The sequence below is a fragment of the Trematomus bernacchii genome, unplaced genomic scaffold (genome assembly GCF_902827165.1).
Source record: "Trematomus bernacchii unplaced genomic scaffold, fTreBer1.1, whole genome shotgun sequence".
Taxonomy (NCBI): domain Eukaryota; kingdom Metazoa; phylum Chordata; class Actinopteri; order Perciformes; family Nototheniidae; genus Trematomus; species Trematomus bernacchii.
The window spans coordinates 13,323,497-13,379,537 of record NW_022987593.1 but is presented as its reverse complement, the minus strand read 5'-3'; the positions used below and the strand labels follow the sequence as shown (position 1 = coordinate 13,379,537).

The following is a 56,041-nucleotide window of genomic DNA, read 5'->3' as shown; positions in this document are numbered from 1 at the left end:
AAAGCAAGTACCTGCCTCCTGCAAACTGTTAAAACAAACGCTTCAACTTGTACAATTTTGAATCTGTATTTTTTAATATGGATCTTAAGTTGGCGTGACGTTGAAGCAACGACCCTGCTGTAGTTCGTTTATAGCTAACGTTAGCATTTTGCTTCTGGCGACTAGATTTATGATTCGAAAATTATAAAAGTAGAGTAGACATGTGGATATTATCCGGCTGAACAAAACGTGATCCGTCTCTTAAATGTGTGTCAACCACAGACCTTATTTCGAGCTATTTTCCAAAATCCTATGGAGAAATTGCATTGCTTTTTTGTCGAAGGAACCGGAAGGAGTTTACTTCCGGGTTTTAGGATGCGTCACTGTGGCACTCTATATGGTCGGTGTTTACATTAGCATCGCTAACACTCAGAGCTAACTTGTACTGGAGAGCATGTGTGTGAAGAAGCAGGAAATAAAAGGAACTCACCTTGTGGTATAACCGGCAAGAGAGAAAGCCTTTGAGCTCCATACTGTTTCAGAAATAATCCTTGATAATCCATGATATGGCGTTTCATCACGGCAGTATTTAGTTTAGACAGTAGCTGCTGGGTCCCGCATGAGCTCAGCCCCCACCTTTTTTTTTTAACAATTCTTTTTTAAAGCTTTATACCCAAAATCAGCACTTTTGAAACAGGAAGTGAAATAGAGGGATATGAGGCATGGCTAAAATGGGTGATCTGTTTGGTATTTTTAGCAAAACACTTCATAGACATGTTTTTTATATATTTTTATATAACTGAGACCTAGCTATTGCCTAAAAATAGCAAGATAAGTGCACTTTAAGTCAGGTTTATTTGTCAAACTGTGGCTTTGAACTATAGGTCCCTCCTGATCTCTCACTGATCTAATAATCATAATATAGGATAATGGGATAGAACCTGACGTGGTGAATCAGACCTAACTCTAACCCTTTTTGTGAGCGCAGGAAGGCAAAACAGAAAACTATTGAAAAAGCCCAATTACCTCAGACAGAGAGTTCAGAGCCTTATTATGACAACTTGCATATAGGGTAGGATTTAGGATCTGAGTTTACGACTTCAAGGGAGTCAGAAGTTGAGTAGCAGGATTTAATGAGATGGTTGACACAAGGTTCAAAGTTCAGTCAGAAATGCAATGTGATGCGTGTTCTGGACGTAGATTTTATATTGATAACCAGTGGCCAATAAACAGTAGGAATTTGCTTGCTACAGCAGGTGATCAGGGCCAATGGTTATTACTTCTGTCTTAACTGATACGTCACTTCCCATAAATGAAACTTATCGTTTGTCAGAGCTGCAGTGGAGACACGTCTCTGGATTTTCTGTCTGAAGGAAGATTAAACTGAGTTTGTCAGTTCTTTCTCAGCACTTTACTCAAATACTGGTGAGTACAGCTGATCATATTTACTGAGTTTAAACAACCAGGATTAACACAAAACGTACAGCTATAAACAAACAGGAAGTTACATCAGTTGAAGTAACTTTTCAGTTGAGTTAAAAAATACCTACAAAGTTATTTTGAATGCAGTAATCATACTTTATTCGTTATACAGATTTGACTTTGACTTGAAATATGTGTGTAACAAAATATTTAAATGAGGCCCTATAATATGCTTTTGGGGGTTTTCTCTTTCCTGTAGTGTGTCATATCGGTTTGTGTGCATGTAAATGGTCTGCTAAGGTTAAAGTCCCTGTGTTCCCTCCAGAGGGAGTTTCTCTCCCACACAACCCCCCCCCCCCCGCTGCCTGTAACTCCTCCATTGGACGTGTTTGTTTAATTCCTGAACATAGTGACATCACCATGTAAGACTTGCGCCTCTATTGGCTAGAGCTCCAACACATTGGCTAAGGGGCGGGACATCTCTAATCGGTTGGCTAATCACAACAGAGTCGGCCAGCTAACCAATCAGAGCAGACTGAGCTCTGGTTTCCGACAGAGGGTGAAAAGAGGTGCTGCAGCACAGGCAGTATGAGAAAGATAAAGAGCTTTTTGAACATTAAAGCATGGAGACATGTCGCAGAGGCATAAAATACAATTATAAAACGTTAAAATACACATAATATGTCTTTAATAATACTTTGATTTTTGTGTTCTCAGACATGTCTTCTGTCAGCTGTCTGCTATCGGAAGAGCAGTTTCGGTGCGCCATTTGTCTGGATGTGTTCAGGGATCCAGTCAGCACACCATGTGGACACAACTTCTGCAAAACCTGCATCACTGCACACTGGGATAATAATAACAGATGTCCCCTGTGTAATGAGGGTTTTAAAAAAAGACCTTTTTTGAGGGTCAACACTTTGTTCTCTGAGATGGTTGGTGAGTTCAGACAGTCGGCTCAACAGAAAGCCAACCGCAAACGGTCACAGCAACAATCGTTCAAACCAGTAAATGTTCCCTGTGACTTTTGCACTGGTACCAAACTGAAGGCCCTGAAGTCCTGCCTGGTGTGTCTGGCCTCCTACTGTGAGACTCACCTGGAGCCTCATTTAAATGTGTCCGGTCTGAAAAGACATCAGCTGATCGACCCTGTGGAGAACCTGGAAGACAGGATGTGTCCGAAGCACGATAAACCTCTGGAGCTGTTCTGTAAGACCGACCAGACATTTGTCTGTCTGCACTGTTCTGCTTTAGACCACAAGATGCATGAGTTCGTTCCTCTGAAATATGAATGTGAAGACAAGAAGGTTGAACTGGTGAAGACAGAAGCTAAAATTCAGGAGATGATCCAGAAGAGACGAGTAAAGATTGAGGCGATCAGACACTCAGTAAAGTGTAGTACAGAAAATGCGCACATGGAGCTATCAGAAGGTGTTCAGGTCTTCACTTCTCTGATCAAGTTTCTTGAGAGAGGCCTGAATGAGCTCTACAAAACAATAGGAGAGAAGATGACAACAACACAGAAACAGGCTGAAGGCCTCATCAAAGAGCTGGAACAGGAAATATCCGATCTGAAGAAGAGAAACACTGACGTGGGGCAGGTCACACGCTCAGAAGACCACCTCCATGTCCTCAGAAGCTTCCCGTTACTGAAAGCTGTTCCACCCACAAAGGACTGGACAAAGATCAACGTCCATGTATCTTCATATGAGAAAACTGTGGAGGGGGCCTTGATCCAGCTGGAGGAGACCCTTAATAAAGAGATGAAGAAGCTGCTCGGTGAGGCTGAGCTGAAGAGGGTCCAGAAGTACGCAGTGGATGTGACTCTTGATCCTTATACAGCACACCCTGAACTCATCCTGTCTCCTGATAGGAAACAAGTGAGTCTTGGTAATGTAAAGAAGAATCTCCCAGACAACCCAGAGAGATTTTCTCATTATAATTTTGTTTTGGGAAGGCAGAGTTTCTCTTCAAGCAGATTTTACTCCGAGGTTCATGTTCAAGGGAAGCCTAAATGGAATATAGGAGTGGCCAGAGAGTCGATCAACAGGAAGGGAGAGTTCACTGGACTGTTTAAAAAATAGCATCATTTCCTTTCAGAAAAAGTGTGATTTCTAGTTTGAATTATCCAAACAAACAACCTTGTAAAAAAAGTCGTTTTAAATATTTTACCTCACTTATTATTGACCTTTGTCTCTATGGAGGTAAAAAAATAAAGGCCCATTTCTTTAGTCTTAATATTTGGAGAAAATAATACAGGATTTTTACAACAAACCTTGTTTATGAGCCTAATTTTAACAATATCTCAGCTCAAAGTCCAGCAGGAGTCTACCACTAAGCTTAAACCCAACCACATTTTTTTACCGGTTCAAAAGTTAATAGTCACTCCTGTCTCAAAATCTTAGGGAATTTAAATCAGTTTGATTTAATAATTAGGATTCTTGCTCTTACTTAATTGTACATTGGTATGGCATCACAGGAAAAACAGTTTTACTTATTGCATCAGTCAATAAAAAAAAAATCTCACATTTAATATAGAGAGGTGAAGTCCCGCCCTTCTACTTCCACCCCATGGGACCTTATTTCGGAAAAATTATGTATTGAAGTCAATGGGGAGAGAAAGATTATCTTTCGATCCCGTTTTGAATTGTGCCACGAATTACACATATGATGTTTGTCAGTCTTAAAAAATCTTTTCCAAAAAAAATTATAGTTTGTCGTAAAACTGTTCAAATATAAGACTATGAAAAATACGCAACTAGAAAGACTACAAATCCCAGAGTCGCGTAAGTGATGTCATTAACGTTACACATTACACTCGTGTTACTCACCGAAACCTCCCCTTGTGTGTATGTACAGCTCTCAACATGCCCAGACTTTTAATAATTTCCGCCTCATTCTGAAAGAAAGAAGTGCAACGTGCCAACGTGACGGCCATACAAATGTGTTACTTCACAGTTTTACGACACATTTTTATTTTTTTGACTTGCAAAATTATCTTTTACATTGACAAACATCATATGTGTAATTCGTGGCACAATTCAAATGGGATCGAAAGATAATCTTTCTCTCGCCATAAGGTCCCATGGAGGCCCACCAGAAGGGGAGGGACTTCGCCTCTCTATTCAGTGGTGTTCTCAGGGGATGTTATACGGTTACTAATGGTCTTTCTCGTCAATGTCTTTGTCTGTAACAATGTGTGTTTCCTTCTAAAATAATAATTATGTTGCTCGGGTATGAAAAGAAATTGAAACAGAAAGGAGTGACATCTGGTGGTGATCATTTATAAAGGTTGCTGTTTACATGATGCTTGGATAATAACTGTGTGTGTGTGTGTGTGTGTGTGTGTGTGTGTGTGTGTGTGTGTGTGTGTGTGTGTGTGTGTGTGTGTGGTGTGTGTGGTGCGTGCGTGCGTGCGTGCGTGCGTGCGTGCGTGCGTGCGTGCGTGCGTGCGTGCGTGCGTGCGTGTGTGTGTGTGTGTGTGTAGCCGCCTCCTGCAGAAGGTTTCTATGGCCTTCGCCTGAAGCAGAGGAAGAAGGAGCTGCAGTCAAAGATTGACGACATCGCTAAAGAGCTGCAAAAGGCGCAGGACCAATGGTGACAACATCACTATCATCCACTGCATGTTGTTTACTGTGATCAGATGATATTGTTTTGGGCAGCATAGATTGTTGATGAATCACAATTCATTAGTTTTAATTTGCCCTTATTTTGTTTGAGTTTTTCATCTTTAAGCAAACATTTAAATACTTTCTTTAGTGGTCACCTCAGTTAGTTAGTTTGAAGCTTTTGGATTTACTTTAAAGGGGGGGGGGGGGGCTATTAGGTCTTTGGGGGTTGTCTCTTTCCTTTAGTGTGTTATAGGTTTTTTTTGCATGTAAATGGTCTGCAAAGGCTGAAATACAGAAAACAGTGATGTATTTTGTGGACAAAAGTGTGCTCCTAATTTGGAAACACCCTTTCCTCTTCCCCTGTATGACAAAGCCAGGTCCATAAACAAATGGTTTTCCCAGTTTGGTGTGGGAGAACTTAACTGGTCCACGTAAAGCCTTGACCTCCAACATATTTGGTATTCATTATAATTGCGAACCAGGCCTTGTCGCCCATCATCAGTACCTCACCTCACTTCTATCATAGAGCTGTAAAAAGTCTCCCTTCAGCAAGTCTCCTAGCTTTAAAAAATGCATCCATCCTGTTTTTTCATAATGTATGCTACACAGGAGAGAAACTTTTTTAATGAGTGTTCACATTTCCAAAATAATAACACTTTTCCTCCGCATTTTGCCCTCAGTGAGGATCTGAAGAAAATGTTACAATCCAACACGTTCTAATAACATGTTCTAATAACTGATGTTCTTAAAACACAATCAAAATATTCATGCAGGACAAGTTCTTCCCTTAGAGGCTGCTATCGCTACAGTGGCTAAACTGATATTTGCCATTCAAACTGCATTGAAAACATACATCTCACTTCATTCATTTGCATTTTGAATTGAGAATGATAACTCTTACCATTTTATATAAATAACATAGAGCACTGGTAATGACCCTGCTGTTCCCCCATGTTTCCAATCGTTATGCTAAGCTAAGCTAGCCCAGCTGCTGGATGTAGCTTTATACTTACTTAACAGATATTGGAGAGCGGTATCAGTCTTTTCATCTAACTCTAAGCAGGAAAGCAAATCAAATAATTTCTCAAGATATTGAAAAGAAAATGTTAATGTCAATGTTTAGATATACCGAATACAATTCCTTGATTTTTGTTCTTGGACATTTCCAGGGGTGCAGCAGCTCAACAGCCTCAGAATATCTTAGAGTTTGATGACGTAGAAACTCCTGATGGCCAGTGCACGGCTCTGTACACTTTTCAAGGTAAGTGGTCATATTCATCCACTTCACTCGCTCATAAATGGATTTCATCTCAGGCTTTTAAACATGTCTTCATTGTGTGTGTGCAGACAACAGCGAAGGCACCACTTCCCTTACCGAGGATGAGCTGAGGAGTACAATGGAGGAGGAGATAGTATACGGATGGAAGCGAGTACAGTGTAAACAAGATCGTAAAAAAAAGGCAGCGGCTGCCAAACAAAAACCATAGAATTAAAGTAAAATACTTTAACTGAAATAAAGTGCAAAAGCAATTAATAAACAGGAATTGTCTTTAAAGATTTTACAGGAAAAAACTGTAATGTTACAGATGTTTCCTCTCTTTTCAAAATCCATTGTCTTAAAATGTTACATTCAAATACCTTCAATAAAGTTCTGATGAGAAAAACTGTTTTTTTTACATTTTTTTTTTTTTTGATTTGTATGATCAAACACTAAAATAAATACAGAACCTAAAATTCTACAGGGAGAATACTATTATTTTACAACTTTTCTCTAACATTTTCCAATCAAACACATTCAATAAAATGACAGCACAAAATGTTCTGTAGGAAACAATTACTCTGAAAACTTAAAATATACAAATATTTGTAGAATTATAGTACACCTAATGAATACAGCATTTCATATTTAAACATCATACTTATAAACAGTAGAAACAGAAAGTAAGTTTATTTTTTTAAGATTACTTTGAAACATTCTCAACTGAAAATAACAGAAATTACAAAATGGCGACATATGTTCATGTTGTCAATTTGAAGGAGCAGTGTGCAGGATTTAGTGTGTCTAACAATGGGGATGTAAGTTCCAACCAATGGATAACTTGTTCACTCACCCTCCTATCCCAAGTTTGTAGGAGAATGTATATTGGCTGCAAAAAACTTGAGGCCCAATCATGTTTTCTCTGTCCATTCTGCGCTATTGGCAGAGCATGGCAGAGCAACCTAGAGGACAAAAAGATAACAATTAGTAAACCATAATGATGGATGTTATATCAGCAGCTGCCAATAGACCATCCGGATCAGATAACACACACACACACACACACACACACACACACACACACACACACACACACACACACACACACACACACACACACACACACACACACACACACACACACACACACACAACACACACACACACACACACACACACACACACACACACACACATAGAGCTTGTGATGAAAAGCAAGTTTTGAGTCGGAGGTGAATACAAAGTCATTCATGATCATTTTGAGGTTTTCTCTAAATCTTTTATCTCAGCCGGTGACGTGTCTGGCGAGATGAGAGCGAGTGATTAGGAAGCTTGTTATCGAGGCTGATTGCAATATAACAAAGTCCCTGTCTCTACTCGCTGCTGCAGGGGAGGCCGTCTCTAAACTCTGACCGTCTGATCTTTATAAACTTCAGCTCTTTTAAATCCAAACTTTTGAATGTAAAGCTGAACTCTTTTGTCACAGCATTGAGTGATAACTTTTGTAACATATTCAGCATCATAGTAGCATGACGCTACTTTTCTTTATGGCTTTCCCACTGCCATCTCTAATATCCTGCTGCCTCTTTTTGTAACACCGGCCCTCTGCTTAAACCTCTCTCCTGACGGGATAATGGGAGTTTTTCTTTTTATATTTTTGATGTTTTATGAAAAGTTATTTATCATTTGTTTTATGAGCTTTCTATTTAAACTGTGTGTCATAAAAAGTTAGGTTTTGTCTTACTGTTAAAACTGTGGATTATTTTTTAGTTTACCTTGCTTTGGCCACTAGATATCAGCCTTACATCACACATAGAGAGAAGAGTTTGTGAAAGGCGTTTACAGACTGCACACAAGACTACTTCCTGGTATGATTGAGCAACAACTACAGAAAAAGGCAAACATAAGAATGAGAGGAAACGGCTAAACATTGCAGGGAAAACAGTGAGCTCGACTTTGCACTGAGCTGAAGAGCACTGTGGGTTTTTTCTGAATCTAAGATATATATTTCTTTGAGACAACCGTCCTAGTGGCTTTAAGAAAATATGTAAAAAGTATTTCTAAATGTTAAACCTATCTTGTGCCAGATGTCTGTAACTTTAAACCTGACTAACCCTGAAGGAGAAACACAGAGCTGCTCTAAGAGGAGGAGCAACACTGGAGGGAGGAGAGCTGTAACGTCACTTCCCATAAATGAAACTTATCGTTTGTCAGAGCTGCAGTGGAGACACGTCTCTGGATTTTCTGTCTGAAGGAAGATTACACTGAGTTTGTCAGTTCTTTCTCAGCACTTTACTCAAATATGGGTGAGTACAGCTGATAATATTTACTGAGTTTAAACAACCAGGATTAACACAAAATGTACAGCTATAAACAAACAGGAAGTTACATCAGTTGAAGTAACTTTTCAGTTGTGTTAAAAATACCTACAAAGTTATCTTTAATGTAGTAATCATACTTTATTCGTTATACAGATTTGACTTTGACTTGAAATATGTGTGTAACAAAATATTTAAATGAGGCCCTATAATATGCTTTTGGGGTTTTCTCTTTCCTGTAGTGTGTCATATCGGTTTGTGTGCATGTAAATGGTCTGCTAAGGTTAAAGTCCCTGTGTTCCCTCCAGAGGGAGTTTCTCTCCCACACACTCCCCCACTGCCTGAAACGCCTCCATTGGACTTATTTGTTTAATTCCTGAACATAGTGACATCACCATGTAAGACTTGCGCCTCTATTGGCTAGAGCTCCAACACATTGGCTAAGGGGCGGGACATCTCTAATCGGTTGACTAATCACAACAGAGTTGGCCAGCTAACCAATCAGAGCAGACTGAGCTCTGGTTTCCGACAGAGGGTGAAAAGAGGTGCTGCAGCACGGCAGTGTGAGAAAGATAAAGAGCTTTTTGAACATTAAAGCATGGAGACATGTCACAGTGGAGACACTAAATACAATTATAAAACGTTAAAATTCGCATAATATGTCTTCTTTAATAATACTTTGACTTTTGTGTTCTCAGACATGTCTTCTGTCAGCTGCCTGCTATCCGAAGAGCAGTTTCGGTGCGCCATCTGTATGGATGTGTTCAGGGATCCAGTCAGCACACCATGTGGACACAACTTCTGCAAAACCTGCATCACTGCACACTGGAAAATTAATTACAGATGTCCCTTGTGTAATGAGGGTTTTAAAAAAATACCTTTGTTGAGGGTCAACACTTTGTTATCTGAGATGGTTGGTGAGTTCAGACAGTCGGCTCAACAGAAAGCCAACCGCAAACGGTCACAGCAACAATCGTTCAAACCAGTAAATGTTCCCTGTGACTTTTGCACTGGAACCAAACTGAAGGCCCTGAAGTCCTGCCTGGCGTGTCTGGCCTCCTACTGTGAGACTCACCTGGAGCCTCATTTCAATGTGTCAGGTCTGAAAAGACATCAGCTGATCGACCCTGTGGAGAACCTGGAAGACAGGATGTGTCCAAAGCACGATAAACCTCTGGAGCTGTTCTGTAAGACCGACCAGACATTTGTCTGTCTGCACTGTTCTGCTTTAGACCACAAGATGCATGAGTTTGTTCCTCTGAAAGATGAATATGAAGACAAGAAAGTTGAGCTGGTGAAGACAGAGGCTAAAATTCAGGAGATGATCCAGAAAAGACGAGTAAAGATTGAGGCGATCAGACACTCAGTAAAGTGTAGTACAGAAAATGCGCAAATGGAGTTATCAGAAGGTGTTCAGGTCTTCACTTCTCTGAACAAGTTTCTTGACAGTGGCCTGAAAGAGCTCAGTCGAACACTAGGAGAGAAGGTGACAACAACACAGAAACAGGCTGAAGGCCTCATCAAAGAGCTGGAACAGGAAATATCTGATCTGAAGAAGAGAAACACTGACGTGGGGCAGGTCACACGCTCAGAAGACCACCTCCATGTCCTCAGAAGCTTCCCATTACTGAAAGCCGTACCACCCACAAAGGACTGGACAAAGGTCAACGTCCATGTATCTTCATATGAGAAAACTGTGGAGGGGGCCTTGATCCAGCTGGAGGAGACCCTTAATAAAGAGATGAAGAAGCTGCTCGGTGAGGCTGAGCTGAAGAGGGTCCAGAAGTACGCAGTGGATGTGACTCTTGATCCTGATACAGCACACCCTGAACTCATCCTGTCTGATGGTGGAAAACGAGTGAGTCTTGGTGATGTAAAGAAGAATCTCCCAGACAACCCAGAGAGATTTTCTCATTATAATTTTGTTTTGGGAGGGCAGAGTTTCTCTTCAGGCAGATTTTACTCCGAGGTTCATGTTCAAGGGAAGCCTAAATGGAATATAGGAGTGGCCAGAGAGTCGATCAACAGGAAGGGAGAGTTCAACATGAGGCCTCAGGACGGTTACTGGACTATATGTTTGAGAAATGGAAATGAGTACAAAGCTCTTGATGCTCCGTCAGTCCTTCTCTCTCTGAAGTCTCGGCCTCAGAAGGTGGGGGTGTTTGTGGATTATGAGGAGGGTCTGGTCTCCTTTTATGACGTATATACTGCAGCTCTGATCTACTCCTTCACTGGCTGCTGCTTCAACGGGAAAATCTACCTAATATTAAGTCCCTGTAATAATGATGGAGGCAATAATGCTGCCCCTCTGATCATCGTCAGACGTACTGTCAATCAAACCGCTTGATTTTTGAGATCAGCATGTTGAGCAATGCAAATAAAGCATTGCCAACATTATGATAACATACAGTGTACATATATATTTACACATAAACATGCCAAACAAAATGTGCATACTAAAACAGGCATAGCGGTCAACACTGGTATGCCAATGTATTATAGAAAAAGAAAGAAAAAGTGCTTGACGAAAGAATACATGAAATTAGTAACCATCCGGATCAGACGGATCAGACAAAACACACACACACCCACCCCCCCCCCCCCCCCACACCACACACACACACACACACACACACACACACACACACACACACACACACACACACACACACACACACACACACACACACACACACACACACACACACACACACACACACACACACACACACACACACACACACACACACACACACACACACACACACACACACACCACACACACTAGATGTGTTTTCCCCTCCTTATGTGCCCATCCCCCCATGTGAATCACACCTGGCACACACAAACACACACACAGAACAATTTGATACATTTCCCGCTCTTATGTGCCCATCCCCCCACATGGATCACACCTGGCACACGCAATACATGTTCAGTGTCTATTCTTTGTATATTTACTGCAGTTTTCATGTATACCAGTAGTCTGATACAATATTTACAGTTTGAAAGGGTGTTAAATGACATTTGGTGATGATTAATGGTTTTTGTGTTAATGTAATAGCAGTTAAAACAGGACCGGTCAAATTTCGGGGGAAAACGAAGACAATAGGAGGGTTAAATGACAAGATTTAGAAGTCATTAATCGAAATACATATTCAGTTGAAATGTTATCTTAATTTGATTTATCATTTATCATTTGTGTTCTAAACTTAAATATTTTGTCTTCATATTTGGTTAGAAAATTAACAAACAAAAAAAAGGTTACTTTTAAAAAAGGTGCTTTTGTTTGACTTCTTGAAGAGAAAGAGTATTTGATCAGTGGTTTTTATTATGCCGAACAATGTAGTGATAATTAACATCGATTTATTGCTGGACTAGGGATGCAATTGTTCTGTATATTTCAGTTTGCCTTTAAGATCTTACTTATTTGAGTTGTACATTATTTGAGTGTGGGTATAATCGATGCCAGTTCATCTATAAAGATGTTGATACGGACAAAGTATTTGTTTAACTTTTATAAAGTTCTTTGTCAACCAACCATATTACAGCAGGTCAGGGTCTGAACCTAAATATATCAATAATTGTTTAGTAAATTAGAAGATTTTTGCTCAAGAACTTAAAAAAAAAAAAAGTTAAAATCTGCAATAATTGAAAGGGTTTCTTAACAGGTCTACAGACAGTTTTAACTAGTGGACATTGTCCTGCACTTGGTCTTCCTCTTCATTCATAAAAGACAAACGTTGATTTATTAAGTCTATGTTAATGAATGAAAACATATTTTGTGATGAATTAAACTAATCTGTTGTACAGTATTACTCAAGTAAAATCTTGTGCATGAGAAGAAACTTTTTGTCAGAGTGTTTTATTTTGAAACTTGTCGGTATTCACAGGTTGGATTTATTTCCCTCCTATAGCCACCAGATATCAGCATTTCAACACACAAACAAGGCAGGGGAGCGTGTTTTGGGGATTCACAGACGGTAAACAACACTCAACGTCCTGGCCTGATTCAGCAACAACTTTAGGAAAGAATCAAACACAAGAATGATATAAAAAGGTCAAACATTACAGGACAAACAATGAGATTAACCTTTCACTGATAAGAGTGTTGCAGAGCTTCAGCACTGTAAAGGGACTGTTTTTTACTGACATTATATGTGGGATTGACTTTTTTTATGTAAAAACTGTTCTAGTAACTGTCAAAGATGATAATATAAGTTAAAAGTTAATTTTTTTTTAATCTTCAGGGTCTTGAGCTGAAGCTGTGAGAAAAATAAAGACTTTTGAATACTCAAGAGGTTAAAAAAGAGTTGAATCTGTGAACCAAAGTTGAGATTGACAGTTGATTGTTTCAGAGAACTGTGAAGGGGCTGCATTGGATGTATGACTGACCATTAAAATGACTTTATTTAACTAACAACACCAACTAGATGCTACCTGGGAAATAGAATGGGGCGGGGAACAGTTTATTTTCCAATTCCTACCACATGACTTCTGGTACATTTGATCTGGAACCCTTTTTTTAAATATACCTTCATTTTGATCTCATCTACACAGTTATATTTTCGTGAGTGCATTTTTGCATGGTTGTACACCTTCACAAAATCTTCCTACAGACACACAGAAACACACACAGACTCACGAGGTGAAAATGATTCCAACAACGCTATTGCGGCTGGCAATAAAGAAGTAAAAAGTCATATGGTCCATCATTGCTACTAAAATATTGAATTGATTTCTGTCACATGCTGCACTAAAATCATGCTCATACCAGGAGGCAATAAGACTTCACAAACAAGCTTCAATAGAGGTTAAACAACACTGGAAAGACAGGAGAGCCTCAACATCTCAGTCCTCAGACGAGCATTTGTCAGAGCGACAGCAGAGCTGCTATCGAGAGAAGTTTCCATTCTTCCACGTTTCCAGTTGAGGTTCATCAGTCTTTCTCGACAACAGAGAAGAGACTCTGCCAAACACCGGTGAGTTGAGCTTCTAGGTTTTTAGTAAATATCAACTCTTTACTTTGTATATGACATAGAAAGTTAACCCTCCTGATGTGTTCTTTTTCCCCCCCTTACTTTAGTGTTCACGGTCAAATTTGACCCGTCCTGTTTGAACTGCTATTACATTAACACAAAAAGCATTAATCATCACCAAATGTAATTTAACACCCTTTCAAACTGTAAATATTGTATCAGATTACTGGTATACATGAAAAACTGCAGTAAATATACAAACAATAGACACTGAACATGTATTGCGTGTGCCAGGTGTGATCCATGTGGGGGGATGGGCACATAAGAGCGGGAAATGTATAAAATTGTTCTGTGTGTGTGTGTGTGTGTGTGTGTGTGTGTGTGTGTGTGTGTGTGCCAGGTGTGATTCACATGGGGGGATGGGCACATAAGAAGGGGAAAACACATCTAGTGTATGTGTTTGTGTGTGTGTATTTGTGTGTGTGTGTGTGTGTGTGTGTGTGTGTGTGTGTGTGTGTGTGTGTGTGTGTGTGTGTGTGTGTGTGTGTGTGTGTTTTATCTGATCCGGATGGTTACTAATTACATTTCTTTATGGACCGGGAACACCATGGGTGTTACAAAGTTGACTAAATCATCCAAAACTCAATGAAAGTGGTGATCAGCAATTGTATATGTTCAATTATAAAACGGACACGTCAAATCAAGCAATCTGATTGGTTCTTAGCCGTGATATAATCAGCGTATACCACGGGTAGAATTGTAGTTACTTTTCACAACAAGTCAGTATCCCTCCGCGTCTGAGAAAAACTGTATACAAACTGGGACAAGAAAACCGCGGAGAAACTTGTAACGGGGCAGAAACCCTCCTTTTTACGCAACGGTCCAGACATAGACATCAAACGGCAAAACATATTCAGTTGCCAGTTACTTTGGCATTAGGGCAGGGATATCTAGATACTTTCCAAGGTTTGACATAATGAATTGTGCTACTTTTAAAGCAAGCAACGATGTTTTCAAATCTGTAATCAAAAAGGTCCGCAAAAACGCTATCGACCAATCAGATTGCTTGATTTGACTTGTCCGTTTTATAAATATTATAGAGTGGCGAAGTCACGCCCATCTACTTCCGCCCCATGGGACCTTATTTCGGAAAAATAATGTATTGAAGTCAATGGAGAGAGAAAACTTATCTTTCGATCCCGTTTGAATTGTGCCATGAATTACACATATGATGTTTGTCAATCTTAAAAAATCATTTCCATGTCAAAAAAGTCACAGTTTGTCGTAAAACTGTTGAAATATAAGACTATGAAAAATGCGCAACTAGAAAGACTACAAATCCCAGAGTCGCGTAAGTGATGTCACAATTGTTTTCCTCCACTAAGAGATAGCTAAGATCAGCACCATATAGATATAATCTATCTATATGCATACCTGCCAACCCTACCGATTTGGGCGGTAGTCTACCGCTTTTGACATGTTTCTACCGCCTACCGATTTAGCTGACTCTCCCTACCGATTTTCAATCTTCCCAAACTATAACAAATAAAAATGACACTACATAGACACTGGACTCGACTTTTGGCGGACACCGTTTGCAGCGTGTCTGTGATCCCATCATACAAACAGTCCTCTGTGTTTCAGTCGATCGCGAGATGTGTCTAAAAATAGAACAACAATATTCTGTTTTATCGTTAATGTCCTATAACATAATCTTCCTGTGCCAGAATAATGCACATGAACGCATCAAAGCTTTGTGCTTGGCGTGACCCCATGTATCGGGGCGTGGCTGGTAGGCAGTGGGCACTGGGCAGTGGGCACTAGTTTGCTGTGCAGTCCGCACACACAAGACCACAATTATGGCAGAAGCAAAAGAGCCCAACATATATAATTTTCACTCTGAGTGGGGAGGATGATTATTTTTGTATCTATTCCAATTCAAAGTCTATCTGTCTCATCTGCAATGCGAGCGTGGCTTTATCGAAGAAGGGTAATTTAGGAGCGGCATTTCAAAACAGTGCACAAACGCTACGAGACGGAATTCCCTCCTAATTCTGCCCTACGCTCCCAAAAGGTGAGGGACCTGAAAGGACAGCTAAATGCACAGCAGTCCATTTTCACCAGGCCCAACAACAAGAGCAAGGCTGCTACCATAGCATCTTATCGTGTCAGTCACGTTCTTGCAAAACACATGAAGTCTTTCAAAGACGGCGAAGTTGTGAAAGAAGCATTCCTGGAGGCTGCCGACGCGCTTTTTGGGGACAGTAAACATAACAGTAGCATTTCAACAGGTTTTTGATATAATAAAAACTCAAGTTAGATACTGTTATTAATCAGCTGTAAGTTTTAGTTTGTTTGAACTTATTCATTATAATTATTGTACAAAATGGTATAAGAATGCAAACTTTAAGATCTGTTCTGTTTAAATTGATTATAGTCTATTATCAATTCAGAAACTAGTGTTGCTTGCATCCTATTTTAAAGGCATTTCTTTTTATACTCTACTAAAATGCAAAAAAAAGAAAAGGGTTTGATTCTATTAATTTTGTCTTTTTTATTGCACTTTGGCAGCAGATTCCTGTGTAGCTTCAGATCTGAGTTGTCTTATTAGTAAAACTAATTTATACTTTTGTAGCAACACTATTTTTATATAATGGCAAAGAAAGGGTTCAGTCTTTTCTTTTTTTCCTGTATCATATGTGGCAGCACTGTTCAATGTTTCTTGAAAACATTACCCACTGTAGTATGTGACGTGTGAATAAACTCCCAACTCTGTATCAACAACACTGTTGTGTAACTTCAGTTAAATACTTGTGTGTGTGTTGATTAGAAAGAGGTAAGATAAAGGATCTGCAGTATTTTATGAAGTATTAATCGTACAAAGGTCAGTTTTATACAAGTAGAAGTGTGTATTTACCTGGTAGTAGGCTGTCAGTAATGGCTACGCCTCTCTATTTGGACTGGTAGATCTCGGCAGACTGGCCACTTTAAAAGTAGCTCTCGGTTAAAAAAAGGTTGGGCACCCCTGATCTACACTGTCAAGGTTCAAGGTTCTTTATTGTCAAACTAACATAGCTACAGAGTAATTATGTCGTTGAAAATCTTATGTCACAGGCTTCTCCAACAATGCAACTGAAAGAGGACCAGAAACACATTAAAAATATAATAAAATGTGGAGACTTTGGGATATTTATCTCCCATTCTTTTACTTTTCGGGCATTTTACAGACCAAACATGTCGTTGATGTCACTGTTTAGTGTTTACCAAACTACCACTTTTTCTGAAAAATGCATAAAATGATGCAATATATGTTAAATACATGGTTTATACATGTAATTACTGGGGTTCTGATTACCTCATTTGGGTGTGCACATTTGCCGCGCGCAAACCTACCTCTTTTGGATTTGGAAAGGTTGGCATGTATGTATATGGCGCTGGCTAAGATAAGATAACTTTAACAAGATGCCTGTGTGCTTAGTACCAGGTTGTTATTATACCAGCAATGGGTCTTGCTCGTTCTTTCGCTTCCCGTCTGATGAAAGGACCAGGAGTGGCTTGATCAAGCTAGCTAGTAGCTAGCACGTTAGTTAGCATTACAGCCTTGTCATTTTTATTAGCCTTAACATGAAGTAACATTAAGTAACCCAAAATGTTAAACAGTAAGAGTAGTAGTCATATTTCGTGAACCCTTTGAAGAGTACTGTCACCGGTGTGATCATTCTATAATACACAATTTAAGCCCGGGGGAGAAATGCTAACGCTAACGCTAGCATCGACGATCTTCTCTACTTCATGCTATCTGCACAAATGGTTGACATTAAACATTAAAACGACCAGGCAGTTCAGAGAGAATCAAAGGAAGGCAGGCAGGCAGCTTTGCATGACATTCTTCAGGACGTGTTTCATTGTGGTGATAGTGATGGTAGTCAATCGTTTTGTTGACAAGACAGTAGTGACGGCCATCTTGGTGACGTGTGTTGTTGACCAGAGATGTAGTTCATTGAGCGTTTCACACAAACAAATGTGTTACTTCACAGTTTTACGACACATTTTTTTTTTTTGACTTGCAAAATTATCTTTTAAATTGACAAACATCATATGTGTAATTCGTGGCACAATTCAAACGGGATCGAAAGATAATCTTTCTCTCTCCATTGACTTCAATACATAATTTTTCCGAAATAAGGTCCCATGGAGGTCCACCGGAAGGGGAGGGACTTCGCCACTCTATTACATTTCGTCCGTTACGAAACAAACTTACAAAGCTTAAGATGGAAACATTTAAGGTTAACTTCGACCTCCAGGGTGGTCTTACTATGGAGGAGTGGATTGAGGAGTGCCTATCTCCAGAAAAAAAAACACCTAAACGACGACATGCAGAGCCACATGAAGAGCAGGTAGACCAACTGGAAAAGTACCACCATTCAAAAGCTTTCTGATGCGGGTCTTGAAACAAAGCAGAGAAATTATGACCGTTAGTGGCCACAGGTGCGAAAGCTCTCTCCAGAGCTACTGGAAGCCGAATCTCGGGGACCGGAGAAAGTGGAGCAATATTCTCGCCACGCCAAGCAACAGCCTAGAACAACCTCAGCCTATAACCACGTAAGCCATTCTACTGATGCTGGACAGTTTTTCACTGGGTGCACAATAAATGGCAACAAACAAATGAATGTAAATAAATAGCCAAATAATCGATCAACGCTCTCTGTCTAATATGTTCGCTAGCTGTTAGTGTTGTTGCATAGCAACCAGCTCGCACTCGCATGTTTTTTGCAGAAGGCAACGGAGGGACTATTTTATTTTGAACATCATTATTTACTCATAAAAACTATTTAAATTAGAGTGTGTATTTTTCTTTCATATTGCCACACTTGGTAACCGTTTTATAAAACGAACCACGCCCCTTAGCTGTGATATACTGAGCATATACCACGACAGGGGCGCCGTAAGGGGGTGAAAAGTTAGGACGATTCTAAGGGCCCGTGACTGACAGGGGCCCAAACTATTTTAGAACATTAAGAAAAAAATGTTTAAGTAGCCAATAGGTGCGTTCACACCGGAGTACTTTGGTGTACTTTTCCCACAATAGTTCATCAGAACTACGATATATTTGCGTTCACACCAAAAAGCCCCAGGAACTAAAGTAGCTCAACTTAGTTCGCGAGACTCGCTTTTCAGTCCCTGCTACAGAGCAGGGTCTGTCGTGGGAGAAAACAGTTCGTACGTCTGATTTATGGGCTCAGAACAGTCTCATAATACACACATGCACACAGAAGGATTCACACTTGTATTTCATGATCCACAAAAGGATTCACACTTGTATTTCCGGATCCACACTTGTGTTTTTCAATGCACACACAAATGTGTTCCGTTTCATATACATGTAAATAAAATCCAAATACAGAAAAAAGTTTTACATATGTATTTTTGATCCTCACATATTTGTTTTCCGTTTAAAACCGCTGCACCTGCAAACACAAACCGCTTTCTGTGCATGGATCGCTCTGCATTCGTGTGTGGGTTTTTTGAGACTCCCCTGACGGTGACCCGATTCGTACTTGTAATTTTTTCTATCTATAGCCAATCAGATGTCTCCTCAATTCTAAGCCAATCACATGAGCGCGCCCCCACAAGGGTAGATTTCTTGCGTTCATGACGTAGCGCTTCATGTACGCATTTTGCGCTGTCCGGAGCTGACAGGTCCATGGAGCCTGCCTGCAGGCGCTAATCTCAGGACACCTCCACTCTCAGTACATTACCACTTTCCGATCAGGAAATGCACGCAAATACAAGCCTTTATATTATTAAGGTACAGTGCCACTTTCCGAACCATTAATGAATGCTTGTGTACACAAAAACGGCAGGCAAAACTGTTTTAAATGTGTGTTTCCTGTATGGCGATCAGCTGCTTTATTTATGTCTGTATGAAGTTGTTGTGAGTGTGGAGGGAGCAGCTACAGGTTAGCTTAGCCTAATCGATCAGTGCACTACGAAGCCAGTGCTAGACAGTGAACTGTCAACGGGGGGAGCCCCGCCGGTCATTATCGGCCGATATTCACTCTTAATAGTTTGATCGGTGCTCTCTATAAAGGCCGATCAGGAGAGCTGGATCTGATCGATATGGACATAAACGCGAGTGAAGTTTTAGCGAGCTGCATGAGAAACTGACGGGCTGTCAGGAGAGAGGGAGGGAGAGAGGAAAAGAGATGATCCTTACTCCCGTGTTATTATCCGGTCATAGTCCGGTAATTACCTAACGGAAACGCTGCTACACAATTCTTATTATTATTATTATTGAAACATGACCGGTAAGTTTCAAATTTGTCCGGTAAAATTAAATTCTGTCCGCGGAAACCCTGCTCCGGACTACGCAAAATGCGTATATGAAGTGACATGAACGCAAGAAATCTACCCTCGTGGGGGCGCGCTCATGTGATTGGCTTAGAATTGAGGAGACATCTGATTGGCTATAGATAGAAAAAATTACAAGTACGAATCGGGTGACCGTCAGGGGAGTCTCAAAAAACCCACACACGAATGCAGAGCAATCCATGCACAGAAAGCGGTTTGTGTTTGTAGGTTCAGGGGATTTAAACGGAAAACAAATATGTGAGGATCAAAAATACATATGTAAAACTTTTTTCTGTATTTGGATTTTATTTACATGTATATGAAACGGAACACATTTGTGTGTGCATTGAAAAACACAAGTGTGGATCCGGAAATACAAGTGTGAATCCTTTTGTGGATCATGAAATACAAGTGTGAATCCTTCTGTGTGCATGTGTGTATTATGAGACTGTTCTGAGCCCATACTGATTGGCTGTGCGGAATGCAAACCACGCCCATTTGACTCTGATCTGAAATCATCGGAGCGGTGGAATTGATGAGGATGTCTCGGCGCTTCTGGCGATTTACTCGGAGGACGCAAAGTGCGGAATTCAGAAGCTTCTACTGCATGCAGTTTCAGTGGATCAGCAAAGTTAGCAGACCTGGCAAAGTCATGTCGTGACGACTACGAAGGTAAAATAAAATACATGCACTGCACTGTTTTAATCTGCACAATACTGGTCTTAGATGTACTTTTATTTGCTCAGTAGATCGAGCTAGCCATGCTAGAACTAGCTAACGTTAGGTCCAAGCTGGTTAACAACATCTAGCTAGCTAGCTATTCTCAGCCGTGCCCGCTATAAACACGTATTGACTTGTGAATAAGTGTGCAATGTTCTGTAATTTGCTTCACTAACTCATGGCACTAATCGTGTGTTTCAGGCGAGGTGTTTCTCTCAGGATTAGAAACTAGTTTTCCCCTCCGGGATAAAACGATAATATAACGTTAGCAATTAGCATGCTAGCTGGACCTCTGTGGCTACACTGAGGTAAACAATAGATTGTAGTTGCTATAATTTCAAGTAATTTGCAACATTCATTCTACATGTTAATGGTAAAAGCTTAAACAGTTGATTACCTGCATGCCACAAAGACTGATGTTCTAATATTTTTGCACATTTAAGTAGAAATGTAATTGAAATTCTATTTACTGCCTAAACATTGTTCCTTGTATTATCCTAAATAGTTTGACCTTGTTTCCTCAGAAGGCTTCTCAGACTACATGGAGGATCCCTCAGAGAAACACAGTTTCCACGTTCAGTTCCCCCCCGCTGAGAGTAGGCAGCTCCACACCCTGTGCCCGGTCAGCGGACACCATCAGGACTACCATCCTGACCGCTGCTGCCATACTGCAGCAAACAGGAGGGAACGGAGGTGAAAACACACTTTATACATTTAGATATGTGGAGCACAAAGAAAAGCATTGCTAAAAAACATGTAGCAGCTAAACTGTGGATAACAAGTAAACCACATTGGTTTGTTATTCAATATTCAAAAGCTTTTTGAATCATTACATGTCACTTGTTAGACGCTTTTATCCAAAGCTTACATACTCAATACTGTGGGCAATCCCCACAGGAGCACTTTGGGGTGAAGTGTCTCAGGGACACAACGACATGCTGACTGCAGTGGGGTTTGAACCTGTGCTCCCCTGATCCGAACACCAATGCACTTATCCACACGCCTCCCTATCATATCCTGAGAGCCCTCCATCCCCCAATTGCTAGTGCCTTCACCATTTAAAATGTTAATAGTCAAATCAAAGGTGTTCCCTGTGTTCCTCCTGTTGTGTGCCTGCAGAGACAGATTTGGACAATGTTGTGTCGTTGTTGCGATTAAACTGATCTTGTATCTTGCATATTTCACCTTAGGAAAGTGGGCACGCGATGACAGCTTCCTTGACACCATCATGGCGATGGCCCGCCGTGCCATGGTCAGCAAGGAGAATGAGGACCTGCGTGCCAAGGAGATGCACGACGAACGGCTGCTGCATTCACACAAGGCCCAGGAATCGAGGTGGAGCAACAAAATACCTTTCTGGCTGGGCTTCTGGCAGTGCTAAGCGAGCTGATTAAATCCAACAGGCCTTCAATACAAAAATTAAGAAAAACTTGTCGTTGATAAACTGTACAATGACTTGTTGGGAGGCGTGTGGTGCAGTGGCCTGGTGCGTTGGTGTTCGGATCAGGGGAGCACAGGTTCAAACCCCACTGCAGTCAGGATGTCGTTGTGTCCCTGGGCAAGACACTTCACCCCAAATTGCCTACACCTGTGACAGTTAATTTTGTATTAATGTGATTATATATATATGCCACTGTTATTAATACTGACACCTAACTTTGCACAAAGGTGTGTCTGCTGCTGAGCCTACCTATTGTTATTATATATATATATATATATATATATATATATATATATATATATATATATATATATATATAGATATATATATATATATATATATATATATATATATATATATATATATATATATATATATATATATATATATATATATATATTGCCACTGTTATTATATTGTTTTGATACTACTGACACTTATTGATCTGCTGCTGATAAATAAAAGAGAACCTACATGCACGGCACTAGCATCATGACTGTCTTTGTTTAAACCAGCAGCAGTGCAGCGGTACACAGACTAACCTGTGTGTGTGTAACGTAGTTCTTCAGGTGTGCATGCTTAACATGTATGTTAACATGTATGTATACAAACGTTTTTAAAGAGCTTTCAACCTCATCCCATTGTCTTTAACACACATTTAACATAATATACTCATTAATATACAGTATGAGTACTGTTTTGATACTGACATTTAATCTTTGCACTAAGGTGCGTCTGCACTATTGTAATTGTGTCTGTTGACTGGTAAATAAAAGAGAACCAAATGCACTGTACAAAATATCAGCTTTATTGTCAATTTACAATTTCCATGCTGTTCAGATGCCTCTCCACAACGTTGCTTCCAGGCGAATACAGAGGAGTTGAAAAGAGCCCTTGGACATTCGGAAATCTTCGATCCACTGCACATGTTGGCACCTTCTCCCACCAAGCCGATGTTCTATTGTTCACCCAGAGTTCCGTAGTATTCGCATATCTGGAACACATACAAAGACACAAATTAGCCCTACATAACTCCATAAATCCTACATTAGATAGTATTAATGTGATTTAATGAACGTACCATTGCTGTTCTTTGGGCGTGATAACGGTCATCATCCTCGGCTGTACAACGGCGAAACATGTCCATCGCGTGTGATTTCGTCGTCTAATCCTTTTGTTAAGGCTTCTTAACCGCCTTCGCCTCCGACTCAGCATTTCTATTGCATTTGAATGGTCGATCTGTATTTGTATTTGTGGCTGAGTTATTGGCTTAAATAACTCCGTTACGAAGCTGTATAACACGACCACCAAAACGTCAACTCCATACCGTGTCTGAGGTCGGAAGGTAAACAGAAGCATCCAGCGGAAGCGGAAGTTTTTTTTCTTCTTCTCTCGGTTTTTTGGCGGATTGCAACTTTAAGGTGCATACCGCCACCTACTGTACTCGCCGTGAAGTTGTTTGCAGCCTGCCAGGAAAACCTAAGCAGAAGAAGAAGAAGTGACGTCAGCGGCTCATTTGCCTAATCCACCCCCAGGAACTCATTTTGGTGTGAACGCGATCTGCTTTAGTTCGTCAGAACTAAAAGAACTCTCATGAACTAAAGTTCTCAGGAACTACTGTGGGAAAAGTACTTGGTGTGAACGCGCCTAATGTGATATCTTTTCATGGGGCCCAAAATCCCTGGCGGCACCTGTCGTGAGCTATTGCTTAAATGTCTACTGTGAAGGATATCATAAAGCCTTAATGCAATCGAATGTAAAACAAAAAAGTTATGATTGATGAAAGTAGTAAATCGGTCAGATTTGACACGAGCACAACAGGAGGGTTAGACTTGTTTCAAATCGTAATCATGTTTTTATATTAGTAGGACATATTTTATATTTTTATATTAGTAGGACATCTTTTAAAATTATTTTTCACTGAAACTACAGTGTTATATATTTGTATATTTTTAAGCCATGTAAGCAGCACTATTTTTACCCTCATAGTCAAGGATAAAGTATCTTGCAAATGATTGAAAGGATTGGCATTAAACATAGACATTGATGATCATCAGATAGTGAATCCTGATTACTATTAGTTCATAATTAGTTCAAATGAACACACATAAATCCCGGACTCTGCTTGTCACTCTCATTTCTACATTGTCAGACCTATTCTAACTTGAATTGTTCTGTATGTTTTTCAACAATGTCTGAAATGTCTTAGTGGGATTTGGAGATACATTGAAATACAATGGGATGATTGTTTGTACTTTACACGAAAAAAAGGCTTTGATACTTTATGTTCTCGAAAATCAAACTAACATGTTGTCCTTCGTGACAGTAATCTTGCACATTGCTGCCTCTCGGGTTTCATACGGAATTGCAACTATAAACTTAAAGGGGACCTATCATGCAAAATGCACTTTTTTATGTCTTTTATAGATAAATATGTGTCCCCGGTGTGTCAGGGAACTCACGCAGCGTCAGAAAATAAAACCCTCTCTCTTTTCCTCCGTACCCAAATCTTTAAAAACGGGGTACAACGGAGCTGATCCAGATTTGCGTCCGATATGACATAATATCGGATATGTGGACCCACGGCACTATCAGAAAGTTGCTATCAGAAACAATGCCCGACTGTTTTGGACATAATAGAGTGCCACAGTGACGCGTCCTAAAACCCGGAAGTAAGTTAGCATTTTACCACTTCCGGTTCCTTCACAAAAAGCAATAAAATTTCTCCATAGGATTTTGGAAAATAGCTCGAAATAAGGTCTGTGGTTGACACAAATTGAAGAGACAGATCACGTTTTGTTCTACGACATTAAATACATCAGCAGTGACCTCACTGGTGATTTCTGAAGAGTTTATGTGTCTGAAAAACGATGGTTGTTAACAAGTGGCTGAATAGGACTACAGAAGTTGTCGAGGCCGTTGTACGTCATTACACCGAACACGTAAACACTCCCGCTAAGTTTGTTTTTCCCCGTGTTCTGCTTGAAAGCAATACTTGCCTCCTGCAAACTGTTAAAACAAACGCTTCAACTTGTACAATTTTGAATCTGTATTTTTTAATATGGATCTTAAGTTGGCGTGACGTTGAAGCAACGACCCTGCTGTAGTTCGTTTATAGCTAACGTTAGCATTTTGCTTCTGGCGACTAGATTTATGATTCGAAAATTATAAAAGTAGAGTAGACATGTGGATATTATCCGGCTGAACAAAACGTGATCCGTCTCTTAAATGTGTGTCAACCACAGACCTTATTTCGAGCTATTTTCCAAAATCCTATGGAGAAATTGCATTGCTTTTTTGTCGAAGGAACCGGAAGGAGTTTACTTCCGGGTTTTAGGATGCGTCACTGTGGCACTCTATATGGTCGGTGTTTACATTAGCATCGCTAACACTCAGAGCTAACCTGTACTGGAGAGCATGTGTGTGAAGAAGCAGGAAATAAAAAGGAACTCACCTTGTGGTATAACCGGCAAGAGAGAAAGCCTTTGAGCTCCATACTGTTTCAGAAAGAATCCTTGATAATCCATGATATGGCGTTTCATCACGGCACTTTTTAGTTTAGACAGTAGCTGCTGGGTCCCGCATGAGCTCAGCCCCCTCCTTTTGTTTTTAACAATTCTTTTTTTTTTAAAAAAGCTTTATACCCAAAATCAGCACTTTTGAAACAAGAAGTGAAATAGAGGGATATGAGGCATGGCTAAAATGGGTGATCTGTTTGGTATTTTTAGCAAAACACTTCATAGACATGTTTTTTATATATTTTTATATAACTGAGACCTAGCTATTGCCTAAAAATAGCAAGATAGGTGCACTTTAAAGGGCCCATGTCATGGCCATTTCCACTGATCATAATTACATTGTTGAGGTATACTAAAATAGATTTATACTGTGCAATTTTCCAAACTCACATTGGTTTCGCATACAGCATCTCTGTCAAGCATGTGTATTCAGCAGTATTCACTTTCTCCACTAAACGACTCGTTGGAGCTCTTGCCCCCCCCTCCCTGTGAGCCTAGTGTGCTCCGATTGGTCAGCTCGGCCACTCGTTCTGATTAGTCAACCACCAGAGAGGCTGCGCCCATGTCAGTGCTTTTCCCGGCTGCTCTCAGCGTAACATCAGTCTTATCATGGCGTCGGTACAGCGGTATATTTTATATACATATATATTTTTAACTGTTGTTATAGAAGAGTGTGACGGCCCCAGGGCCTTTGTCTTACGATGGGGTGGAGCTGAAGAGGCTAATCAGCACGATCACGGACACCTCCGGACACAGTCTCTCTCCAAAGCGGCTGCAGGAAGACTAACTCTGCGATCCTCTCAACCACCTCTCTGCATTTACCACAATAAATGTGCCGTGGTTTTGTAAACTCGTGTATGTCTCCTTGTCTTTCCGTTGTGGCCTACGAGCTACTCTCATAACAAAGAGTAAGTTATTTTTACCCGTTATAAACTACTACTGTTTGATGAGAAATCAAATCATGGTTTGCTATATATGAATTCAGGGAAGAAAGGATAGGCCTACTAAGTATTTCCATTAAACTTTATTTTTAGAAATGTACAAAATGAACATAAATATACATATATACACACGGTATATCATTCATTCCTCCTCCTCGCATCTTGCCCGCGCACAGTCGGTGCGGTGCCTTTTAGCACGAGCCCTCAGTAGTAGTCGAAGTCCCTTCCCCGTCATGGATTGTCCGCCAGGATCTGGCTGGACGAAATCAAATGCAAATCACAAAATATTAGAGAAACTTAGTTGTTTTAGATTCGTTAGTAGTAGTTGTGTAATGAACAGCTTGCCTGCTAATATGCTAACCTAGCTTTGTTTACCTTGGTAGCTAACACAATATGAACGTTAGCTTGGAGGAAAGGCAACTATAATGCAGTGTAATAAAACTACTATGAACAAAAGCTAGTGGTTCATATTAGGCTAGCAATAACGTGTTTATAATTGCAATCGTATACGGGTATTCTGCTACCATACAATGTAACTTGCATGAATACATTGTTTTGCGCTAGCATACAGCTAGCCTCGTTAGCTACATGCAGTATATGTACGGTCACAATGTACGGTAAATCACAATACAGTATACTGTATGAGTATTCCGTGTGTGTGACTGCAGACATTCTCCTGCCATGACAAACATGTAAGGCCATCTGCTGACATTGTAGTTGATATATTTAAACGCTAGCAACGTAGCATCACAAAAATGTTTTTCCGACCAAAACTAGCTCTAGCTACGTGTGTTAGATCGCTACGCCAGCTATAATGTAATTAAGTTTCGCGACTGACCGGCAAATCACCCGGAGTATACTGTCAATAGGTATTTTGTGTGTGAATGCAGACATTCTCCTGCTATGAGATACATGTATGCAAGGCCATCTGCTGATATTAGAGTTGATATATGGAAACTCTAGCAACTTAGTTAGCACAGTTAGCACTGTGTCAATGGCTTAGCAGTCCAACACAGTTTACACATTTAAACAGTCTTGTTTGATAAATACACAAATAACAATGCAAACTTACAGGTTGTATACCCAGATCTTCCCCTGCTCCAAACGGTCCAAACAAGCTGTGCATATCCGGCCTCAAACTGGGCAATGTTTTGGAAGCTTTCGTCTGTGAAATGCCGGTTCTTCGAACCTCTGGAGGAGGAACACGCCGCTGCTGGTGTGGCCATAGCTCTTCGGGATTGGTCCATTTCGTTCCGGGTACCGCATGACATCAGGCGGTACCCGGAACTAAATGGAAGACTCAAATGGGCAGTGACGTATCTCCAACGAGGCGTTTTGGGGAGGTATTTTCTGTGTTAGAGTTTTACTCGCTACAGGGTGTACTTTGAGGGTTTTGACTCTGCACACCGTTTACATGCATAAAAACCTTCATAACACACAAGGGGACGGGTAATAACCGGAAAAGCATGACATGGGAGCTTTAAGTCAGGTTTATTTGTCAAACTGTGGCTTTGAACTATAGGTCCCTCCTGATCTCTCACTGATCTAATAATCATAATATAGGATAATGGCATAGAACCTGACGTGGTGAATCAGACCTAACCCTAACCCTTTTTGTGAGCGCAGGAAGGCAAAACAGAAAACCATTGAAAAAGCCCAATTACCTCAGACAGAGAGTTCAGAGCCTTATTATGACAACTTGCATATAGGGTAGGATTTAGGATCTGAGTTTACGACTTCAAGGGAGTCAAAAGTTGAGTAGCAGGATTTAATGAGATGGTTGACACAAGGTTCAAAGTTCAGTCAGAAATGCAATGTGATGCGTGTTCTGGACGTAGATTTTATATTGGTAACCAATGGCCAATAAACAGTAGGAATTTGCTTGCTCCAGCAGGTGATCAGGGCCAATGGTTATTACTTCTGTCTTAACTGATACGTCACTTTCCATAAATGAAACTTATCGTTTGTCAGAGCTGCAGTGGAGACACGTCTCTGGATTTTCTGTCTGAAGGAATATTAAACTGAGTTTGTCAGTTCTTTCTCAGCACTTTACTCAAATATGGGTGAGTACAGCTGATAATATTTACTGAGTTTAAACAACCAGGATTAGCACAAAACGTACAGCTATAAACAAACAGGAAGTTACATCAGTTGAAGTAACTTTTCAGTTGAGTTAAAAAATACCTACAAAGTTATTTTGAATGCAGTAATCATACTTTATTCGTTATACAGATTTGACTTTGACTTGAAATATGTGTGTAACAAAATATTTAAATGAGGCCCTATAATATGCTTTTGGGGGTTTTCTCTTTCCTGTAACGTGTCATATCGGTTTGTGTGCATGTAAATGGTCTGCTAAGATTAAAGTCCCTGTGTTCCCTCCAGAGGGAGTTTCTCTCCCACACAACCCCCCCCCCCTGCCTGTAACTCCTCCATTGGACGTGTTTGTTTAATTCCTGAACATAGTGACATCACCATGTAAGACTTGCGCCTCTATTGGCTAGAGCTCCAACACATTGGCTAAGGGGCGGGACATCTCTAATCGGTTGACTAATCACAACAGAGTCAGCCAGCTAACCAATCAGAGCAGACTGAGCTCTGGTTTCCGACAGAGGGTGAAAAGAGGTGCTGCAGCACAGGCAGTATGAGAAAGATAAAGAGCTTTTTGAACATTAAAGCATGGAGACATGTCGCAGAGGCATAAAATACAATTATAAAACGTTAAAATACACATAATATGGCTTCTTTAATAATACTTTGATTTTTGTGTTCTCAGACATGTCTTCTGTCAGCTGTATGTTATCCGAAGAGCAGTTTCGGTGCGCCATTTGTCTGGATGTGTTCAGGGATCCAGTCAGCACACCATGTGGACACAACTTCTGCAAAACCTGCATCACTGCACACTGGGATAATAATTACAGATGTCCCTTGTGTAATGAGGGTTTTAAAAAAAGACCTTTTTTGAGGGTCAACACTTTGTTCTCTGAGATGGTTGGGGAGTTCAGACAGTCGGCTCAACAGAAAGCCAACCGCAAACGGTCACAGCAACAATCGTTCAAACCAGTAAATGTTCCCTGTGACTTTTGCACTGGTACCAAACTGAAGGCCCTGAAGTCCTGCCTGGTGTGTCTGGCCTCCTACTGTGAGACTCACCTGGAGCCTCATTTCAATGTGTCCGGTCTGAAAAGACATCAGCTGATCGACCCTGTGGAGAACCTGGAAGACAGGATGTGTCCGAAGCACGATAAACCTCTGGAGCTGTTCTGTAAGACCGACCAGACATTTGTCTGTCTGCACTGTTCTGCTTTAGACCACAAGATGCATGAGTTTGTTCCTCTGAAAGATGAATATGAAGACAAGAAAGTTGAGCTGGTGAAGACAGAAGCTAAAATTCAGGAGATGATCCAGAAGAGACGAGTAAAGATTGAGGTGATCAGACACTCAGTAAAGTGTAGTACAGAAAATGCGCAAATGGAGTTATCAGAAGGTGTTCAGGTCTTCACTTCTCTGAACAAGTTTCTTGACAGTGGCCTGAAAGAGCTCAGTCGAACACTAGGAGAGAAGGTGACAACAACACAGAAACAGGCTGAAGGCCTCATCAAAGAGCTGGAACAGGAAATATCTGATCTGAAGAAGAGAAACACTGACGTGGGGCAGGTCACACGCTCAGAAGACCACCTCCATGTCCTCCGAAGCTTCCCATTACTGAAAGCCGTACCACCCACAAAGAACTGGACAAAGGTCAACATCCATGTATCTTCATATGAGAAAACTGTGGAGGGGGCCTTGATCCAGCTGGAGGAGACCCTTAATAAAGAGATGAAGAAGCTGCTCGGTGAGGCTGAGCTGAAGAGGGTCCAGAAGTACGCAGTGGATGTGACTCTTGATCCTGATACAGCACATCCTGAACTCATCCTGTCTCCTGATAGGAAACAAGTGAGTCTTGGTAATGTAAAGAAGAATCTCCCAGACAACCCAGAGAGATTTTCTCATTATAATTTTGTTTTGGGAAGGCAGAGTTTCTCTTCAGGCAGATTTTACTCCGAGGTTCATGTTCAAGGGAAGCCTAAATGGAATATAGGAGTGGCCAGAGAGTCGATCGACAGGAAGGGAGAGTTCAAGATGAGGCCTCAGGATGGTTACTGGACTATATGTTTGAGAAATGGAAATGAGTACAAAGCTCTTGATGCTCCGTCAGTCCTTCTCTCTCTGAAGTCTCGGCCTCAGAAGGTGGGGGTGTTTGTGGATTATGAGGAGGGTCTGGTCTCCTTTTATGACGTATATACTGCAGCTCTGATCTACTCCTTCACTGGCTGCTGCTTCAACGGGAAAATCCACCCAATATTAAGTCCCTGTAATAATGATGGAGGCAATAATGCTGCCCCTCTGATCATCGTCAGACGTACTGTCAATCAAACCGCTTGATTTTTGAGATCAGCATGTTGAGCAATGCAAATAAAGCATTGCCAACAATATGATAACATACAGTGTATATATATATTTACACATAAACATGTCAAACAAAATGTGCATACTAAAATAGGCATAGCGGTCAATACTGGTATGCCAATGTATTATAGAAAAAGAAAGAAAAATCTGACCGATTTACTACTTTCATCAATCATAACTTTTTGTTTTACATTTGATTGCATTAAGGCTTTATGATATCCTTCACAGTAGACATTTGAACATATAAAATTGCTGATCACCACTTTCATTGAATTTTTGATTATTTAGTCAACTTTGTAACACCCGTCAAAAATGACCGCCATAAAGAAATGAAATTAGTAACCATCCGGATCAGACAAAACACACACACAAACACCCACACACGTCCCCCCCCCCCTTATGTGCCCATCCCCCCATATGAATCACACTTGGCACACACAAACACACACACACAGAACAATTTGATACATTTCCCGCTCTTATGTGCCCATCCCCCCACATGGATCACACCTGGCACACGCAATACATGTTCAGCGTCTATTCTTTGTATATTTACTGCAGTGTTGATGTATACCAGTAGTCTGATACAATATTTACAGTTTGAAAGGGTGTTAAATGACATTTGGTGATGATTAATGTTTTTTGTGTTAATGTAATAGCAGTTAAAACAGGACCGGTCAAATTTCGGGGGAAAACGAAGACAATAGGAGGGTTAAATGACAAGATTTAGAAGTCATTCATCGAAATACATATTCAGTTGAAATGTTATCTTAATTTGATTTATCATTTATCATTTGTGTTCTAAACTTAAATATTTTGTCTTCATATTTGGTTAGAAAATTAACAAACAAAAAAAAGGTTACTTTAAAAAAAGGTGCTTTTGTTTGACTTCTTGAAGAGAAAGAGTATTTGATCAGTGGTTTTTATTATGCCGAACAATGTAGTGATAATTAACATCGATTTATTGCTGGACTAGGGATGCAATTGTTCTGATCTTACTTATTTGAGTTGTACATTATTTGAGTGTGGGTATAATCGATGCCAGTTCATCTATAAAGATGTTGATACGGACAAAGTATTTTTTTAACTTTTATAAAGTTCTTTGTCAACCAACCATATTACAGCAGGTCAGGGTCTGAACCTAAATATATCAATAATTGTTTAGTAAATTAGAAGATTTTTACTCAAGAACTTTAAAAAGAAAAAAGTTAAAATCTGCAATAATTGAAAGGGTTTCTTAACAGGTCTACAGACAGTTTTAACTAGTGGACATTGTCCTGCACTTGGTCTTCCTCCTCATTCATAAAAGACAAACGTTGATTTATTAAGTCTATGTTAATGAATGAAAACATATTTTGTGATGAATGAAACTAATCTGTTGTACAGTATTACTCAAGTAAAATCTTGTGCATGAGAAGAAACTTTTTGTCAGTGTTTTATTTTAAAACTTGTCGGTATGCACAGGTTGGATTTATTTCCCTCCTAGCCACCAGATATCAGCATTTCAACACACAAACAAGGCAGGGGAGCGTGTTTTGGGGATTCACAGACGGTAAACAACACTCAACGTCCTGGCCTGATTCAGCAACAACTTTAGGAAATAATCAAACACAAGAATGATATAAAAAGGTCAAACATTACAGGACAAACAATGAGATTAACCTTTCACTGATAAGAGTGTTGCAGAGCTTCAGCACTGTAAAGGGACTGTCTTTTGCTGACATTATATGTGGGATTGACTTTTTTTATGTAAAAACTGTTCTAGTAGCTGTAAGAAAAAGATGATAAAATAAGTTAAAAGTAAAATTAAACTTCAGGGTCTTGAGCTGAAGCTGTGAGAAAAAGAAAGAGTTTTGAATGCACAAGAGGTTAAAAAAAGAGTTGAAACTGTGAACCAAAGTTGAGATTGACAGTTGATTGTTTCAGAGAACTGTGAAGGGGCTGCATTGGATGTATGACTGACCATTAAAATGACTTTCTTTAACTAAGAACACCGACTAGATGCTACCTGAGAAATAAAATGGGGGGGGCAACAGTTTATTTTCCAATTCCACATTACTTCTGGTACATTTGATCTGGAACCCTTTTTTGAAATATACCTTCATTTTGATCTCATCTACAAACAGTTACATTTTCGTGAGTGCATTTTTGCATGGTTGTACACCTTCACAACATCTTTACTTTTGGATACATGGATTGCAGGTTCCAGCTTCCCAAATATAAATTACATTATACTGACATTAAACTAAATATCTCTGGTTTAGACTTTTATCAGTCACTTTTTGAAAATGTTATTGACATTTAATGGACTCATAATTTCAACTCAAGATTTATCAATTCTTTCTGAAAATGCACTACAGGAATGTACTTATTTGTTTTGTGTTGTAATTTTTGATGTGTAGAATCAGAGCCGTATAATAGAATTGTTGGAGACCCAGGTAGAGGACGAAGATGCAGATAGGGAGGATGAGGAGGGTGATGGTGATGTAGAATGAGAGGAAGATTAAGGAGCCTGGTCTGCTGATGAGGCACTCCATTTCCTTTGGGAGGATTTGATGAAGCAGAGAGTCATTGGAAGATGGAGAATCGAGTGCCATGTCTGCAAGAGAAAAAGTCAATCAAGAAAACATTAATGTAATCCTGTGATGCTCTTCCTGCTATACCGATAGCCGGAGCATATTTTAGGAAAGCCACTGAGTTTGAAAAAATAAAACATCATCCGTGCAAGTAATCATCCATAATAATGTTAAATGTCTCTCTATATGGCGCTGTGTAGAATGAATGGATAACAACTGTGTTTTGTTAACACTGTGTTGCAGAATGACAATAAATGATCCCTAAACTCTGATTAATATCCTACATCTTTTACAGCTGTGGATTTAAACATATTTACCATTCAGTTAATGATTGATTGTCAATATTTTTACAGTTACAGTACTCAGTCATTTGGTTATTGAGTTGTAATGTCTCGCCTATTCATTCTCTTACCTCAGTCTTTTAATTGTGTATTGCCTCTTGCTTGTTTGCTTTCACATTGATTAAATAAATTACATAGTCCTGTTAAAGTAATGTCTATGAGTCATTTTTCATTGAGGTAAAAGATTAAATTCCATGTCAGACATCCACACTGGTTTAAACTGAAGTCAGGTTTTCTGAGTGATTTCAGACAATAGATGGTGTGTGTTTTAGGTCCAGTCTCTCCAACTCATTTCTGTTTGGTTGCTAACCCCACATCAAATATTTCTGAGCTCATAGTAAGAGATGTAGTCGCTTTTTTAGAGCTATGTTTCACAGGGTGTCCAAATATTTTACTTCAAAACGACTTGAAGGGAAATGTAATGTAATGCCATTGAATCTGACGTAATCACAGCAACATTCTCCACATTGTACACGTAAAATAATTTGACATTACCACCAAAAAGCACAAATCATGAACAAACTACATCTCTGAAAACCACATCAGAATCAGATATACGTTGATTACCAGGTAGGTTAACACATACGAGGAATTTGACTTGGTGTTTTGGTGCATACATAAAAGTAAAACAAAAATGTAAAACACAGATAGAAAACTATAATAACATTAAAACATGTATTACAAATATAGTCAAATATAGCAGAATATAGCAGTATTTACATTGAAAAACAAGATATGATTACCATTATGTTCTTGAATAAATAATAATAATACATGTTATTTATATAGCACTTTTCCTGGTGCTCAAAGTGCTTAAAAATAAAGAGGAAAAGTAAAGAAGCTGGACACGCGTCGGAGGTGGTGACCGGTTCATTTCTATGAGAGTGGCACCGTGGCGCATGAAGCCCAAAAGGAAGCGACCGTAGATTCAGAAAGTACCCGGATCAGTGGGCCCACAGAGCATGCGCAGTGGAGTTTCCCTTAAGCCCCGCCTCCGATCTCCTGCTCTCGGCTCAGTCAAATGAAGGGAGATAAAATAACTCTGGGTTCAACTTTTAGCGCATTTTAAAACTTTTAGACCCTAATAATTTGAATAAGGGCTGTAAAAGTGTTCGTGCTGGGTAGTTTATTCAGTTAAAACAAAAATTATATGCTGATTTACAGACTACTCTTTCAATGCTGCACTTTCTCAATGTCAAAATGACGTCACTGAAGTTGTAGTACCACCGTTTGGCCACTACGTCCATTCACAGAAATCGGCTTCAAATCGGCTCTTCCTGGTGTCTTGTTGTGATGCTGAGGAGAGAGCATCCTCCGCTGCAGCTTTTTCACGCAGGCAGGCCGTGTGTTTTCATAGATGCAATGACAGAAAGAGGAGATTTATTATTCTTACTACAGGTTATATTATCACCGTGAGTTCACACTGCTCTCGGTGGCATCCTGAGCTCCATGATGGTGGATTTATCCGGGAATGGTGCAGTGTCGCCCGGACACACCAGACACGGACAGGGCTCCGGGAATACCGGGAAGAAAACGTCGAAAAAGTCGAGAACGAAAAGAGGCAAACGAGGCAGGAAAAGAAGGAATAAAAAGAACATCAGGAACATCAGAACACCACCACCGTATTTTCCACCGGAGGTAGCTAACATCCGGGACATCAAGCCTGCTAAAGTAGCAACAAAGCTAATAGTGCTGCAGTAAACCCTGCTAGTTTAAAGCTAACTACTGATAAACAGAGGTGGGAAGTAACTAAGTAGATTTACTCAAGTACTGTTCTTAAGTAACATGTTGATATACTTGTACTTTACTTGAGTATTTCCATTTTATGCTACTTTGTACTTCGACTCCACTACATTTTTATCTAATATCCTACCTTTAGTTACTTTGCAGATCTGGATTAATGATGTGAAATATAATCAACACTTAGATCAGACTTTAGTTCCACCTGGAGTAAATTCACAAGCTACCCTGCAGTATACAAAGTCATTCAAACTAGCTGCACCTTTACCAGCTTTGAGAACACTTTACTGATCAATCATTATAAAACAAATCATATATAATATTCTGAAATGGACCAATCTGCACAATGAGAACCTTTGGTACTTTAAGTATATTTTGATGTAAATACTTTTGTACTTTTACTTTAGTACATTTTGAATGCAACACTTTTACTTGTAACAGAGTATTCCTACACTCTGGTACTTCTACTTTTACTCAAGGAACCAGAATCAGAATTCCTTTATTAGTCCCACAGCGGGGACATGTACGGTGTTATAGCAAAAGTGGCATAGCAGGTAGAAAAAAGGCATGCGATAAGGAAAAACACAAATACGTAATAAAATAAAGACAAATAAGTACACAACCATGGCTAGTAGCATCAAGTTAAGTACAACCAAGTGACACATTGCATATTAAAGTATTGCGACTTTTAAAAAAAAAGGTTCGGGACAATTGTGAAAATATGTATTTTTTTACATAAAGTAATTATAGCACCAGTAAAATAGCAAATAAGTGTTTGCATTGCACATTGCATGTTTATTGCACAATACCTTAACCGTCTGAATAGTTTCAAGCTAACTACTGATGCACAGAAGTGTAAGAAGTATTCAGATGCTTTACTTGAGTAAAAGTGCATTCAAAATCTAGCTTTATGTAAAACTACTGGCATCAAAAGTAAAAGTACCAAAATATTAGCAGCATCAGAATATACTAAAAGTACCAATAGTAAAAGTACTTATTGTGTGTAATGTCCCATTTCAGAATCATATATACTAAATTACTGGATCATGATTATTGATTGCAGAAATATTGGTACTTTTTTGCCGTTTTCATGTTTACATTTTAAGTTGAGTCCTTTACACATTTGTCTGTAGTCCTCATACGTCTTCTTTCTCCCCACTATTTCCAGGCTGAAGAAGGAAACATTGAGTACAAGGTAACTAACTCTTTATTTACTGCTCTGATTTAGTCTATTGCAGGCTTTCCACTTCAACTATGAATTGGAGAACACGCTGAATGTATATCTACTTCTGTAATTCCTCTCTGAATGCTGAAAGAGATGATTTGTCGGGACAGATTTGGGGTGATGGTTTTAGTGGGCTGACTATGACGATGGGCCTTTGAAACAGGATGTGTAAAATGAATATTTGTAGATATTGTTATTACAAAAACAAGACATTTAACAGTGTCACCTTGAGCTGTAGGGGAAATCTAACAAGCATTTTTGACGATGGGTGTTTCTCAATGTCGAGGACGCTTCCTTGGTAGGACATGTCTTCCGAGTCACTTCCTTCAGAAGCGAGGCAAGAATCCTTCCTAGCCTCGGAAAACGAAGTATGGTGGAACAGGCTAACAGGTGTGCAGGTGTGCGTCATATGCGAGGCCCCGCCTTAAATGGAGCGCGATTTCCACCAAAGATTTGGAAATTGGTCCGTGCGCAAAGCATTGTGGGGATTTTAAGACCGCGGAGGATACACATGTGCAGCCTCGAAATTTCTCGCTCCGAAGGAAGCCGGGCTCGGTAGAATTCCAAGGAGCCTGGACATTGGAACAGTCCTTCGGCGGGACTCGATGACGTACATGTAGCATTCTTGAAATAGTGGCTCTGGAGCAGCCTTCCTTGACATTGAGGAACACCCGATATCTGACCTTTTTTAGACAAAACAACAATAATAAGCAGGAATGAAAATAATAATTAGTAGCAGCTCTTCTGGGAGTTACCGACAGAAATGGGATATAATAAATGTCAATAAACAAACACTTCTTAAAATCCATACTGGCTTTTCAATGTCTTTCATACAGTACAGTATGAGCACAACACAGGTATTACATCTAATTATATGTGTTATTAAAACATGCAGGAAACACTGACTGAATTTAACTTTAAACCATTTTTCCTTTATTTATATTCCATTATATTTGACCGTTACCACTTTAATTTGGTTTAAGCTCGTTAAGCTATGACTCTTGTTTCTTGTCATAAAAATGTTCCATAAAAACCACAACAGACTTTGTACCTCGGCCCTCTGTTTACGGTCTCTCTTATCTTAACACGACTGCACTGTGCTGAAGTTAGGAGGAAAACATGATCAACATAACGCAGTTACAGAGTCTTAAAAGTTTTATTCTGCTACAGCTGTATGAAAACATCTTCAGCTGCTGCACACGTTTGTCTGGACCAAGATCTCAATATATTAAAAATGTTATTGATCATATGACTTTTCCTTTAGTGTCACCCTCAGGACAGACTTCACATTACCTTCAATCTTAAAACCAGCAAATCTCACTATGATTGTGGTTCCATTAAACACTAAAGTACTTGATATGTTATGATAATAATCATATGAAATAATAATAATAGTTATTATACTATGTATTGCAGTTGCATTTATATATACACACAACATATATATGCCTTTTTTTAAATAACATATTTTATGCTCGATAGATTTGTAATATTTGTATGTTATAGTGTTAAGTGGATATTTGAGGCCCACGTCAATATTTCAGGGATTAAATCTGGTACTTATTTTTTTTAGGTTTAACACAGAATACAAAAAAAAGGGTTTTAATTTGGTCATAAAAAATTGTGATTTTACAGGGTAAAAATAAATGAGGTGATCAAACTCACAGGAAATGTGTAGATGTCACTGTCATTCATACAAACATATTTCTGATGTTTTATAGACAAATCTATTAATACATTTCTGTTGCAGCCCCACTTGTTTTATCAGTCAGGCTCTTACTTACAGGGAAGCTCCAAAAGGTACTGTTATCTTACATTAAGATTAAAATATAAAAAGTGGTTAGAAGTTAAGTTTGGAGTCGGGCTCTGTGGATATTTACTTTAGTTTGAATGTGTGTTTGGTGGCGTGATCATTATTATTTAGAGTCATTACGTGCCTATTGATTTGAACACGATCCGTGTATCCATCATTTCCTGGTCTTCTCTAAAGAAGAGGGACCAATGAAAACGTTGTCATGTTGCCGTTGTTCAGCATGGAAACATTCATTAGCTAACAATGACATTATTGTTCTATTAATATAAAGGGAGGTCAGGTACTCTTTAAAACAGCTGCTAGTTATGGGTACTTTTTACTTAAGTACATTTCAAAGCCCATACTTCTTTACTTTAACTTGAGTAAAGAAGTTTAGTCAGTACTTCTACCAGAGTATTTTTAAACACGAGTATCTGTACTTCTACTTGAGTAAAGGATGTGTGTACTTTTGCCATCTCTGTGTAGTTGAAGCTGGTGAACCCCACCCAGTACCGGTTCGAGCACCTGGCCACGCAGCTGAAGTGGCGTCTGCAGGAGGGCCGCGGCGAGGCGGTGTATCAGATCGGAGTGGAGGACAACGGGCTGCTGGTGGGCCTGAGCGAGGCCGACATGAGGGCCTCGCTGAAGACCCTCAAGAGGATGGCAGAGAAGTAGGTCACATGATTTCAGAGTCTGTATCAGCACCTCTGGGTGGAAAGGTATCTCTAAAATATACAAGTTTAAAAGGTTTTTGAGAACAGTATAAATAAGAAAAGCATAAGGTCTCAAAAAGGAACATTTGTGGTTTTCATCCTAAAGTTTTTCTTACTTTTTTTCTTGTGCGGTCTGTTAGTGCGTCCAGTTAAATTCACCAAACTCTCCTCAGTAGTACAATAGACAAAATTGTCGTAAATTTCTCGTTTCAGTCTGATGAACTGCACCTGCTCTCGAAGATTTCTTGAGATGTGATCCTTAGCTTAATCTACGACCCTTAGAGTGCCAGTTTTTGGGAAGTGTGTGTTAAAAAAAATGCACTTTTGGCTGGTAATCAGACAATTAACAAGTATTATTTGGTAAGATGGAGTAATTTGGTTACCATGATGGTAATGTGGGAAATAGAATATCACTTTTCTATCAAACTCACCTTTTATGTGCATTTCATTTTTGTTGTATTGATACAGATAGCTTTGAATTTCTTAGGCGGGATTTATTTCCTTCCTATCAGTAGGCCACTGATTTGTTTACTGTGATTTACCTCCTGCAGGTTTCACATCCGTTTTTCATTTGTGCACTAAAATAAATTCAAACAGCTAAGTAATAAAATATTCTTGAAACTGATAATCTACTTTGGAAAATGGTGGACGATGGTGTCAAGCGTTTTGTAAGAGGTCTGATCTGGTTTTCTTTCTGGGTCTCATCAGAGTCGGTGCGGACATTACTCTCCTCCGAGAGAGAGAGGTGGACTACGACTTGGACAGAAATACTCGTAAAATCGCAGAAGTCCTGGTCCGAAAAGTTCCCGATGATCAGCAGGTGAGTCCGTCCTCCAGGTTTTGTATGAGCTTAAAAAGGCTTTTAAACCTTTAGAGCGTTTACTTGGGATAAATTGGGATGAGTTGAACTGAAAGCCAGGTGAGAACGTTCTCTCCTCTCATTGGTTGGATGTGTATGGGTCAAAGCAAGAACGTACACAAAATAAAAACGCCAGAAGAAGCTCCTATCTGCTCAAATATCAAGAAGCCATTTCAGGTCAGACATCACATTATTTCTCAGATTGCAATAATTATTTGCGAGGTGATCGCAAATAATTATTGCAATCACCTACTTCATGCAAGTACACCTGGTAACTGGAGCTGTTTAGCCTAAATTCTGCTTATCATTTTGTCAGGTCAAGGTTGGATGACGTTTATGCCACTAACAACCTGCTCTAGATTACATTTGTAACCGTACCACCTCCTCAAAAGTGTGATGATGCGGCTGTATTGTCCACACTGAGTCTTACTTAACAGTCTAAACACTGTTTTGAAAAGGCCCTAAAACATTCAAAAGGACGACAACATGAAAAAACCTCACCTAGGGCGGAGCAATATCATGTCAATACTGTGATATGAAACTAGATATCATCTCAGATTTCTAATATCGTAATATAGCATAAGCGTTTAATTTACCTGGTTTTAAATGCTGTATTAGTACAGACAGTTTTAGCGCTTCTATATTAGCCTTTTTACCGCTTAGTCATTATATCCACATAACTAATGATTTTTCAATCAACATTTCATTGTGTAATTATTTTTGGAAAGCACCAGTCAAACCTATGATTGTTGCAATATTGATATTAATGACCAATACATCTATCAAATTTGATTTATATATATAGAGTGCTTTACAGTGTGTACTTAGACCCTTGCAGCAAACGAGGAAAAACTCACCAAGAATCCTCACGCTTAATGGGGAAAATGGTATAAAACTTGGAGAGGCAACAGAGGAGGCTCCCTCTCCCAGGACGGACAGACTTGCAGTAGATGTTGTGTGTATAGATTAGTGTCAGTGTGATATTTGATTCTCTCCATGTCACCCATCCCTAACCTCGCCTGAAATGTACCTCACCTGCAGGCAGCAGCAGGCCTTCTTTTTAAACAGGCTTGTAGTAGAGAGTAGACTGTGACCCCTCTCCTGCGTCATGTTGTTTTGGACTGGGGCAGTTCCTGGACCTGCGGGTGGCGGTTCTGGGGAACGTGGACTCGGGGAAGTCAACGCTGCTGGGCGTCCTGACGCAGGGAGAGCTGGACAACGGGCGAGGACGAGCGCGGCTCAACCTCTTCAGACATCTGCACGAGATCCAGACCGGACGCACCTCCAGCATCAGCTTCGAGATCCTCGGCTTCAACAGCAAAGGAGAGGTGAGAGAGACACTGATGGAGAGAGGGGGGGGGGGGGGGGGCGGGGTGGTGTGGCTATGTGTAAGAGGTTGGTTGCTGACAACGCCACCTGGGGGAGTTTCGCCCCCAGAAAATGACTAAAACTAAGGTCTTATACTTTTAAGGACAATCAGGATCCTTTACACCACGGGCAGAGACAGTTTAAGGGTTAATATCAAAGTACAGAATATCTAAAAACACCAGACACAATACATTTCAATAAAATCCACATTTTGTGTTTTCACTTAAGTAAAAGGTCCAAAGCATGATCATCAAAGTTACTTAAATAGCTAAAGTGAATCAACTTATTGATGATGCTGGTAAAGGACATGCTTTTTTACACACTGCCAGGTAGATTGTGACATTTCGACATGGGATCAATAAAGTTTACTATTGTTGTATTGTAATTTGAATATACATATCTATCTATAGCTATATGTTCTGTAGACCCACACGCAGAGCAAAATGGAGGCAGTTCTTAATAGCTTTATTAACATAAAAAAGCTGGTACAAAAAACGGGTCAACCCACAACTAAGGTAACAGGCTAAGCTAAGGTAACAGGCTAAGCTAAGGTAACAGGCTAAGCTAAGGTAACAGGCTAAGCTAAGGTAACAGGCTAAGCTAAGGTAACAGGCTAAGCTAAGGTAACAGGCTAAGCTAAGGTAACAGACTAAGCTAAGGTAACATGCTAAGCTAAGGTAACAGGCTAAGCTAAGGTAACAGGCTAAGCTAAGGTAACAGGCTAAGCTAAGGTAACAGGCTAAGCTAAGGTAACAGGCTAAGCTAAGGTAACAGGCTAAGCTAAGGTAACAGACTAAGCTAAGGTAATACAAAGGCAAAGTGGCAAAGTGACAAACTAAAGGAGATCACTGGGAAAAACAGGCATATACACACAGACCAATCACATCTACAAGACACACACAGGTGATCACACACACAGGTGGAAAGAATCACACAATCATTAAGGGCGGGAAAACGACAGGAAGTGAAACAAGACAAGACAAAAAGGAAGTTTACAAACAGGAAACACAAAAACCAAAATCAAGATGCAGTTTGCAGCTTTAGTCATAAATTAATGATTTCATTTCTAACATGTTTTTTTCTTCATAAGATTCAAACAGTAACCTAGTTCAATTTGTATGAAATCAAGTAAAATACATTTAATTTACACAGATTGTTAAGTGTTTAGTGTTCAAACTTAAACCTTAACAAATACAAAATATCAATATGAAACATACAGTTTAATATAATTGTATACACTGAATGCTTCCTTTGTCAAGCTACACATGGATTGCCCCCAGGTTTAATACATACTTTTTAAATATTAAACCTGGGGATCTCCAATCTGATAAATATATGATTATGACACTGGAAGCTGTTCCAATGTTTGAGAGTTATTTTAAAGCGTCTGATGACCTGTGTTGTGTTGCAGGTTGTGAACTACAGCGAGTCTCGGACAGCGGAGCAGATCTGTGAGAGCTCCTCTAAGATGATCACCTTCATCGACCTGGCCGGGCACCACAAGTATCTGAAGACGACCATCTTCGGCCTCACCAGCTACTGCCCCGACTTCGCCATGCTGGTGGTGAGCGCCAACACCGGCATCGGTGAGCCGCACACACACACTTTACACACAGGAAGAAACACAATCACAACAGTGAGCTGCACACACACATTACACTCAGGAAGCAGAGAAATTATTACATTTTTTTCAATTTTCTTCAATTTATTTCAATTTATTTCTATTTTATTTTATTTATTTATTAATTTATATTTTATTCAACTTTTTAAAATTGTATTTACTTGCACTATTTTATCTGTTTTATTGTGTTGCACTGTTGGAGGATAAGATAAGACAAGATAGTACTTTATTGATACCAATTTGGGACATGTTTGTGTTGCAGCAGCATAAAAGACATGGCATTGTACAATACAAATTAAAAGACTAGAAATAAACAAGAAAGTAGAAAATATACATGTTGAATTTACAAATGAACAATAACAAGATATAAAGCAAGGTATTATATATACATAAGTGACCTAAGATTTCCATCGACATAACTACACTGTAGCTACAGTATGTACACATGACAATAAAAGCCTTGAAACTTGAAATCACAACATTCATACCTGTGTGATTTTAAAGACGTCCTGGGTACCTCTCGGGGTGGGAGATATGACATCTTCTGCCATGGTGTGTTAGTATAGAGTAGACGTTGACTATGTTTACATGCACACTAGTATTGCACTATAATACGAAAGTTTACATTTTTGCAGCGACTTCAGGAAACAAACAAACGCCACTAAGAGGCCGAGGGCGGGCCTGGTTTCCTTTGTCTGACGCGCTGTCCAAACATAAGTTGCTGAGAACAAAAATGCATTAAAAAATCTTAATGTAATGACAAATGAAATAATCAACTTAATACAATGTGCACAGAAACATCTCCCCCTGTCTTCCATACACACCTCACAAAGGTGAACTGGTGATTACTTTCAATATATTCACTATCAATATGTAAGAAGTGCCTTCAGCTTTTATCCCAAACTGTCCCTCAACATTCAATACCATATATCCATCATGCTGGAGGAGAAATTAAAAACACAGTAAAGTCACCACTAGAGGTCAGAAGTGATCTGTGTTAAAATTAGATTATTCTGAGCAAGAGCGGGTTTATTATTAGAACTCAGTCAATTATTAAATATGCCAAAGAAAGGAAAGAAAGATCATAAAAGATTAATAGATAAATTAAGATTTTAGGAGGAATCAGGAAACATTTTAAAATTAGTTAAACAATCCATTTCATGCCACGTGTTCCAGGCTGCATTCAATTCATTAGATATATCATGAAAATCCTGCTGGAAAGTACTGATGAAATGGGGTATAATGTTAAATATTTAATATAATTCCTATTGGTATTCAAACATACTTTGCACTTTGCCAATATGTTCTTGAAACAGGAATGAAAAAGACCTTAAAAGTCTTACATTTAAATGAACAAAACTGAACCTTGCAGAAACCCTGTAACCCTTGTGTGTATAATTGAGAAGAACCTAAATGCATTTTTAGATGCATTAAGACTTCTCATAACAAACTATGAGTTGCTGATTTCAAATAGAATACAAGCATACAAATAAACAATAAGTAATACAAAAAATAATAATAACTAGACACATAAAACCGCTTTTTGCGTGAGATGCTCTCCTGGTAGCTGCCAGCTGGTCTCTGGGTAATGAAGTCCTTTATTCTGATGTCAGCATGCTCACAGTGTTCCCGCTCTCCTCCGTCCAGCCGGCACCACCCGGGAGCACCTGGGCCTCGCCATGGCGCTGAAAGTTCCCATCTTCATCGTGGTCAGTAAAGTGGACCTGTGCTCCCGCGGCACCGTGGAGAGAACGGTGCGACAGCTGGAGCGCCTCCTGAAGCAGCCGGGCTGCAACAAGATCCCTCTGATGGTGTCTGGGGCTGATGATGCTGTGACCGCCGCGCAGCAGTTCACCCAGTCTGAGTGGTGAGTACAAGCACTACTAATACTACTATTAATACAACTACTACTGCAGCAGTTCACTCAGTCTGAGTGGTGAGTACAAGTACTACTAATACTACTATTAATACAACTACTACTGCAGCAGTTCACTCAGTCTGAGTGGTGAGTACAAGTACTACTAATACTACTATTAATACAACTACTACTGCAGCAGTTCACCCCGTATGAGTGGTGAGTACAAATACTGCTTATACTGCTACTAATACTGCCTCTAATGCTGCTTAAGTCACTCAATCTGCATGCAAGTTACAACACTACTAATATTATTACCTCAGCCGTTCACTTAGATTGCAAGGTGGGTACAAAGACTGTTGAAACTGCTATTAATACTTCAAATACTGCAGTCTGAATGGTGGGTACATGCATTGCAAATACTGCAGTTAGTACTGCATAATTCACTAAATCGGCATAGTGGGTACAAGCACTTCTAAGACTCCAAATACAACAGCTTCTATTTTTTTCACATAAATAAAAATGCAGTCGCTGTCTGTCGGTATGGTGATGTAGTGACAGCAGGTGTGTCACATGCTGTTCAAGGTCGTACAGGACCAGCATTGTGTCTGTATTCCTCACGCATAACGGAACCACAGCAGGGAAGTTGTAGCCTTCGTGTTCATTCACAGAATCAGGCCGATGCTGACATTTATTTTTCACTTCTGACAGAAAGAAACACATATTTAGTTCCCGTGTTGGTGAGGATGCTGTACGAGCTACACAACAGGAAACACTGAACAGATCCTGACCACTAGCAGTGAATCTAAATTGCTTTCACACCTAAAGCGGTTTGGTTTGGTTCTCTGCTCTGTTTTATTCAGATTGTTTAGCATGGTTTGAGGTTCATAATCAATATAACACCTCCCTGTCCTTTTTAACTAAACAAGAAACATCTTTTTTCTCCAGTTTCTTTTTGTGATTATTCAGAATAACACGTCTTCTAGGTGCAGTCATGACTAATAAAACGTAGTCAGCCATTTTCTTGCTGAATCGTTTTGACACAAAGTGTACCTGCTCTTTGAGAATATGAACGTGTGAACAAAAGATTTAAACTGCATGTACCATTAGAAACCATAAAGGACACACATTTTATTAACAATCGGTCGTAATTAGTGACGTATTATTTAAGAAAAAGGCTGGTGTGGATCACAACAGTACACAAGCATATCATATTTTGGTTTGAGTAAATAACCCAACAGTAATACAACAAAAAGAACCCTTATACTGGGTCGTAAGGGTTAATTGGTTGATTTAAATTGAAATAATTGATTGAAGTTGACCCATTAGTGCTGGTTTCATATTGATTCAGTGATTTGTATAGGAGGTAATTTGGTTCACTTCAACCTCGGTGCTGCAATCAGAGAAAATTGGCCAAAATATCTTTAACTTGATCGAAAAAAAAATCGAACAAACTGGTGCTATAATACGATTTGGTGAAACCACCGATCGTGGCAGTTATATTGAGATGAAATTGAGCGGTGTCCGCCTCATCTCTGGCTGCAACACTACATTATATACTATATATTTCTATACAGAATTATGACTACCTACAAAAAGTAGGTAGTCATAATTCTGTCTCAAGCCGTGTATCAATCAAGAAACACGGACCGTATCCAGCGCACAGAATCAAATCACAACAACTGGGTCACACATACAGGATATTCATTACTTTCCACCTGAGAACGACCACATTATCCTAGTGATTTGACCTTAAAAACACAAGCTAATTAGAGACTATTAGAAAACTGTGTAAATGGTCCCAATGTGAAACTTTAATGCACAGCAGGCGACCAATCAGGAAGGGTTTCAGAGCTCAGTGTCAACAATAGTTCAGTACAAGCTTCCTGTGTTTATGTTGTTGAGTGTGGGAGTATCCTGAACTGTGTGTGTGTGTGTGTGTGTGTGTGTGTGTGTGTGTGTGTGTGTGTGTGTGTGTGTGTGTGTGTGTGTGTGTGTGTGTGTGTGTGTGTGTGTGTGTGTGTGTGTGTGTGTGTGTGTGTGTGTGTGTGTGTGTGTGTGTGTGTGTGTGTGTGTGCAGCATCACGCCCATCTTCACCCTGTCCAGTGTGTCTGGAGAGAGTCTGGAGCTGCTGAAGGTTTTCCTGAACATCCTCCCTCCACTGAGCAACAGCAAGGAGCAGGAGGAGCTGATGCAGCAGCTCACTGAGTTCCAGGTACACACACACACACACACACACACACACACACACACACACAAACACACACACACACACACACACACACACACACACACACACACACACACACACACACACTAGGGCACACCTCATTACCCCATAAACAGCCTTTTGAGGTTCCTACTGAATCCGGGGTTCTTTGGAAAAGTCCTTGAATATAAAACGTGAGTGTGTGACCGTGTGTGTGTGCGTGTGTTTGTTTGCAGGTGGATGAGATCTACTCTGTTCCTGATGTTGGGACAGTAGTGGGAGGAACTCTGTACAGGTAAGAACAAAACACAGATCATATGAGGTTTAAAAATTGCTCCGTAAAGTTACGTTTTTTAAGGATTAAAATAAACCGGTTGTGTATGGTTGCTGTGTGTGTGGACTGTGCAGATAAACACGCCATGAACTAATGTCTCTTTTAAAAACTTGCCTGCACCTCTGGAACAGACAGAGTATTTCTCTGCGGTGTAACAGTACTGAGTGTACAGTATATCAAGTGTAATAACCCTGATGTGTGTGGACATGCCATAAACTAATAATCTGTCTCTTTTAAAAAAACGTGTACAAGAGAATAGTTTTCTGCAATGTACTGTAACAGAGTGTATATCAGTAATAACCCTGATGTGTGTGTTTCAGTAATAACCCTGATGTGTGTGTTCAGCGGTGTGTGCAGGGAGGGCGAGCGGCTGGTGGTCGGTCCGACAGACGAGGGCCGCTTCCTGCGCCTGAAGGTGGGCAGCATCCAGAGGAACCGCTCCGCCTGCAGGGTGCTGAGAGCCGGGCAGGCCGCCACGCTGGCTCTGGGGAGCTTCGACCGCTCGCTGCTGCGCAAGGTCAGAGGTCAGAGGTCACAGGACCGTAAGACTTTACAGTATCTGCGTGGTTTTATGTTTTGAAACAGAGAGCACAGATTTGGTTTCTTCTTCCTGATCACCACCAATCAAAGTCCAAGAAACTTTTAATGCTACAAACATTTATTTCTTTGAATTAATTTAATGCAAATTCAGTTGTTTTAAAGAATGAATGGCTTGTCTTCAAAGCAAGGTCAGAGGTCACGTGACCGAAGTATGATTTTATCTTGTAAAATAGAGACCACAGATTGTGTTGTTTTTGTCCGGATCAACGTCTTTTAGCCAGATGACACTTTAGGACGTAAGAGCCCAGTTTAAAACGAGTCCAAGAAACATTTGAGTCCGAAAAAATGTTTCACTCTAGACTTGTTGTGTAAAGAATTTTCTGGGCTCTGTGTTGCCTTAACTAAAAATGTTTTGAAAGTGAATGTGAACTGATTAGGCGCGGATTCATTACGTTAGCATGCTCTCCTAAAATTAGCATTACAATGTTTACACGGTAGCGTTTCCATCTCACATACTATATGCTCTTTGACACGGCAAATATTGCACATCAGAGCGTAGCTGAGTAACATCACTTGTGTATTTATTTCAGCTTTCTGGGGTTATTTGTGTGTGTAATGACTTCACAGCTCTGCTACTGACTGATCTAAGACCTTCAGTTTTGTTCTTGCAGCAAAATATAAATATATTAAAGAAATAAAACCTTTCATTTAAACTTGTCACTTTGTTATCACCCAGAAAAAACAATGTACACATCTAACAGTACTAGTGAGAACGTATCTTTATCTGAATTTAAACATAATGAATAGACATGCAAAAATAAAAGAATCTGCGCTGCATAAATATGTTGATTTATATTCAAATGTCTTGGTTATGAATGGAGCTCTCTCAGTATTGGGTGCAGCCCTGACAGTGTGTTGTGACACTGACGTGTGATTGGCTGTTGCAGGGCATGGTGATGGTCAGTCCCAAGATGAACCCGACCATCTGCTGTCAGTTTGAAGCCGCCATCGTCCTGCTCTTCCACGCTAAGACGTTTCGCCGGGGGTCGCAGGTCACCGTGCACGTGGGCAACGTCCGGCAGACGGCCACAGTGGAGTGCCTTCATGGGAAGGTCGGTCTGGAGGTCATATATAGAGACCATGTGTCAAAGTAAAGGGCCCAGGGGACAAATGCGGCATCCAAGCAAATATTGATCCAGCATATTACATTTTGGATCAATACATTTTGGCCTGAAAGACAATTTTTGTAATGTTTCATCACAAAAGAGATGTCAGGAAATAGGTCTACATATGTGGCTGAAATAGGTAAGATAAGATAACATAAGAGGTACTTTATTGATCCCAAATTGGGAATATTTTTACGTTGCAGCAGTATCAAAAACTAGGCATTGCACAAGTAGAAAATTAAAGAGTAGAAATAAGCAATACTAGAATTTGAACTTCTCAAAATATAATTAAAACAGCATTAAAAAGTAGAAAATATACAATAGACTGTGAAGATAAACAATAAAACACTATTGAAGGTGTGTTAAACTGTATGGTTGACTGCAAAGTTTATTTGTAATTTCTATTGTTTAGATGCAGACGATTGCATGTCAGAAGCCCGGCCTCAAAGATCTTTGACTTAAAAAAAAAAGTCAATACCCACAACTATTGACTTTATCTTAGCCTAATTGTTCAAATGTAATTATAAGGCTAGTATGGTTAGGGAACTTTTTTATGGGCATTTTTTGGACCAAAATGTATGTGATATATAGAGTGGTGCAGTTATAGCATTTTAGCATTTAACTATCAACAAACTCATTATCCGTGATTTAGGACTCATACTTGCGTCACTCTTTATTGGATAAGCATCAATATAATCAGAGATAATTTATTTTAGTTTTTTCAATTCAATAAAAGCCTATATATATACTATATGACCAGCTCTTAATGTGATTACAATCTCCTTAGTGAAATTGAGTTTTACCGACCCGACACAGACCATGTGATCTCCCTCTAGTGTCTGCTTTACAGAGGGGGGAAGTAGTGGAGTACAAATACTTTGTTACTGTACTTAAGTACATTTGTCTGGTATCAGTACTTTACTCCACTACTTATTTTTCTGACGACTTTTTACTTTCTACTTCTTACATTTTCCAAACAGGCTGGTTCCTTTAGTTTGAATGTGTGTTTGGTGGCCTGATCATTATTATTTAGAGTCATTGCGTGCCTATTGATTTGAACACGATCCGTGTATCCATCATTTCCTGGTCTTCTCTAAAGAAGAGGGACCAATGAAAACGTTGTCATGTTGCCGTTGTTCAGCATGGAAACATTCATTAGCTAACAATGACATTATTGTTCTATTAATATAAAGGGAGGTCAGGTACTCTTTAAAACAGCTGGGAGTTATGGATACTTTTTACTTAAAGGTCCCATCATATGCTTTTCCGGTTATTACCCGTCCCCTTGTGTGTTATGAAGGTTTTTCTGCATGTAAACGGTCTGCAGAGTCACAAACCCTCAAAGTACACCCTGTAGAGTAAAACTCTAACACAGAAAATACCTGTCTGTGCTGCCCCAGAACGCCTCGTTGGACATTTCTCTTTTTCCATTTCTCTTTTCCATTTTTTCCTTCCGGGGCCTATTGACGTAACGAAGTCCAAATGGACCAATCCGCGGAGCTCCACACACACACACACACACTCACTCAGCCTTATCTTTTCTCAGCCGCAGTGCTGCGCGGAGCTCCGTACACACACACACACACTCGGAGCTCAGGTTGTGAGTGTTTCACAGATGCATTCTCATCTGTTTGTCATTACTGGTGTCATTTTCTGGTTGCTAACAAACGCCATTGTAACACATAATCACTGATGTTCAGCTGTAACGGTGGTGGACTCATCAGAACAGAGTGGGCGAGCTGACCAATCAGAGCACAGTGGGCTCACAGGGAGGGGGGGGGCAGGAGCTCCAACAAGGCGTTTAGGACAGAGAGTGAATACACATACTATACAGAGATGCTGTATGTGAAACCAATGTGAGTTTGGAACATTGCACAATGTAAATCTATTCTAGTAGACCTCAACAATGGAATTATGATCAGTAGAAATGGCCATGACATGGGACCTTTAAGGACATTTCAAAGCCCATACTTCTTTACTTTTACTTGAGGAAAGAAGTTTAGTCAGTACTTCTACTTTTACCAGAGTATTTTTAAACACGAGTATCTGTACTTCTACTTGAGAAGTAAAGGATGTGTGTACTTTTGCCATCTCTGGAGGGGGGAGGGAAAGTAGGGATAGAGAAGGGGAGAGAGAAGGAGCGAGAGAGAGAGAGAGAGAGAGAGAGGAGAAGAGAGAGAGAGAGCAGAGAGCGAAGGAGAGAGAGAGAGAGAGAGGGAGAGAGAGAGAGAGAGATAGAGAGAAGGTAGAGAGAGAGAGAGAGAAGGAGAGAGAGAGAGAGAGATAAGATGAGGAGAGGCGAGAGAGAGGATTAGAGAGATCTCTCTTCTCTCTCTCTCTATGCTATCTATAGCGCGCTCCGCTCTCTCTCTCTCTCTCTCTCTCTCTCTCTCTCTCTCTCTCTCTCTCTCTCTCTCTCTCTCTCTCTCTCTCTCTCTCTCTCTCTCTCTCTCTCTCTCTCTGCAGGACGAGCTGCGCACCGGAGAGAGAGCCGTGGTTCGTTTCTGCTTCATCAAACATCCCGAGTACCTGCGACTGGGCGCTAAACTCCTCTTCAGGGAGGGGGTCACCAAGGGCATCGGTCACGTGACCCGCCTGCTGCCCCCTTCCCAGAACCACGACCAGAACCAGAACCACGACCAGAACCAGCAGGAGCATTAAACCCCCGATCTGACAGATGTTGAGCTACGTGAGAACTCTGACCGCTCAGACGTCATTGAAGCTGAGCGGCTTCACTCCCCCCGCCATATGTCGCCGTATTAACCCCCCCCTCCTGGATCTACACTTCGGTCAAAGAGTCAGCCATCATCATCATCATCATCATCATCATCTTCTTCTTCTTCCTCACAGCAGACGCTCGTGTCTTGAGTTAAAGCTGCCTGACCTCAGTGGGTTTAAGCCCGGACGCTTAATCTGATGTTGTGCCACGGTTTTGATTTAGGACGCTCTTTTTCTCGTGCGGCTGTCATGAGAAGACTGAAGGATTATTTATTTTGGGAGGGGGTGTTTGAGGAGGAATGAAGAAAAAGATGTGACTCTGGATCTGTGCTGAACTCAGAAATGTACCCTAAGACTTTATTTGAAATCTGAAGAGGGGGATTATTTCCATTCGGAGTTGGATTCTTTTTTCTGAGGTGTCGTCCCATCAAACATTTAAGATCATAATGATGGCTTTGCATGTTCCAGCCCATCAACTGCAAAACACCGTAATCCGCAGAGCGAGGTGGGGTCAGGGGTCATTTTCTGACAGTTTGTGTGGATATTATGACCAGCACCAAGTTAATGTAGGAATATGAAATGCACTTAAAGGTGGATTTTAATACTGAGGTGTTTGAAGCTACTGTTATTTACTTTGCCTTAAATTTCATTAATCTTCTAAATACTTTCTAACGTCATCAATACATTCATTAGGCCAAAGAACTTCAGAAATAGTAAAGAAAAATCTTGTTTTAAAAAAAATAAAACGCCCAAATATTCAGTTTAAAATCATCTAAAATGGAGAAAAGCAGCACATCTTAAACCAGAGACTGATTTACGGTTAGATCCTCAACTAATTGTCTCAGGACTTGACTGTTCTGACAGTGACTTCACTGAGGCTGGAGCCACACGAGGACGATAACGCAAACGGACCGAAATCGATATCAAAAAAGTCTCCCGTCCACACGCAACAGGCACCAGAAACGTGTCCGTTCACGCTGGAGACGCTGTAGTACATATGGGTGTTTTTCATCTGCTGGTGGACTACCGGAGAGATTTACAGCAGGAGCAAACGCTTGCCTCGGGGAGGGAGAAAAAGAGCCAGAGCGTCCACAGAAGAATAAACAGAAGGGCAACCATGGCAACCATGCGCGGGAAGTCTTCTTCGCTGCTTTTGTGGCAGGAGTACAGCGCCACTTACAGGCCCGGCATATGTACTACAGCGTCTCCAGCGCTTTCGAGCGGTCTCGTGTGAACGGACACGTTTCTGGTGCCTATTGCGTGTGGACGGAATACTTTTTTTATATCGATTTCGGTCCGTTTGCGTTATCGTCCTCGTGTGGCTCCAGCCTAAGAGTTTTGCTTGGAGAGACAAGTAGGTATAGTTCCGATTTTACCCTAAAACCCTAAATATATTTGAGCAGATAACACGTGATGTTTAAATAAAGTCCCCATGTCTTGGTGACATTTTCACGCATGAATTTGAGCCCAAGACAATAATAAATTAATTGTAACTGTTCTAGAAACAGAGATTCAGAGTTCTAAATGGAGGATCTTTTTAACATTAGCTGCGTTACACCGTCCATTTTGATTTTTAAAGCTGCTCTGCACAAGTACAAGCTGCTGCAAAAGACAACACAATGCCGACAAATACATCTCTTAAGTAAGCAGTTGACTTTTCGCCGTAGCTCTTCACCTCTCTGCATTTCATGATGACACTTGGATTCTGCTATGATACTTTAAGTGAACATTTTTAATCTGAGAGCATAAATGACTATTTTGTGTGCACAAGTTAAATCAAAATGACTCCTGCAGTGCTCCATACAAACCACAAGAGTTCAGACTGATGAGATTCGACAGGATTATATACGGCAATCTAAAAGAGACCCTACTAGCTCATTTCATTTACTCCGTTCTTTTGCACTTTATTCACTTTTAGTCGTTTCTGTCCGTTCACCTGGATCCTCACAGAAACCACATTTTCCTGTCTTTTTTCCCACAATAATCACCATTTTGGGAGGTTGATTTATTGATGAAATGTCGTAGGAGGTTTTAAGCATCCGTTAGCTATTTATGGGGAATGAAACAATGCAGCTGAGAAGTGTTGGTTTTCTACTTTACAGCCTTATGTTCACTTTGTACAGATTCCTGCCGTCCGTTCAGCTCTTAAACTCAAGTTGCTTTTTGAACTGTTGTTCAGTATCTGCATTTACAAATGGCTGACACGGAAATATTTGCATCTTGGTTTCCGGTTTGTTCCGTCTATCCGTTGATGTTTTAGTAGGGTTTGATGTACCAGGCAGCTTATTGCAGCGACTCGTAACCGGCATGCTCTCTGACTGGCAGAATAAACTCTAATATTTTCATTTAAAGTGTAAAACAATATATACAGTGTGGATTTTATTTTATTTTTCTGAGATTCTGTGCAATTGTAAAACTAAATATCGAATGTACTTTCCATGGATCCTGGGTAGCATTTGAAACTGCTTACTGTCAAAATACTGTTGACTTTGCACTTTGTATTCTGGTTCTGCATGTGTGTTGACGGCGGTGTCGATCTGCTGATTCTGAAGAACGATGAGGACGCTGGACATTTCAACATGAAGGAGTGGATTTATCAGTTTGTTTTTCCTGACAGTCCCTCAAACTAATAAATAAACCATTGAAACAACATGACTGAAACATATTCCTTCTGATATTTCTTTAAAAGGGCCATTTTATGCTCAATTTCAGGTTCATATCAGTATGTAGTGTCTCTACTTTAAAGAGTCCTCTCCTGCTGATGTTCAGGTGTATATCAGTATGTGGAGTCTCTACTTTAAAGAGTCCTCTCCTGCTGATGTTCAGGTGTATATCAGTATGTAGTGTCTCTACTTTAAAGAGTCCTCTCCTGCTGATGTTCAGGTGTATATCAGTATGTAGTGTCTCTCCTTTAAGAGTCCTCTCCTGCTGATGTTCAGGTGTATATCAGTATGTAGTGTCTCTACTTTAAAGAGTCCTCTCCTGCTGATGTTCAGGTGTATATTAGTATGTAGTGTCTCTACTTTAAAGAGTCCTCTCCTGCTGATGTTCAGGTATATCAGTATGTAGTGTCTCTACTTTAAAGAGTCCTCTCCTGCTGATGTTCAGGTTGTATATCAGTATGTAGTGTCTCTACTTTAAAGAGTCCTCTCCTGCTGATGTTCAGGTGTATATCAGTATGTAGTGTCTCTACTTTAAAGAGTCCTCTCCTGCTGATGTTCAGGTGTATATCAGTATGTAGTGTCTCTACTTTAAAGAGTCCTCTCCTGCTGATGTTCAGGTGTATATCAGTATGTAGTGTCTCTACTTTAAAGAGTCCTCTCCTGCTGATGTTCAGGTGTATATCAGTATGTAGTGTCTCTACTTTAAAGAGTCCTCTCCTGCTGATGTTCAGGTGTATATTAGTATGTAGTGTCTCTACTTTAAAGAGTCCTCTCCTGCTGATGTTCAGGTATATCAGTATGTAGTGTCTCTACTTTAAAGAGTCCTCTCCTGCTGATGTTCAGGTGTATATCAGTATGTATATCAGTATGTAGTGTCTCTCCTTTAAAGAGTCCTCTCCTGCTGATGTTCAGGTGTATATCAGTATGTAGTGTTTCTACTTTAAAGAGTCCTCTCCTGCTGATGTTCAGGTGTATATCAGTATGTAGTGTCTCTACTTTTAAAGAGTCCTCTCCTGCTGATGTTCAGGTGTATATCAGTATGTAGTGTCTTACTTTAAAGAGTCCTCTCCTGCTGATGTTCAGGTGTATATCAGTATGTAGTTGTCTCTACTTTAAAGAGTCCTCTCCTGCTGATGTTCAGGTGTATATCAGTATGTAGTGTCTCTACTTTAAGAGTCCTCTCCTGCTGATGTTCAGGTGTATATCAGTATGTAGTGTCTCTACTTTAAAGAGTCCTCTCCTGCTGATGTTCAGGTGTATATCAGTATGTAGTGTCTCTACTTTAAAGAGTCCTCTCCTGCTGATGTTCAGGTGTATATCAGTATGTAGTGTCTCT

The 56,041-nt window shown here is 40.1% G+C and overlaps 3 protein-coding genes across 6 annotated transcripts; all 3 read left to right on the top strand.

The window, feature by feature from the left end:
• The first annotated feature begins 1,297 nt into the window (after positions 1-1,297).
• LOC117481754 (E3 ubiquitin-protein ligase TRIM39-like) lies at positions 1,298-11,177 on the top strand. 3 transcript variants are annotated; one of them, XR_004555803.1, is made up of 4 exons: positions 1,298-1,404; positions 4,886-4,995; positions 6,179-6,270; positions 6,357-6,583. XR_004555803.1 is itself a non-coding variant. In XM_034129640.1 (3 exons), the coding sequence occupies exons 2-3, from the start codon at positions 2,121-2,123 to the stop codon at positions 10,930-10,932; spliced, it is 1,647 nt and encodes a 548-aa protein (XP_033985531.1). In that variant the 5' UTR covers positions 1,298-1,404; positions 2,119-2,120; the 3' UTR covers positions 10,933-11,177. The 3 variants fall into 3 exon arrangements, 2 of the variants coding, with proteins under 2 accessions (XP_033985531.1, XP_033985529.1); XM_034129640.1 differs by lacking the exons at positions 4,886-4,995; positions 6,179-6,270; positions 6,357-6,583 and adding exons at positions 2,119-3,448; positions 10,614-11,177; XM_034129638.1 differs by lacking the exons at positions 1,298-1,404; positions 4,886-4,995; positions 6,179-6,270; positions 6,357-6,583 and adding exons at positions 8,367-8,573; positions 9,284-11,177.
• A 2,293-nt stretch (positions 11,178-13,470) lies between these two features.
• Positions 13,471-31,204, top strand: LOC117481755 (E3 ubiquitin-protein ligase TRIM39-like). Of its 2 annotated transcripts, none has more exons than XM_034129642.1 (2): positions 13,471-13,567; positions 29,312-31,196. In XM_034129642.1, the coding sequence occupies exon 2, from the start codon at positions 29,314-29,316 to the stop codon at positions 30,958-30,960; it is 1,647 nt and encodes a 548-aa protein (XP_033985533.1). In that variant the 5' UTR covers positions 13,471-13,567; positions 29,312-29,313; the 3' UTR covers positions 30,961-31,196. The 2 variants fall into 2 exon arrangements, with proteins under 2 accessions (XP_033985533.1, XP_033985532.1); XM_034129641.1 differs by lacking the exon at positions 13,471-13,567 and adding an exon at positions 28,504-28,598 and having other exon boundaries at positions 29,312-31,204.
• Positions 31,205-35,219: 4,015 nt separating this feature from the next.
• On the top strand, positions 35,220-52,941 carry gtpbp2b (GTP binding protein 2b). Its single transcript, XM_034129592.1, has 12 exons — positions 35,220-35,539; positions 36,810-36,836; positions 39,145-39,329; positions 40,080-40,191; positions 41,361-41,558; positions 43,010-43,184; positions 44,867-45,086; positions 47,155-47,290; positions 47,521-47,579; positions 47,964-48,135; positions 49,106-49,270; positions 51,791-52,941. The coding sequence occupies exons 1-12, from the start codon at positions 35,351-35,353 to the stop codon at positions 51,983-51,985; spliced, it is 1,833 nt and encodes a 610-aa protein (XP_033985483.1). The 5' UTR covers positions 35,220-35,350; the 3' UTR covers positions 51,986-52,941.
• The last annotated feature ends 3,100 nt before the right edge of the window (positions 52,942-56,041 follow it).

Excerpts from the sequence above, each read along its gene's own strand:
- gtpbp2b (XM_034129592.1), top strand. The coding sequence starts at position 35,351 with ATGATGGTGGATTTATCCGGGAATGGTGCAGTGTCGCCCGGACACACC. Across the intron at positions 35,540-36,809 it reads CACCGTATTTTCCACCGGAG|GCTGAAGAAGGAAACATTGA; the intron begins GTAGCTAACATC and ends CACTATTTCCAG. Across the intron at positions 41,559-43,009 it reads GCTTCAACAGCAAAGGAGAG|GTTGTGAACTACAGCGAGTC; the intron begins GTGAGAGAGACA and ends GTTGTGTTGCAG.